Below are 72,089 nucleotides of genomic sequence, written 5' to 3' on the forward strand. Positions count from 1 at the left end.
AAGAGAAAGCCAAATAAATACCTTAAATATCTCAAACCAACTACTTAAGATGACTCAGTTCTACACCAACCTGCTCCTTTCCCCAGGCTAACAGCAGCAATGACCCTTTGCTGTGCCCTGCAGGTGCAAACCATTACAGAGTCTTACACACTAAGTAAAGGACCAGAGAATCAGTTCTTTCCCTTGGGGGGATTTAGCACTTAGCAAAAGCCCACACAAATAAGTGTTTGGTGAGTTGTTCTTAACACCACAAGAAAAAGTGCTTTATGAATGAGTGTGTCGCGAGATCTCAACACTTTAACTTTGGTAAGATGTGAATACCAACTCTTCTAAAAGAAAAGACTTTTATCCTGCTACTTACTTGAACACCAACAAATGCTTGGCAAAATTAAAAATACTATATTCCCAACAGATTTGAACAGTGAAAATCAGACTTGTTTCTTTATCTCCCTGTTTCTTTGTCCCTTTTGGCTTATTTCTTATGTAGCTTCAATGAAACCCCTTGTTGTTACTGGCGCTCCTTCAAGCAGAGATAAGAGGAAGGAGACAAAGATTTTTTTCAAATAAAATGACTATGGTTCACTCATGGGAAAGTTAAAATAATTGTTCTTTAATTCTATAGTTATTAATAGTTCCCTTTTTGACCCTGGCAAAGAATTGTGCCAAGGTTTAGATGGTTGGATTGAATTAACCTGAAATACTTTTAATTCTGGCTGAATTTCAGATAGTTTAACATGCAGAGGTAGCTTTTCTCCTTCACTTAGAAACTTATTAAAACTTTACTGAAATCACTTTTAAATCTTGGAATAATATGTTCAGGTATTTTAAATTTACACTCATCTTGATTCATACAAAACTCTCACTTTTCACCAGTAAGGAGTTTAATTATTCTTTAATCCCTTGACTAAATCCCCACTTACACTGTCCCAAAAACTTTTAATCTTTATATCCCTGCTTAGCACACTTTTTATTTTGTTTTGTTTTTGTTGTTTTCCTGCTAGGTTTTTTTCCTAACTACTCTTAATGCACGCTGAGCTCTCTCCCTGTTCGATCAGCACCTGCTGTTGACATATAACCTACACTGTTTTGCGTTGCTTTTTTTCTGTGTTTTGTTTCTCCAGTTGGTTTTTGAATAGGGGCTGTTACTACACATTTAGCTATCATGTACAAATTACCAAAAGTATTTGTAGTGCCACAGACCAATCAAAATGTTTCTTAAATCCAAGAAAGGGGAAAAAATTGCAAGGGTTTACACTGTATAATTTAGGTTATGTTTAAATTAACTAAATTATTTTTTAAACTAAAACTCTTATCAGAAAAATTTATAATTGATTCAATAAGTTCAAACATTCCAATCTCCTGAAGAGCACCTTATTTACAAAGAATTTTTTATCTGGAGAAGCTAATAACTCAAGTCTAATGTATATAAATAAACTTGGCCATTTGGACCATTTTAAATTTTCTAGGGATATTTCAACAAGTCCAAGATCTTACTGTCATATTTTCCTCTGAGAGATTAACAACAAAAGATCAAAAAGTTCCAAGGAAAGTAAATTATATGCACATCAAATCACACAAAGCCTCACCAAAGAGAACTCTTAGGCTTTGTTCCCTTGTAGTTCTCTTGGAATACTTAAGCAGCTCAGTCCTACCAAGTACTATAGCACAATGCAGAATCCTAACCACTATTTGATCACAGCTTATACTACATCACAAGAACATTAACTAAGCCCCGGAACCCAGAAATATTTTTATATACATCTTCTCTTAACCAAACCTACAAAGGTAAAGAAGCCTTTAAAATAGAAATCATAACACTTGAGTAGAAAAATAAATTATCTCTGTACAAATCTGAGGTCTAGTTTAATTGAAAGATAGCATTAATAAACATAGCTGAACATAGCAACCCTTTAAGCAATAATTCTGTCCCTTAGCATGTGACCCTAGCCTGGCTACTTTACCCCAGCTTGTTCATCTATTAATTGGAAATGTTATAAATAATACTTCATGGAATTGCTGTAAGGGTTAGAGAATGTATATACAAAATGTACTTTATAAACTAAAGGCTATCATTAGCTTGTGACCCTTTAAGCTTGTCCAAGAGGTAATAACTAATAGATGACAATATGTTTTAAGGACAGTCCTACTGTCCTACTCAAGTATTACCATAGGCATCCCAAGGACTCTCCTAGGAATTACACTTATCCCTTTTTATTTATTTCTAATCTGTTCTTGTTCACTCTGGCTGCCTAACTCTGAGCTTCTAACACCCAATCCTTACGCTGGTTGGATGTGAACTGAATTGTTTTTAATCTCCCCAGTCCCTGAAACTCTTCCCAAAATATTTTGTCTTAGATTAGCCTCTTAGGTATCTTCTGCCAACAGCTTTGAGTGCATCCTATTCTAGAGTTCACTATCTAATAAAGAACATGCAACTATATAAAGGAAATATATAGGAGACTAACACAATGTTTAAATAAATAAAGCTTTGGATTGCAATAATTTTAGATTTGCAGAAAAGTTGCAAAGATTTTTTATATATCCTTCACCCGGTGTCAATTTTCTTCTTTATGATTATCATCTCACATTGTTGTAGGGCTTATATCGGATCTCCAAAAGATATAGGGAAAATATAACTCCCAACCCATTAGATATGCCAAGTTTGTGCTCCCCAGAATCAAAGAATAAGTTCGAAGGAACAATGGAAGTTAAGAGTAGGAAATATTTATTGGGAGATATAGCTCCTGAGAGGATGGAGGGGTCCTGAATGTATTGTCAAGGGCCCCACTGCACAGGGGAAGTTTTATAGAGCAAAATAACAAGGTGGGCACAAAAATCACAAGGTAGGTATAAGGTGGGACAAAACTATGGTCAACCAATAAGGTTACAAGTATAGTCACTCAGATAATATTGATCCAATGGGGAAGCAAGTCATATAACAAGTGTAAGAAAGAACATAAGAAACATAGAAAGAACAAAGAACTTTTAAGGAATTTGATGGGCCTGAGGGTCTCAGTCACCAAGGTGATCTAGACTTCATTAGATCAAGTTTTATCACTTATCTTAGGCCTGATCATCTCATCTTTATCTTGAGGCCTGGTCTTCAAACAGATGCATCTTGGGACACAGTTGTAATGTGTTTTCATCTTTTGCACTGGCTTTCTCAAGGATCCAGCCCTATCTGACTGCCTATAATATTTCTACCTAACTTAGCTGTCCATAATAATATCTCTGTGGTACATTTGCCAACCCTAAGAAACCAAAAGTATACATTACTGTTAAGTTCTAGACTTTTTATTTCACCAGTTTTTTTTCCATTAATGTCCTTTTTCTATTCTAAAATCAATTTCAGAATACTACATTGAACTGAGTTGCTGTGTCTCTTTAGTCTCCTTTAGTCTCCTCTGACATTTTCTCAACTTTTATTTGTTTCCCATGACTTTAACTTTTGGGGTTTTTTGTTTGTTTGTTTGTTTGTTTGTTTTGAGGCAGGGTCTTACTGTGTAGCTGAAACTGAACTGGTACTCACTATGTAGCCCAGGCTGGTCTTCAACTCACAGTGATCCTCCTGCCTCAGCCTCCCGAGTGCTGGGATTACAGGCGTGCACCACCACGCTCGGCTTTATGACCTTAATTTTTAAAGGAATACCAGCCAGATATTTTGTAGAATGTTTCTTGTTTTAGATTAGCCTGATATATTTTTCTATTAGACTGGAGTTATGTTTTGTTTTGTTTTGTTTTGTTTTTAAAGAATACCACACAGGTAAATCATTATTTCTCACTACAGCAAAGGGTTGGGCATGGCTGATATCTGCTATCTTGATATGTATATGACATGATTGAGAATTAATCTTAAGGTTAAGGGAGTATTTGTCAGGTTCTAGATTGTTTCCTCCAGTCTTTGGAAGTATGACTCATATTTTTCAGAGGCAGGTAGATTTATGATATGCTAGAAAAAATTAAAGGAGAAGCAAAGAAAGAGATATGGAAAGGAAACAAAGTATTCTCCAGACAGCCAAGAAAGGCATGTCAGGAATAAGGACATGGTCAAATGCCCCAGGAAATAATGTAAGAAAATTAATGAAAAGTGTCAAATACAAGGTGATAAGAACAATCTTAATACTGGAATGGGGCAAAGCAGAATGTAATGTATAGGGCATTTGTGACTTGCTAAAAGGACAAATGGGAGGCCAGTGGACCTTCATAGCTCTGGTGCTGTCTGCCCTCCCCAGTGCTGAGGGGCTTAGCTCTCTGCTTGCAGTTGTCTCTGCACAGTCCCTGGCTGAGCTGTACTATAAGAAGTCTGTTCTCCAATCCCATCTTCTAGTCTCTGCCATGGCATAAGACATATCCAGTACCCCTACTCATGAGTGTCACATGAGACATACAAAGAAAGTGTGCTCTGGGTGTCAGAAGGGTAGAACTATCACTTCAAGCTAAGGAAATTTGGATAAGCTGCCTAGATTGCAGTGCACTTATCTAGGTCTTAAAATGTGAGTTGGATTTGGGCATGGGATAATGTTGGGGAAGATGTTATGAATGGAAAGACAGAAAGCATAAGCCACCATGGGGAGAAAGTGGGGGGGATGATAGTGTGTAAACAAGTGTGTTTCTAGTTATTTTATGTGTTTCAAAATTAATGCCTACCTAGTTAGTTTTTAGATTTTTTCTTTCTTTTTTTTCTTTTTTTTTTTTTTGTTTCTTTTTTTTTTTTTTTTTTTTTTTTTTTTTTTTTTGGTACCAGGTACCGAACTCGGGTCCTTGTACTTGTGAGGCAGGCGGCAGAAGCACTGAGCCAAATCCCCAGTCCCCTGGTTAGTTTTTAATACAGTCTCACAGACTATCATTATCTTTGGAAAGCCAAAAATCTTCATTACCTCATTAAATTATCAAACCAACATCTGGAAAGTGAGTGTTATCTACCTCCTCTTCCCATTTCATAGATGAGAATAATAAGAAGATAATTTATCCAAACTCATATTCCCTACCCAAAAAAAAGTCAGAAAACAAATTCAAACTGAGCTCTTTTCCCTAAATCCCAGGTAGTACCTACCAGACCACTTTTATTTTTAGGGCTATGGAAAGGGGCCAATACTACTATTGTAGAACATTCTTCAGTTGAGATCCGGGGTCTGAAAATTCCTATTATGAGGGCAATTTAGTTTTCACAGTACTGCTTCATGTATCACATCAAATAAATATTGTCTCTTTAATTTTATTGGTTTTGAAGTCTTCTTGTTTTTAGATCTGTTTTTAATTGTTCATTTGTTTGTTGCAATACTAGTTTGAACACAAGGTCTCATGCATGCTAGGCAAGCACTGTACAATAGTGCCTTACCCATACCCCTGGTCCTATATCTATGTAAATACTAGAAATGTAAAGAATACCTCTGAAGTTCTATGTTTGAACATTTCAAGTAACATTGCAACAATAATTTTTCAACATTTCAAAGCTACGAAATGTTTCATTCATATAAAATTCTCTACATATTCCTCAACCCTGAGAAAGCTGTATTAGCCATTGCACAAGAATCATTGGCCATAGCACACTTTTTTTCATGATGAGTCTCTAGAGAAGCAAAACGACTGAAAAAGGAAGGAGCTAAGATTTTCCTACAACTTCTTTCTTTGGCATCAAGGCAAAAAACACAATCCAGGATGCTGAGTTCTATGAAACTGTAAGCTTGCCACTCATGTCTGTTAGACTGAAATGAAAACTGAATGTAGGTTCACTGAGAAAGAAACTATTTTTTAATCTTTATCATTTTTAAATTTCAAAATTTTAGATGATGAAAACCTGATTTTTTTGAAGTTCTTCCTCTTGAGTAAGGGGGTTAGTGTCCTCTGGTTCCAGAAATACTATATACATCAGATACTTTCATCACTTTAGTTGTCTGCGTGATGTTTTCTAATACACATTTCATATATCTATGACTCATTTCATGGTGTGCATCTTTTAAATATTTGTAAATTATGTGCTACATTTTTTCTTATTCTCTTTTCTAATTCCAGTCTGTTTCTCCTATCATGATAAATAAAACTACTTATCAGAGAATCCCTTCTTTTTCAGAAAGAAAAGAGAAATGAAAAGGAGGAGGAGGAAGAAGAAAAGTGGGGGACAGAAGAGAGAGGAGGAAGAGAACTGAAAAATCTCATGTCCTGTCAGGGAATCTGTCTAAAAAATTAGAGAAGTCATTGATTCAAACTCATTCAAACTGGGATTAGTCACCTCAATTACTCAGAGGTTATAAAATTTTTTAAATGTCCTCAGTCTATTATGCCAACCCTTAGATCCTGTACCTTCTGGCCCAGGTGACTCATGCATACATCATGCAGTCAACACTTAATTTAAAAAGTCCCAGAAAACTATGCCTATTTATGACCAATAACATATCTGCTCTTATGTCATTTTTGCTTTATGATTTTTCCTCTAGCTACTGAACTCTGGAAAATCCCCCACATTTTCCCCAGCACTGCCATCCTGCCTCCTGTTTGATGACCAATTTGGTCCTCAACTCTAATATTTTATTTAATCCTGAGAATCCTTGCAAAATGTGGTTAAATTAAAAACAAAAATGTTTAAACACCAACCAGCATAAAATGTCACCTCAACAAGTCATAGACTAGAGAAGAGAAAGAGGTATATAGGACACAAACCTCCAACGTGATCATCTTTTTGTCAGTAATTCTGAACATAAAAGAGTGAAGAACATTGTGGGGAGGGAACCTCCACTGCCGCTTCCACCTGTTTTCACAAATTACCCCTTCCCGGAATGAGAGCTTACAGGGACTTGACTTTCTCCATAATTATTGTACTCAACAGCACTCACATAAAAACCTACTCTTAACAGCTGTATTGAGATGTAATTGACAAACAACAAATTGTGTACAGTTTATATATACCGGTGAAACCCTTAATACCCAGACAATGAGTATATCCATCACCCTTCAGAATTTTGTGGGGCAACTTTTTAATACACCCCTACTTCTCACTACCAGTGCCCTATCTCCAGGCAAACATTTGTCTGGTTGCTGTTGCTCTAGGTTAGGTTTCATTTTGTAGAATACTATATAAATGGGATTATATTGTAAGCATATTTTTAATCTGGTTTTTTTTCACTCAGTATAATTGTTTCCAGAGTCATTCATGCTATGGCACATATAAAAAGTTATTTCCTTTTATTGATAATCTAGAATTAATTAATATAGATATACTACAACTGTTTATTCATGCATTAATAGATATTTGGGGTTATTTTGTAATTTTTTTACTATCATAAATAATGCTGCTGTGAACATGTAAATACTAAGATAGACACATACTTTCATTTATCTTGGGTAAATGCCTAGTAATACAATTTTTGAGTCATGTGGTAATGATATATGTAACTTTTAATGCCTGCCAAATTGTGTTACAAAGTCATTATACCATCTTTACATTCGCAAAAGAAATGTGAGAGAGTTCTAGTAACTACAACTTTGTCAATAATTGATAAGGTAGGTCTTTACAATTTTGTATATTTTAGCAGGTAAAGAGTATTATGCTATTAATGTTTTATTTTGTTTTAATGACTAAAAACTATTTATGCTCACCTACCATTTAATATCTTCCTTGAAGAAGTAACTCGCTCTTTTCCTTATTTTAATTGGATAAGTTTTTTCTTGCTACTAAATTTTGGGGAGCCTATATAGGCTAGTACTTCTTACAATATTAACATTCAAATGGTTTCTTTCAGAAAGAGGGCTGTCTTTCATTGTCTTAACTATGCTATTTAAAGATTAGAGCTTAATTTTGATAACGTCCAATGATCAATGTTTTATAGATCAAACTTTTGGTGTCATATCTAAGAAATCTTGGCATAACCCAAAGGTCTCAAAGTATTTTCCCTTGTTATCTTCTAGAATTTTACAGTTTTAGGTTTTCAAATTTAGGTCTTTTACCTATTTAGAGCTAATTTTTATATATAGTGCAAGGTATGAATCTGTTTTGTTTTTTTTCTAAATTGATAATCAAATTGTTCCAGCATTATTTGTTAAAGCATTTCCTTGATCCACTATTTTTACATATCTTTAAAAATGAAAACAGCCATATATAAGTGGTTCTACTTCCTGATTGTTCATTTCATTCCATTCATCTATTTGACATCAAAATCACATCAACTTTGGGGCTAGGGATTTGGTTCATTGGTTCTGCCGCCTGCCTTGTAAGCACAAGTTCGATCCCTGGTACCACCAAAAAAAGTCACATTAACTTTACTTCCACAGTTTTTAAATAAAGTCTTAAAATTGGGTAGTATAAGACATCTAAACTGTTCTACTTTTAAAAAGTTATTTGGGTTATTCTATTTCCTTTGTATTTTCCTACAAGTGTTAGAAGTAGATTTTCAATTTCCATAAAAAGTCCTAATGGAATTTGTTTGGAATCTCATTAAATGCATAGACCAATTTGAGATAAACTGATATTATAAACCACTGAGTCTAGTAATCCTTAAATGTGGTATGCCTTGCTTTTGTAGTTTTACACTGCTGAGACACAGTACTTAACACTGGAAATTAAAGAAAAGAGGTTTATTTTGGCTGACCGGTTAGGTCCATGGTCAGCTGTCTCCAAGGCAGTAAAAAGATGGCAGAGGAGAGTGACAAAATGCCTAAGAGGAAGAAGAAGCTTAAAGCAGTTGATAAACTGGTCCAATTCATAAAACTCATGAAACAAATTTGCAGTGATGTAGGAAGGAATAATGGGGTCCAAAAGAAGAAGCCATCTAGTCTTTCAGAACATAGGTACATCAATAGTCAGGTGGCTCTCAAGATTAATTTAAAAATTTTAAAAGGAAATTACAGAAATTTCTTCATTAACCAGTTTCACTGTATTTAGACCTTCTAGAGGAGGCTGCTATTTAAACTTTTTTACCTAAATTCCTCCTCTTCAGAATTAATCTACATCTTCTCTGTGGAGAAAACAGAGAATTAGAAATCACTATTCTAAGTGGGAAGGGTAGGGTAAAAGAAATAAGAGAAAAGAAAAAATAAGAGAAAATGAAAAAATGGAAATAAAGAGTTTGTTAATGGGGAGGGGAGGAGGGGGTGAAGGGAGGGCAGGGACAAGGGGAAAAAATGAGAACCAAGACCTGTCATATAAATGTACAGGATCCCAGTAATGAATGTAACTGTATTGTAGATCTAGACTGTACCAATAAACTCAATAAAAACAAAAAAAAAGAAATCACTATTCTTCACAGAGAGTCTTCTATATTTTACAAAAGAAGTTACTTTCTTCTTCAGATTGCTACATTTTAAACTTTCATTCAGTCCAATTTTCTGATGTTTTTCTTTTTCCACAATTATACTACATAGAGATATTATAAAACAGTAATAAGTATATTATACAATAGAAAAAAAATCTTCTGATTTTTAGAGGACCCAAACTTGACAAATTCAAAATTTTTCAACCAATATATTTGACAAGAGGAGTATATAAACATTTGAGTTAATCATAAAATTTAGTGTAAAAAAGCTACTCACCATCTCAAAAAGACTGATAGAGAATAAAAGAAAGATTAGTTCTCCCCAGGAACACTTAAAACGTGGTTGGGATTTTGCAAGTAGTTTTCCTTTCTTTTCTTTCTTTCTTTTGTTTCTGTTTTGTTTTATTTTTTGGTTTGGTTTGGTTTTTATATAAACCTTATAGGTAGTATGATTCAATTAGATCTCTGTGTTCAGGAAAAACATCATGAGTAAGCATAGAACAGAGTATACGCAGAGCACTAGAATACATGGTAGGGGATCGTTTTTTTCCCTAAAGTCCGCACCATAGTAACTCATTTCTGTTATATCTATAAACATGTTCTAAAACTCAAGATAGCATCCCTTTTGATAATTGTGGATTACGAGAATTGTAGCTTCCCAACATGTATCTTAATCACATGCTTTCTTAGGCCACCTCCATGGTTAATCTTAAAAAGCATTGATTAACTCATCAGCTTCGTTAACCATTACACTGGACACAGAGAAACTGATGGGAAGCCCTGCACTTGTCTTTGTAAAGGTGCACAGAACACTATCCATGAGTCCCACTCACAGTAAGCTCCCCTAGGCTTAGCACAAGGTCCTGTTCACTTGCCAGTTCCTAAAGTCGCCAGCCCAACACTGGTGTTTAGGAAAGAGATGGTGCACTAGATGTTTCTGAAGGAAAGAAAAAACTCTATTGGCAAGCACTGCACAAATATACTGTAATGTGCATCTCTTTCCCTTCCATGCAGCTGCAAAACACTGGACTTGAGAAAGTCAAAGTTCTCAAACTTTTATATACCAAGCAGCATTTTAAAACCTAGTCTTAAATTTTAGGAAGAAATTAGTACAGTGGGTAAAAGAGGTACGGTGGTCATGGCCCATACATTAAAGGCTTGGTCACAGGGTGGGGCAATTGGGAAGTGGTAGAACCCTTAAAAGATCGGTTCTAGTGGGAGGTCTTGAGGCCAGTGGGGGCATGGCCAGGGAGGGAATTGTAGAGACACACCCCCTTCCTCTTCTGTTTTGCTTCTTGCCCATGAGGTGTGCAGTTTTGATCTACCATATGTTCCCACCAAGATATACTGCCTGGTCATGGGCCCTAAGCAAAGGAATCTGGGATAGAACCCCCAAAGCTATGAGCCAATTTCTCTTGAGTTGACTATCTCAGTATTTACTATAGTGACAGAAAGCTGACATAAAATATACCTAATTTGAACACCGAATATGCCAACAAGTAGTATGTAAGAGTACAAGCACATACGCCTTTAATTCCAACAATTTCATTTCATAATTTAAAAAGAAAATAAAATGAACAAGGATATATACCACATGCAAAACATGAAAATAGGCAAGTGGAACTGGCTACGTAAAACTAAAAGAGCATTTGTGGCAAACCATAAGTTTGTGTAAGTCAGCAACAGCCTGTATTTTACATTCTTATTATGTTTATACATAAAATAATTATTCACCAAGAATTCAGTTTGGTTGTATGGTTTGTTTAATTTCCATCATTCTTTTGGATCTTTAAGAATGTACAGCTGAGAGTAATATATTTAGGAAAAATATAGTATGTAGTGAGGCAAGAAAATCACAATAGCAAGACTATCCTGGACAACAATTGTGCAGGCACACCACCTATTGTGGGCATTTTATGACCATAGTTGGGACCATAAAATTTTTGGATCATTATACTAGATATTTCTTTAAAGTAACAAAATTAAAGGACTACTTGAAAGAGTTGTGGCACTTCCCTGCAGCCCACCATAAAAACTGTGGTTTTATGGGTATTTTGTCATATCTACCCCATATAAATGTATTGGCAAGTTGAACCATTTTCCTTGTACCAACTACTTTGTAAGGCTTATATTACATAAATTGTTTATAAAAGAGTAAGTTTCTAAGTTTATCCTCCTCAGAAAGCCTTGTGCTGTGAAGATAGGCTTGTCACTTAAATTTTCTCATCTTCTTTGTAAGTTCTAATGATGTGTCTAGACATGCAGAAGGAAATTTTTTTTAAATAAAGCAATCAACTACATAATTTGGACAGAAAATCACATACAGCTGAAATATTGAGTTGATTGGATAAAATGAAATAAACTGCCCAGCAGTACTCACATTTCACTGCCTGCTCAGACATAATTTCTTGTCTAGCATGTAGAAATAGGGCTCAAAATTGGCATAAATCCAGGTAATCCTTCTAAATTGTTGGTGATCAGTTCAGTCTGCTCTGATCAGACCTGCATAGAAATAGAGACCATTAGTTATAAAAACAAACCAGTTCTCCTGATCACATTCCTTTGGCCAAAGCCCAGGGGTAGATTTACAGTACCCCCAAATGACTAGATGGAAATTGACATTTTGGCCTAATATGTAGATTGAGGAACATGCAGATATAGAATCTTATTTTCAAATTTTTCAGGTTCTTTGTATATTTAGAAAGTATCTATTAACTAAATCTGATTCTTCAGCTACAGAAGGAAGTCAGGAACCTTAGGCATGTGGGTATGTTTGAGTAGAGAGATAGGGAAATAAGGTTCTATGAATTCTAAATTTATGTTACCTCATGAAATACTCAAAAAGACTCTTCATTCCTTGGTTGAACCAAAAGCAATGTGTACCCTTTATGGGAGCACAGTCCAACCTAAAAAGGTATATAACCCCTCTTCTCAGAGAGATAATAAGGAATCAATCAACACTGGGTAAATAACCACCACAGAGCACTGTGTGCTAGTGGGAAGGACCATAACTGTTTGAGATTAGATGACAAAGGAAGTAGTTGAGATCAGAGATCCTTTATAACATAGATGATGCCACAGAAGCTCGGAGATCAAAGTCACACAGTCAAAAAGGAGTGGGAGTAAAATTCCTAGCTCCAGATCCTTTATTCTTTTCCTAATTTTTTCTCAAGATTATAAATATGGTATTATGCAAGACAGGAGGCAGTCCCAAAGCTGGAAGGATTTTTTCCTAGTTGATTATATCCCCTGCTATGGTTTAAGTGTGTTCCCCCAAAAGTTTATATGCTGAAATTTATTAATTCTTCAGTGCAGCTGCACCAGGAGGTGGGACCTAATGGGAAATTTTTGGATCATGGGGATAGGTCTCTCATGAATGGATTAATGTCTTTCTCACGAGACTATATTAGTTCCCTCAAGAGCTGGTTGTTAAAAAGTAAGTCTGCTTCTTGTATTTTGACTCTTCTGCATGTTGTTCACTCACCTACTGACTTCTTCCATGTTAAGAAGCAACACAAGGCCCTCACGTGATGTGATCACTTAATCTTGGATTTTGTTGCCTCCAGAATGATCAGCCAAAATAAATCCATTTTCCTTTATAAATTATCCAGTCTCAAGTATTCTGTTATAGTAGCAGAAAAAAGATTAAGATACCTTCCTTTCTTTTAGGTCATTCATCGTAATACTTCTGAAAAGGTTCATATAAATCAAGGAAAATGTTCCTAGTTCTTGCAGGGCTGAGTAACTGCTTTTGTTTCTATGCTATACCTCTGGCTCCAAGCTAAAATTCAAGGTGAGTAGCTGAGTTGCTCTGTAAATTCTTAGTTATATGTTTAAAATACCATGCAAGGTATGATGAAATGCACTTGAGACAGACTGTGTGGAAGCCTGACCACTACTCTTTCCTATATAGAAATTAACATTAAATTGATCCCATACTTCCTATGCTATTATTCAATTTGAAGCATATTGGTCAAGTTTTTTATATCTTTTCATGTTACTGTTAGGGTAACCAACTTATCCTACTTTTCCTAGGACTTTCCTGGCCTTGGGTATATCTCATCAGTAGAGTACTTGTTTAGCATGCATAAGGCCCTAGGTTAGATCCCCAGAACCTAAAAAACATTCCAATACCAGGACCTGCCTGATTTTAAAACTGAAAATCTAGAATTCATGAAAACTGCAGGCCCAGACAAAAAGGCTGGTTGATCATCCTAGGCAGGTTCTTCCTCAGAGACTAAATCTATAGAGTGGGCATATATTTTAAAAAAGAGAGAGACAAATACACATAATATATGGTTTGGTGATATTAAAAGTATAAATAAGGATTTAAATGAAGAATTGATAATGTGGAATAGGAAGAAAGGGTACTAAGGGGTAGGGGAAATTGGAAGAGAGGGGAGAGGAAAGAAGAGAAAGGAAAAAAATATGAGATAAGAAGTAAAAGGAAGCAAAGCTTTTGCAAATAGGGAATGGCGGAGGGGTTGAAGGGAGGTCAGGGGAATGGGGAAAAATAGAACCAAGATACAAGGTACAAGTTCCCAATGATGAATATAAATGTATTGTATACCTAAAGTGTACCAATAAAAGAATTTAAGAGAAAAAAAGAAAAAGAAAATAAAATACATGCGGTGCTTACTGTCATATTTTAAATTAATTTTATTTGTACATTTAATGTATATGTTATAATGACCTTCATTGTTGGAAATTTGTACCTTTACATAATCAACCTTATTTTTTCTTATTTTTTCCCCATTCCCCTGCCCTCTTTTCAACCCCTCCCTCCCTACAAAGATTTTGTTTCCATTATTTTTCATTGTTTTCATATTAATTCCATTCCCTTCTTTCCTTTCCCCTACCCCTCCTGTTTCCCCTTGCTCTTTATCCCTTTTCTTCCTATTTCACATTATCTATTATACCTTTTAGTCCTAATTTACACTTTCAGTTTCTCACACTAGAGAAACTATTCGGTATTTACACGTGTGTACTATTTATATCACTTAAGACTATCAGCTCAATTTGCATCCATTTAGGTATAAATGTCTCTAATTCCTCATTTTTATGGCTGAGTATCACTGTGATATGATTCTTCTAATTCTTTTGGGAAGATACACAGCAGGGGAATAGCTGGGTCAAATGAAACTTCCAATCTTAGCTTTTTGAGGTATCTTCATATTGATTTCCACAGTGGTTGAACCAGTCTGCACTCCCACCAACAATGAAGAAGGATTCCTTTTTCCCCACACCCTAGCCAGCATTTGTTATTGGTTGATTTCTTAAATTTAAATTTAGTAATTTTTTCCTCATTGAGTTTATTGCTGCATTTTAGGTATACAGTACAGTTACATTCATCATTGGGATCTTGTAACTTTACATGACAGGTCTTGGTCCTCATTTTTCCCCTTGTCCCTGCCCTCCCTTCATGTTATTGGTTATTTCTTGATAGCAGCCATTCTTTCTGGAGTGAGGTAGAAACTCAGCATAGTTTTCATTTGCATTTCTTGAATGACCAGTGATGTTGAACATTTTTTCATATGTTCATTTGCTATTTCTACTTCTTTGTCTGAGAAATATCTGTTCATTTCAGACGTCCAGTTTTGGTCTGGGTCTTTAAATTTCGGAGGTCGGATTTTTTAAAGTTCTTTATATATTCTAGATAGTAGCCCTTTGTCTGAGGAACAGGTGGTGATGAAGCTTCAACATGTTGACCCTTGTTAGCAATGTATATTTCACTGTCTTGTGCAAAATGGTGATGAGTGTATGCATTAATGCAGCATCTCTATCAATCCCTGAAAATGCATCTGCAATGCCTTATTTCAGATGATTTGTGCCTGTGGTATTCACTGCACAAACCAGTGCCTTTAGCCTTCTCTGGAAGAAATAACCAAAGGTTTCACATTTAAGAAGTACTCTCCACAAGAGTTTCATTGTCCAATTCAGTTTTGGTCAATGTCAACCCACTACTCTAACCATTCTGGTGTGATGAGGATGACTCACTCCCTGTAATTCTCACTCAAGGGTATTTATCTACCTGTCAAGAACAGACAGTAATTGGTTTCTTTTTTCTTTTGTTTTGCTTGTTTTTGTTGTTTTTGTTTTTGAGAGAGGATCTTACTATGTAATTCAGGCTGGCCTGGAACTCATGGCAACCTCCTGCCTCAACCTTCTGAGTGCTGAATTCTAGGAGTGTGCCACAATGCCCAGCAGTACTTGGAGTCTTGACATAGTGAAACATGGTATGTACTAGACTTTATAGTCAAACTACAGTAAAAATCTTCTCTTACCTTCCTGGGTAAATTGTGAGTAGTATACATACTGATTTTTGTTTTGTTTTGTTTCCATAGACTAAAACTAACTAATAGCTATGCTTATTTGTCTCTTTGTTTTTATTTTTTCTTAGAAAAAAAAACAAAGTTTAAGGGCCAAAACTGACAAAATTTTTAACTCAAGATTCTCTGTTGACTTCATTTTTGCCCACACAAAAAGCTGCAAAAATGATGAGTACCAAAATTAAATTGTTACACTAGATTTATACACACTTATAAAATTGAGAATCATGTTACCATGGTTTTTTACAATAAAATAAGATAAATTATGACACCAGGAGATCTAAAAGATTTTTTTAAAAAAGCAGTTCTACGCATGACCATGTGGCCATCCACCATCTGAATCAGCATTTATTCTCAAATAGACACAATTTCTACATCAACCTATATGTTACATTATGAACAAACCAGCTTTTTGGAAATTTTATCACATGTCTATGGTGATTGACAGAAATTGTAAACAATTAACCAAGCATGGATTTGGGGCAAAAGTAAATAATTATTCTAGGGGTATCTTAATCCATTTTCTGCTGCTATAATAAGCTACAAGAAGTTACAAACAATAGAAGATAATTTGGTTATGGCTCTGAAGGCTGGCAAGTCCAACAGCATGAAACAGACACCTGCTGACAGTCTGTTTGTTGCAGCACAACATGGCTTAGTGTGGGGGAAGCACACATGAAAGATAGGAGAGAGGGCAGAGTTTGCCCCATTACAACTCACATTCACAATAACGAGCCCACTTCCACAATAACATCATTAGTCCATCTTTTGATGCTATTACAATGACCATCACATTTCATCATGAGATTTGGAATGCATATTCAAACCACAGTGCAGACTATTGTAGGAAAACACCCATTGGCTTATAAAACATGTTTGGACATGATTATTGTAGGTGATTAAAGTATTTTGCTCTCTTTCTTACCAAAACAAGTGAAATAGGTCTTATTTTGATCATGATGACACTATTTTCATAGTGTAAAGGTTATTTAGGAAAAGCAGGAACCAATATTTTAAAACTCTTGCCATTAAAAATAGGGTAAAGTCTCCATTCTCATTTCCAAGTTCATGAATAAGAAAAATATACTCAAGTCAGCATCATTTTAGGAAAAGCAATATTTGTTATGCTGCCGGTGTCACTGCTCCTTCACTCAATCCATGTTCTGCAAAATTCTGGGATCACACAGGCATGTATTGTTAGTTTTCTTATTATTGTATGAGCTACCAATTATGAAATATTTAATGGGTGTGAGGCTCTGGCTTAGGCTGGCTATACATTATTATAAATCCTTACAACTCTAAATGGATAAAATAACTGCAAAATTTTAGAGACAGAGAAAGAAGCACAGAGGAGATGATTTTGTTAACCTCACCTCAACAGCACAGTGGCAGGTCCCAGTGATGTGCAGATGCTCCACACATGCTCATCTACAGAGCACTCTGCTCTCGAGGGGTAAAACACAGCATAACTAATATCTTATCAGGAAAGTTTTTGCTTTTCTAAGAATTCTCTTTAGAAAATGGAAATATTCCGCCTCTAAATCCCCTTTTCCCACTTTCATTCCCATTATTATTATTACTCTTAGCTCATGTTTATGACATATAATTCATTCATTAATTACATTTGACTAAAAAATAAGAAAAACGTTAAGAAACAAACTATATTGTGTACATGCACCCACTCCCCAAGATGAATGTAAACATCATGTACAGCAAACATGTACTAATAAAGAGAAAAAGGAAATGAAATTCTTAATTTTATAATATTGGCTTTTTCTTTTTTCTTCTTCTTTTTTTTTTTTTTGTACCGGGGATCAAACTCAGGGACCTTGTGCTTGTGAGGCAAGTGGCGGCACCACTGAGCTAAATCCCCAGCCCCTCTTCTATTTCTTAAATGTGATGTAAATCAGACTATTTTCTTGTGATATTTTAAGATTATAAAAATTCAACTCTAGGATAAAGAGTAAATTTTACAGGTGATGGCACCTATGCCAATTTATTTTTAATATTTTTTTATTTTTATATATTCTATATTTTATGTGAAGCATCCTAATGTCTGTGGAACACCTCAGGCATTGCGAGCTTTACTGCATTATTTGTTGTTAACTGTTTTCCTTTAGTTACCCCCACCTTCCAAACTCCAAATGAAGCAAATCAGAATGGTAAAACCTATAAAATAAGACAGCTCATTTATTTAGGATTGTAAATTTCCTGAAATAGAGATGTTAAGTATCCAGAATAATATTGAACTAAACAATAAATTTTGAGTTTTTATCCATTATAGTTAGTACTCTATATCTGTGGGTTTAGCAACCAAACTAGAACAGTAAAATATTATATTATTGCTAATAGGTACTATGCAGTTAGGCCTTCCACTGTTCCATTCATAACTGAATATGTACAGACTTTGTTCTATATCATTAATGTTTAAATAATATAACAACAATTTATATTGCAATTACATTGTATGAGGCATTATAAGTAATTTAGAAACTATTTTTAAAGATATAGGAGGATTATCCTAATTTATATATGAATAACAAGACATTTTATATAAGAAATTTAAATATCTATGGATTTCAGTATTTGCGGGGATCCTGGAACAAATCTTCCTCAGATAAAGAGGGTCAACTGTATATAAAATAGGTAAACTTCAGAAAATATAATTATTTTTCTTTTTTTTAATTGAGTTTATTGGTACACTTTAGGTATACAGTACAGTTACATTCATTATTGGGATCTTGTACCTTACATGACAGATCTTGGTTCTCATTTTTCCCCTTGTCCCTGTATAATTCTTTTTCTTAACATTATTAAAAATCAAACAAATTAAAAATCAAATACTTTCTAGCAATTAATCATAAAAGGGATTTTTAAATGACAATAGCTACCATTTAATGACTATCCACTAGAGGCTAGGTGCTGGATTTGATAGAATACATATATTACCTTGTAAGAACAAACATGCCAATCATACCAATCTTAACAGACTTACAGAATAAAATAAAGGAGTTTGACATATGCTAGACTGTAGTTGGATTTTTAATGAATTCCCTAACATATTTTTCATTGTCTTCTTTGTTGCCAAAAATTCCCTGATATGCAAAATGCAGTGTTAAAATTCTGTGGTAATGCTAAAAATTCTCATATATAGAAACTGTCATCCTCCTTTTGTTTTTAAATCAAATGAATTCACGTTTTATAACTTGAAATTGGTAACATCCACTTTAAAACTTGCAAATATACACTATTTTCAGAATAAGAAATACAATTACTTAGCATCCAATTTACATCACTGTAGTAGGTAAACTTTAAAATTTGCTTTTGAATTTTATTTGGAACTTTCTGTTTTTATTTTTCAGATAAGAAATTGCCTATTTTAAGCAATTTTTTTCTTCTGGGAACTTTTTTGATGAAATGAAGCAAATACTAATAAGTAGTAATAAAAAAGTTACTGTCAATTTTTGTATTATAATTAATATTTAGATCCAACCAGTGCAGCTATGTTAGTAAATTTTCCATCACTATAACAAAAGAGATTAAGAAGAGGCCACTCCAAAAACTGAAAACCTTCATGTTAAAATCAGGAACAAGAGAAGGATATCCACTATCATCACTCCTCTTTGATATAGTTCTGGAAACATTAGCCATAGCAATTAGACAAGAGAAAGAAATTAAAGCAATAAAGATAGGAAAGGAAGAAATTAAACTGTCATTATTTGCTGGTGATATGATACTCTACATTGAAGATGCAAAAAACTCCACGAGAAGACTTCTATACTTAATTGACACTTTTGGCAGAGTAGCTGGATACCAGATCAACACCCAAATATCAATAGCCTTCTTGTACACAAATAACAGACTCACTGAGAAAGAAATTAGGGAAACAATTCCTTTCACAATAGCATCCAAAAAAAATGAAGTATCTGGGAATCAACCTAACAAAAGAAGCAAAAGACCTCTACACTGAAAACTACAGCACTCTGAAAAAAGAGATTGAGGAGGATTTAAGAAAATGGAAAGATGTCCCCTGCTCCTGGGTAGGAAGAATCAACATAGTGAAAATGGCCATACTACCAAAACTGCTATACAGATTCAATGCAATACCAATTGAAATCCCAACACTATACTTCACAGAACTAGAAAGAAGAATCCAAAAATTCATTTGGAACCATAAGAGACCTAGAATAGCAAAAGCCATCCTAGGCAACAGACACATGGTAGCGTGTCAATTTGAAACTATACTACAAAGCTACTGTGATAAAAACAGAATGGTACTAGCAAACAAACAGACCTGAGGATCAGTGGAACAGATTGGAAGACACAAAAACAACTCCACATGCACTCAGCTACCTCATCTTTGACAAAGGAGCTGCCAGTCACCACTGGAGGAAGGATAGCCTCTTTAATAAATGGTGTTGGAAAAACTGGATCTCAACCTGCAAAAGATTAAAATTGTCACCATGTATTAAATTAAAATCCAAGTGGATTAAAGATCTAAACATAAAAACAAAAACACTAAACTTGCTGGAAGTTAAGTTAGGCAGAACTCTGGAAGACATTGGCATAGGAAAAGACTTTATGAACAAATCCTCAATAGCACAGGAACTAGCAGAAAGAATTAACAACTGGGATCTCATCTTATTAAAAAGCTTCTGTACTGCAAAAGGAACCATCAACAGAATTAAGAGACAATCTACAATGTGGGAAAAACATTTTACCAGCTGCTCCTCGGACAAAGGACTATTATCTAAAATATATAAAGAACTCAAAACAACCAGCGCCCCCCAAATATAAAGACCCAATTCTAAAGTGGGCATCTGAAATGAATAGACATTTCTCAGACAAAGAAATAAAAGCAGCAAGTAAATATATGAAAAAATGCTCCACATCACTGGTCATTCGAGAGATGCAGATGAAAACAACTCTGCGATTTTACCTCACCCCACAAAGAATGGCTGCTATCAAGAAATCACACAATAACAAATGTTGGTGGGTTTGTGGGGAGAAAGGAACCCTTCTCCATCATTGATGGTGGGAGTGCAGACTGGTGCAACCACTATGGAAATCAATATGGAGATACCTCAAAGAGCTGGGATTAGAGGTTCCATTTGATCCAGCCATCCCTCTGTTGGATATCTTTCCAAAAGAAGTGAAAGAATCATACCACAATGATATATGTGCACCCATGTTTATAGCGGCACAGTTTGTAATAGCTAAACCTTGGAAACAGCCCATCTGCCCATCAATTGGAAACTGGATAAAGAAGATATGATTTTTCTACAAAGTGAAATACTACTCAGCCATAAAGAATGAGAAAGTAGATTCATTCATAGTTAAATGGGTACATTTTGAGGACATACTTCCAGGTGAAATAAATAAGTCACACATATGCAAATACCGAATAGTATCTCTGGTGTGAAAAACTATAATAGTACTCAAGATCCTAATGGGACACTTACCAAATAGGAAGAAAAGGAGCAAAGGTGTAGGGACAGTGAGAAGGATAGAGAAGGGGGAATAAGGGAAAAGAAAAAAAATATGAGAAAATGTAAAAATGGAATTAAAGTGTTTGAAGGGGGAGGGGAGGGGAGGGTAAAGGGAGGGGGGGGACAAGGGGACAAAATGAGAACCAAGACCTGGCATGTAAAGGTACAAGATCCCAGTAATGAATGTAACCATACTGTCTACCTAGAATGTACCAATAAATTAAATTTAAAAAAAAAAAAAAGAAGAGGCCACTCCAGGTGTGGAAATGTGCAGGCTGAGTTTGGGGAATGGAAAAAGTCAGGAGTGCAGATTACTCATTAGGGGCTAGAGAATGGTGGAGTCAGACAGTGAGGAGCAGTCGCAATCATTTTTATGTACAATTTGGTTGGGACACACAGCATGCAGATACTTGGTCAAACATTATTCTATATGTTTCTGCAAGAATGCTTTTCAAATCAGTGGACTTTAATTAATTAGATTGCCTTCTATATTGTGGTAGCTTCCTTCAATTAGAAGAAGGCCTAAATCAAGCAAAAAGGCAAGCCTCTCCCAACGCAGAGCAAATTCTCCAGCAGTCTGTCTTTGGACTTCTGCAATGTTCTATCGTACATAACAACCATTTATATTGCAATTACATTGTATGAGGCATTATACATAATGTACAGATTATTGTTCTATAGTAGCCTGCTTCCTTTCTTGTTCTATAGTGACCTGCTGATCTTCAGACTGGACTGGCAACACTGACAGCACACTGGCCCAGTTGCAATGTTTAGAGTTGCCAGCCTCCACATTCATACACCCCAGTTCTTGCAATAAATCTATACATGGGCTCTATTTTTCTAGAGAACCCTGCTACAAACGCCTTAAGCAACAAGCCAAGTCAGTTTCCTTCTTCTATGTGTGATATGGAGATTTCCAAGATTTCCAAGCACTGAAATGACCAGATTAAACTGAGCTGTTGAAATCTGAGAGTAGATAGAGTACAGGATAATTGAGAAAGGAGTGACTGGAAGGAAGACAATCAGTAGGAAACTACTATAAGATTCTAACGTAGCAGTGTGGGTATTGGGTACTGCACAGTGATGAAAAAGTGACTAAGACAGTGGTAAAAGCCAAAATCTGACCTCTGGTCCACTGAGCAAGCCCAGTGTTCACAGTTCACATTCCCCACAAGCATCTCCTCATCCTCAACCTCTCAAACTGACAAACAAGTTTTTACCAAGGCCCTCATTTTTCACGTTTAGGAGTAAAATGTCTGTCCAAATTCAAGGTTTAGAATCCAGAGTCCTGATTCACAGCCCAGAGGTCTTCTGACTGATAAGAACTTGCATCAGGAGGATATACAGATAAAAGGACACTCAAGTATTAAAGTTAATGACGTTCCCCTTCACTCATGGCCAGAACTTCAGCCAAAATGATTTGTAAACCCCTGGAATTTAAAAATATGTATATTCTCTAAAAGAAACCTGACTAAGGTTTTGCACCTTCAAGTTGTATAGAAATCCAAACCATATATATTTGCATATATATATATATATATATATATATATATATAATTTCCCCTCCCTTACAAGTTACATATAGTTTCTTTTCTTTTTTTCTTTTTTTGCTAGGCTTACTCAGACTTTGCCTTTAGTGTGGAAGATCAATATTTTCCCTTCAAATCGATTAGCCATGAATTAATTCTAGTGTAGCAGATATGAGTCTCAGTTCACAAGCGCAGGTGTTCAAGAAATATTGCTCTTTTATTGCTTTTTAATCAGCTTAATGTGGCAGCAAGCCTGAGTTTCATCCTAGTCATAGTGAGGACTCCCTCCATTCCTAGGCTGTACTGGGATCCGAGTACAGTGAAAGTAAGATGTGCCCCTGGTCAATAACTTGTAGTGACCACTACTGACACACTAACTCTCTGAGCCTAGAGTGGTCCTACAAGGCCAGGTCTCTGGCCTCTTTGCCATACATAGAGATCTTTTTTGCAAGGCCAGTTGGAAATCTCTGTGCCTAAAGTCTTTCCTTCTCCAGGTGCCACTTCTCTGGGTCTTCCCATCTCCCTATTCATTGCTCCAACATAATGCACTTACTCCTACTTCCCACGATACCCTCAGACTGCTTTCTTCTTATGAGTCTGGAAAGAGTCTTCCTCCTAGCTTTCTTCAGGCCCCAAAGGTCTTACTGACTTCCTTTGTCCCGGTAAGACAGTCTCATTGCCCTTTAAGTCCTCAAGTCTTTACAAAGAAGGGAAGGAAGAGAAGAATAGAGGAAAGGATCTCTTCTCTTTTCTATCACACACACCAAAAAAATCCATGGGCCTAGAAAATAGGACCAGGTTATAATTTCCAAATAGAGAAGAGAGAGAAAACAATTTTTTTTAAAAAAAGCAATCAGGGCCAGGGATTTAGCTCAGTGCTTCCACCGTCTGCCTCACCAAGTGGAAGGACCCAAGTTCAATTCCCGGTACCAAAAAATAAATAAATAAAAAATTTTAAAAATTTTAAAAATCCGAAAAGCAATCAGTTAATATTGCACTGATATCTGATCATATTACTTCTGCTCTTAGATCTTTGAACTAAGTAAGGCATGACACTAATCTGTTTCACATGAATCAAGATTGGCTTCTTAAAACTATGAAGTTGAACACAGTTGACTGCACATTAAGCATTACGTGAATATAAGCTTCCAGCACACCTGCATAAGTGATGCAGAGCTGCTGGATAAACATAATTTCTCTTGTGAAGGCAAAGCTTTGTTATCAAGAACAGAATCCCTGACACACGCACTGTATTTTTTCATCCATCTTTTCCAGCGTTCACCAAAAGGGCCGTGGAAGCAGCCTTTGGAAAATAAGTAACAGCTGTGATTTTTTTGTTTGTTGGTTATTCGTTTGTTTTATTTTTTTAAAACTACTGTCTCTTAACTAAAGGAATTGTTTTTTGAGTAAAATAATAATGGATGGAAAGAGACAAAGATGGAGAGAAAGAGGAAAACCTAATTGCCTCTTAGATATCAGCAGAACGAAGAAAATAAAGGGCTCTAAGGCATCATCAAGACACTGTACTGAAGGACTCAAAGCTTAAAAGTCATTTAAAACAAAGATGAAAAGAACTTCAGGTGCTCCTCTTTTACAAGTCAGAAAATTACGGGTGGTGTTTTACTAGCTTTTTGAAGAGAAAATGTTTCCGTCCAACTTCCTTAACTTGTCCAATGCTGCACTCATTACCATTAGACATTAACATTTCTCTAGGATGCTCTAGGTAATTTGACATTAATGTCTGCTTTGTTTACCTTTAGTCACTTTGTTTTGACTTGGCATTACAAAATAGAATTGTTTGTAATTCTTTTGCTCAGATTTATGTGTTTTCCTCCTATTTATTTACTAGGTGATCATTTATTGGTATCAGTATTGATATTTATTTTATATTTTGGATTATAAGCCAACATTATTTGATTGATTTTGTCACTCAAATTGTTTCAGCATTATAAAATAGTTTTTAAAAAACAAATAATATTAATCATTTTTAAACAAAAATTGCAAAAACCCTCCATAGTGAATACTAAAATTATCGCCATTTTACAAAAGACAAACTGTGTAATACTCAGGCATTTTTAAGTAGTCTTTCAGAGGAGATCAGCTGTGTTCAGTGTGCTATGTCCATAGACTCTAGTAGTCTTTCAAAGAGAATGATTTGAACCTTTTAATCCAGGCCTCCCAGGTAATAATAAATTTTTTACATCATTGCCTCCAGTGGTGGGCAGAAACGAAAAAATGGAGAAAGACCAAATTCAATGTTTGTATTGCACTTTAATGAAAAATTAATGGCTTATTAAAACTAAATATAATAGGGAAGAAATATAATAGAAGAGCCAAAATATGGTCATTTAATGTTATTTAATGTCGTTCTTTCTGGTTGAACATCAGATCATGCCTATTACTGAAGACCAAGTTGATGCAGAAAAGCACCAAGAAAATGTCTACAGAGAACAAGTGAAACTTCAGTGAGCAACTGAAGCAATACTAATACTGCTCATCCAGGCTTCGCCAGCTATCACCATGACTCCAAATTTTAAGAGGAATCATGAAGAATTTTCTCGCTTTTTCCTCCCATTTTCTGCCTGCCCACTATTTTAGAGCTCTTGTTTAAAACTTCTAGATTACAGAAATGAAATGAAACACAGTATGAAGCTAAAAAACTGTTATAAAATACATAAGAGTCCAGATCAAATCAAACACACACATACACACACACACACACACACACACACACACACACACACAAAAGCTACCCTCCTCGACCCAACCCCGTGGCCTCATCCCCACCAGGGAGGAGTAGGAAACCTCACGGTAGCATCCTGGTAATAAATCTCAATGTGGACCCAACCCTACATCCCAGCCCCTCACTACACAGTTGGCCAATCAAGCAGCTCTGGAAAGGGGGCAACTGAAAGGAGATTTTAATTCTGCTCCATGTTTGGGATCCCTCCTTTCCTATACACTCTTCCAAATTACATGGTAAATTTACATCTCTATGGTCAGTAACTCTTAACTCAGAAGGCCAGAGCAGCAAGGTCCACCCTTCACCCGATGCTTCTTGCACATTGGGCTTTGGCCTCCCCTAGCTCCTGTCTGGCTCAGTTGTCATCCCTTCACCAAACAAAACACATGCACCTTGCTGCATATCATTCTTACTCACTGAGATCCAAACAATCTCAATTTTTTCTATAAATTATCTCTAATTCTACCCAGACCTCGATGCTGCTCACCAATTTATTCTATCATTCAGAAAAAAAGGTGCTTTAGAGCAAGTTTTAAATAAATCACCAACTGAGAATCGTACCCTCCCAGAAATGACGTTATGAAATGGTAAAGAGCAGATTTGCAGTGGTCACTGTCCATAAAAATCACCTATTAAACTCTGAAGTCCAAGTCATGCTCGAGACCTTGCAGTGAGACCCCTACACTGGCATGAAAATGTTAAAAACATTTCTCTAGTGGTTTTAATGTGCAGCCGTGATTGACAACCACGGTGTGGAGAGTCCACCCTTGAGAGGCTCCCAGTGTACTGCAAGAGGCCAGGCAGGGTCAACACTTCTACAATCATCCTCTCTTATTCCCAAGGGATATATTTCAAGATGCCTGAAATTATGGCTAGTGTAAAATTATCATATATAATATATATAACAGTTTAATTTGTAAATTAGACAAAGTGAGATGTTATCGACAAACTCTTACCACAGATCTTAACAACTTCAACATACAGATATTTTTTCCTTATTATGTCAATAACTCCAAACTTTGCACTTTCTCTTTGTCATATCCAAATCACTCCTTTGACCCCCCCAGGAGCCACTGCTAAGTAAGGTAAAGGTTACATGAATGCAAGAACTACAATACCATAAAGTCAGTCTGATAACCAAGAAGACTACAAAGTGACTAACTGGGGGGCAGTGGTTATAAGGTTGATATGCTAGACAAAGGGAAGATTCACATCCCAGTGGGACACCAGGAGATTTCATCATATTATCTATAATAGCACACAATTTAAAACTTGAATTGTTTTTTGAATTTTTTCATTTAATATTTTTTGACCAAAGGTGGTACAGGTAACTGAAACTATGCAAAGAGAAAAAAGGGACATCGTCGTTCTGCTGAAACCAGTATTATGATACCAGTACCATATCATAAGGACAATGATCTTAGGGTACAGGCAGTGACCATCCATGGAACAACCAACCCCCTAGGGGCAAGTTGAGAGAAATGAGTAGACACATGTGCTACAGATAAATAACTCAGGCGAAAGATGACAGAAACTCACCTTCCTCTAAATAAACTAAAGGAAGAGAAGTCTTGAAGAGACAGATGGATACATGAGCTACATCTAGATTAGGACTAATTGAGTTCGAAACAGATGGATGAGCACCTTTGTGAACCATTCTCTATTATACCCCTGACTATTGTGAAGGCAAGACTTGAGAACAATGCTCTATTATACTCCTGACTAGCTATATAGTCTTGGCAAGTGATTTGGCCTCCTTTAGCCCAAATTTCCTCATCCAGAAGTGGAGTTAGTAACAGGTAGTTGATAGGGATATTTTATGGATTAATAAACCTTGATATTTACCACAATTCTTGGAATATAATAGGCACAAAATAAATAGCTTTTTTTTTAAATTCCCCCCTCCAGCAAAGAAAAATTCTTTCTCTAGAAATGCAGATGATAGTCACTCTTGCTTTGGGCCAAATTATTCCTCCACACCTAAAAGGCCCTCCTTTACCCACTGCAAGGAATCAAAGTCCATTCAGAATCTTACCTCTCTTACAAGTTCCTGACCAATTGTTTTCTCCCAACTCTGAACTGTATAGACATATTGTCCTGTTTGTTTCACTCATTGCCACTGAATGACACACTGTTTTGCCAAAATTTAAGATTTCATGTGTGTTTCATTTGTCTTCTATTAGAGTCTAAAGTTTGGTAATACATTCTTGTCCTTCAGACCATACATCTTATTTAGTCCAGCATGGTGTGCTCTCAAAATGCTCATTAAAAGGATAAATGATACCCTTCTAACAAATGTGCATGTGTAGCTTACAGAGAGCCAAGTAAAATAAATGTCATTCTATTCATACACTGAGTAACCAAATGGCAGAATACCTTAAACTTTAAAAATCAAATTAATGAAATTTTGACATTTGCAATCATGGGTGAAGCCAATACTATGTACTTTCAATCCTCCTCTGACAGAAATAGTTCCCTGTCTAACAGCAGGTAAGTTCTAGCTTCAAATTCAGCTCCCTACTCAGCTGCTTCCCCTGCCATTTAAAAGCCCACAGTGATGCTATATTTTGTTGGCTTTAGTTAATATTAATGCGTTCCTCGCTTATGTGCTAAGTAAGATTTGGGACATTAAAAAATAAATAATTCAAGGAATTGAAAATCTAGTGTAGTTTGCCACTCACCTGTTTTTCTGGGTGAGCTACCAAATCAGTTTGCTAGGGCCACCACAATAGCTCAGAGTTCCAGAGAAGTCAAGATCAAAGTGTCAACAGGGCTGCATTCCTTCTGGAGGGTATTCACAACTGTCCCCTGGCTTCTGAAGGTTTACTGCTAAATGTGGTATACTCTGAATATTGACTACAATCAATGTTTTGAGTGCAATCTACGTGAAGCAGCCGGAATAGCCCTGGCGACAGAGCAAGTGCTTGATAAGTGCTAGCTATTAGCAGTGGTAGTATTCACATTATTAGTATTTAGATCTTTAATCGTAGTACTCAGTATAATGTCAAAAATACTTTACCCCCTGTTGTGAGTCTAAATAACAGTTGAAAACTGAAAGTGAGTGGAGGTGAAAAGCACAATGTGATAAGCTTGGGCACAGTTGGCCATAACTGGGAACTCATTAATTAGCCTTTCGTGACCAAAAATTAATTAGGAATACAAATTTAAGTGTAATGAAATTGTTATGTAAATATTTTCCTGATGTATCTGTCATGTGTTTTCACTTTTACTAAAAAAACGAAAAAGGAGGAAAGAATGCTCCAATGGAATATATTTAATGAGTGATACCTGGAGCTCTATATACTTAGGAATTACTAGAAGTATAAATGTAACACTAGCAGTACAAAACATAATATAGTCTTATTATGCAGCTCAAAATCTTAGAAATTTTAAAAGGATATAAAAATAGTTAAGATGGTTAATTGTATATTTTATGTGTATTATAATTTTTTTAATTTTAAGGCTATAAAAAGCAATGCAAATATTCTCCAAAGTGGCAACAGTCATGTTGATACTCACACATTTTTGAAACTTTAATGTAAGTGAAGATTGTGCAAAAGTGTTGGTAGCAGAATTAATCAGAAGAAGAACTGGTTCTAAGCAAAATGAGATTAGGTAACTTAGCTTTCTTACAAGCATTAAAGGAGAAAACAAACTCACAGACACACAGTCGTGACTTCCTTGGCTTTAATGGAAGGCCTCATCCCAGATGTAGAGCTTCTTGGTTTAAGGAAGAATACTGAGTATGAGCATGGAGAGATCTGAAATATGAAACCATAAGAAAAGATCAGCTCTTCAAAGCAGCACATACTAAGTGATGAGACGAACAATGAAGTTATATATACGTGTGTTAAGAGTTTGCGATTTCAAGCATGATAGGAGTTTGACGTGGGAGTCAGTGCTGGTGGTGAGTTTCTGGGGAAGTTTCTTCAAAGAAGTGAGCCATATGTTGGGTCCGTTAGGATCACAGAGAGGCAAGAATAAGTGATGTACTTCCAGGAAAGGAGTTGGAAGCAATAGGATTCTGAAGGGCAATAAGCGAACAGAGAATTAAGAGACTCAGCCTCACGGTGGTCGTTACTCTTTCACTTTCCCCTTTGCTCTATATGGCACTGGGGGACCCTCCGTCTTGAGATTTACAGTCTGGCTCGGCCTCTACAATGGAAATAATAAGCAAAAGCTCAAAGTGAAATACCTTGTGTGTCCAATCCCTGTAGTGTCTTAGCAACCCAAGCACCACTACTCGCTGCCATTGGTTATTTATTTAGATTACTTTTTAAATAATCAAAAATTGTAGTACCACTTCAACAGCATGACACAGCTAATGGCAAACAAGTAGGAGAGGGAGAGAAGAGGTGCTTTTCATTGTTTGGCTTGCTTGTAACGAATCTGTGGATTCAGCCAATGTGTCTCCTCTCTCTCTCTCTCTCTCTCTCTTTGTCTCAAGCTTCTCAGCTCCTCCAAACTGCCAGGTATGGGAGTCCTCCTCGGTTGCTCTCTTCACAGTCCTGCTGGACTCCAGGATGTCTTTTCCTATTTGTGTCTTCACCATCAAGCTGTGAGCACCCGTAAGGTAGGAACCCTGCTGAAGCTCGGATTCTGGAGCCAGACCACCTAAATTGAACCCTACCACTATTATTTCCTGTATGTGTGACCATAGCTGTAACTTAACCTCTGTGGACCTCATTTCCTCAAGTTCATATTTGTAAGTACAGATTGTGGGACTATGAATTACATGAAAAGCACCTTGAACAATTGATGCCTACCATGGTAAGCACAGTGTACTCAGGAAATGCTTTTGCGAAAAAGGAGAAACAGATTCCTTGGTGGGAAAATTTGTATTCTTTGCATCTCTCCCAAAACCTAGCTCAGTGATGAACAGATTTATATATTTTCTCTCACTGAGTTTATTGGTACATTTTAGGTATACAGTACAGTTACATTCATCATTGGGATCTTGTACCTTTACATGACAGGTCTTGGTTCTCATTTTCTCCCATTATCCCTGCCCTCCCTTCACCACCTCCTCCTTTCCCTATTTGCAAAGACTTTATTTCCAATTTTTTCATTTTCTCATATATCTTTTCTTCTCCCTTATTTCCTTTCCCCTACCCTTCCCACTTTCCCTACACCTTTAGCCCCTTTCTTCCTATTTTACATGGTAAATTATCGCATTAGGATCTTATGTACCATTATAGTTTTTCACACCAGAGAAACTATTCAGTATTTATACACTTGTGACTTATTTATTTCACTTAGGGGTATATCTTCAATATGTATCCATTTTCCTATGAATAAATCTAATTTCTCTTTATGGCTGAGTAGTATTCCATTTTAGAGAAAAACCACATCTTCTTTATGCAGTCTCCAACTGATGGGCAAATGGGCTGTTTCCAAGCTTTAACTATTACAAACTGCCGCTATAAACATAGGTGTGCATATATCACTTGATATTATTCTTTCAATTCTTTTGGAAAGATTCCTGGCAGAGGGATGGCTGGGTCAAGTGGAACCTCTAGACCTAGCTCTTTGAGGTATCTTCATATTGATTTCCATAGTGGTTGCACCAGTCTGCACTCCCACCAATAATGGAGAAGGGTTGCTTTCTCCCCACAATCTGCCAACATTTGTTATTGTGTGATTTCTTGATAGCAGCCATTCTTTGTGGGGTGAAGTGGAATCTCAGTGTTGTTTTCATCTGCATCTCTCGAATGACCAGTGATGTGGAGCATTTTTTCATATAATTATTTGCTGGTTTTGCTTCTTTGTCTGAGAAATGTCTGTTCATTTCAGATGCCCATTTTTTAATCAGGTCTTTATATTTGGGGAGGTTGGTTGTTTTGACTTCTTTATATATTCTAGGTAAGAGTCCTTTGTCTGAGGAGCAGCTGGTAAAAAATTTTTCCCCACATTGTAGATTGTTACTTCTGTTGATGGTTTCTTTTGCAGCGCAGAAGCTTTTTAATAAGATGAGATCCCAGTTGTTGATTCTTTCTGCTAGTTCCCGTGCTACTGAGGATTTTGTTCATAAAGTCTTTTCCTATGCCAATGTCTTCCAGAGTTCTGCCTAACTTATCTTCCAGCAAATTTGGTGACTTTCTAAATATTTAGATCTTTAATACACTTGGATTTTAGTTTAGTGCATGGTGAAAGATAAGGGTCTAGTTTAATCTTTGGCAGGTTGAGATCCAGTTTTTACAACACCATTTATTAAAGAGAATATCTTACCTCCGGTGAAGATGGTTGGCTCCTTTGTCAAAGATAAGGTAGCTGAGTACATCTGCAGGTGTTTTTGTATCTTCCAATCTGTTCCACTGATCCTCAAGTCTGTTTCTTTGCCAGGACCATGCTGTTTTTATCACAGTGACTTTGTAGTATAGTTTTAAATTGGGAATTGCTATACCTGCTGCCATGTCTCTGTTGCCTAGGATGGCTTTTACTATTCCAGGTCTCTTCTGGTTCCAAATGAATTTTTGGATTCTTTTTTCTAGTTCTGTGAAATATACTATTGCAATTTCAGTTGGCATTGCATTGAATCTGTATAGAAGTTTTGGTAGTATGGCCATTTTAGATTTATATTTAAAGAAACAATGCAGTGCAAAGATTCCACCTAAAATTGAGAAAGAGTCATTGAGGTAGTTTTCCTGAACCCAGTGGGAAATTTTTCATGGTCAGAAATGTTTCTGCTTCTCCTGAAGTTGCTTCATTTATTTTTCACAAGCAATTTAATTTACCAACACAGAAAAGACCCACGAGATTCCTATGAACTTCACCTCCTATTAAAAAAAAGTTTGAAAAGGAACAGTGAATGGAGATGTGAAAGAATCTGTCTACCACTTCTAAAATATTGATTGGCTTTCTGCATGATGTATGATGCTGTCATCAATGTTTTCATAAGCTTGGAGCCATTCTTTATTAATGACTCACACAAGCATTAAACTTTGAAGCTTATCATTGGTTTGTGAAACATGCCCAAGAATCAGCAATAAACAGGCATAAGCCTGTCTTAAATATTATGGGTGATGGATATGTGGTATGGATAGTTCCATTTGGATTAACACCAGTGTTACCTAGAAACAACTTATTCTATACAAGATTGCACTGGTTTTCTGTCAAATTTTGTTTATATGTACCTCACCTATGAACTCTTATATGAATTAACTTCCATAAACATAAAGGTAAGATTTCAACTCTTAAGACTGGAATAAAAGAGCACTGGAGTAAAATGTTTTCAAAAGTCAAAATCTGAGTCCTATGTCTCTTTTCTTGTGAACCATAATCATTTAATATCTCTGAAATGAACCTTGCCTACATTGGATGATTACTGTAACCATTTATTCACTCAGGAAGCTTTTATTGGGCACCTACTGTGGACTAAGCTGAATGTAAAGTGTTACAGTAAAAAAAGATAAAGATGACATCATCTCCCAAAGAAATACATTAATAGAAACTGCAAAATGGATGTTATTAATATATTATTATAAATATAGTTGTAGCTGTTAATGAAAGATAATAATGTCAATCTTTTAGTAGGTGCTGAGTTTTTGGATTGTTTTACCACCTACTCTACAGGAAAGAATTTACTTTCATCTCTGTTTCCTCTGTTTTAATTTTACCTCTCCTGAAGGGCTGCCTCTGACCATCCTATTTGAGATATCCTTCCCTTTATTGTTATCTTTTAAAACCATAGTATTTGTTTGTTTCCTTCATAGTAAATACTTGTGATTACATACTAATTGTTTGTTTTCCTGATTATTGTTTATTACTGCCACTAAACATCCATTCTATGAAGTCGGGGATTTTATTCTTACTATCTTATTCTCACCAGTACCTAGCAGAGTACCTGGAGCATAGTAGTAAATATTTTATCCATAACTGAATGAATACATACACAATCATATTACAAATAGCCAGCCTAATTGAAGAGAAACAGGTATTATCCCTTAAAGGTAATAAGACTGAAAGTGAGTCCATGAAGAATTTTTATTCAAATTCTTGGTTAGTCTTAGTCTGCAATTTGCTATCTATTCAGCAGCATAGGCAGGGCCGGGGATTTAGCTCAGCGGTTCGGTGTCCTGCTTCGCAAGAGCAAGGACCCAAGTTCGATCCCCAGTACCAAAAAAAAAAAAAAAGCATGAGAAGCAAATAATTCATCATATATTTTGTTCAATTCTTATTTTTCTTAAAAATTCTTTCCAAGTATATGTCACTAAACCCAGTTCACAGATAAAACTAAACCTCAAACAGGACACTAGATCAGAGTATAGTTAGTTGGTAGATGCCAGAGCTGTTGTTTGGTATATGTTTTTGTTCTGAGGGGGTGGGTTGTTCATTTTTTTATCACTTCATCCCTACAAACTGATAAATGTCCTCTCTTCTCTGTCTTTAGATCCTAGGAATAAGAGAAGTGAAAAATGTTTTGAAAATTTCCCTTACAGCCATAATTATCACAGAAACTTCAGGCTGAATTGGTTTGCAAAAACTCCTCTGGTGGTGTACGAGCGCCATCTGATGCCCAGAGGCAGAGCGGCTGCAGACTCCGGTTCTGGTTACAGGTTTGACATGCAGACTAGGAAATATCATCAAAATACAGGGCCCTATACAGGAATCCTCAGCAGTGACATATTTAAAAGATCCACTATAAGTTCTTAACATCTCAGCTGTAAATTTTATTGCAATATTTTCTTTATATGGATTTCACTTTATGTTTATGACCTGAGATATATTAATTTCCAATTTCATTTATTCAACTTACTAGGGAACATTGCCCAGGTTTGAAAAACCTCCAGATCACTAAAGATATGGAAAATTTTAGGAATCATTGCCCCTGTAGGAAAATCCTATGAGAGATAACCAAGTGAGTAAGTTAGGAAACACTGAAGGTGGGAAAGCCTTATTTCAAAATGCCAAATTCACGTGAGTCTCCAAGCTATTTTATGTATTTCTATCACTTGTACCCTCTTTTCCCCTGTACTTTAGAATGTGAATTCAAAATAAAATGGTTTTCTCTGGAATATATTTGAATGGAATTGAAAAGTATGAAGAAAGCCACCTTTATTTCCTCATTGAGTTTATTGGTACATTTTAGATATACAGTACAGTTACATTCATCATTGGGATCTTGTACCTTTACATGACAGGTCTTGGTTCTCATTTTTCCCCTTATCCCTGCCCTCCCTTCACCCACTCCTCCCTTCCCTATTTACAAATGCTTTATATCCATTTTTTCATTTTATCATGTTTTTTTCTTTTCCCTTAATTCCTTCCCCTACCCTTCCCACTTCCCCTACACCTTTAGCCCTTTTCTTCCTATTTCACATTGTTAATTATCTCATTAAGATCTTATGTACTATTATAGTTTTTCATGCCAGAGAAACTATTTGGTATTTATACATGTGCAACTCATTTATTTCACTTAGGAGTATATCCTCAATATGAAGCCACTTTTTTGTTAGAAATACATTCTGAGTTGGCTGTTTGAGTTAACAATAAAAAATAGTTTTGTTAATCCCATGGCAGACATGTTCTGCAAAGATAATTTAAATATGCAGCTTCAAAAGCATATTTAAGCCAGGTATGACAGTATATACCTACAACCCTAGCACTCAGGAGTCTGAAGCAAAAGGAATGCTGTGAGCACAAGGTCAGCCTACAGAGACCCTATTTCAAAAAACAAAAGAAAAGTACATTTAAGTAAAGATAGTATGCAATAATTAGGTAATTGCATCATGTACAACTATTTAAAACTGATTTTAAAACTTCACATATCAAATATAAATCTAAGAAAGAATATTTAATTTGAATGTAATACAAGTGAAGAAGAAGGAAAAGACAAAGAAGATGAAGAAGGAAAGCAAACAAAGTCAAAGAGGAAGGGGAGGAGGAGGAAGAGCACAAGGAGGAGGAGGACGGGGATGAGGACGAGAAGGAAACAAAAGCACTGCCCTTGAAAACCAAAGCAAAAATTTGTCCTAGTTGTCAATTTCAATACTTCTCATATCTGGGCAAGTCATTAGGTGGTTTTTCTTTTTGTGCCTTACAAGGTTCTCAATCCTTAACCAAGTGGCCAAAACCTAAGCTCTTCCAAAAACAGCCCCTTTCAGAGCTTCAGATTTCAGAACCTCTTTGCTATACCCTCACCACAACTTGGGCTTTGTTATTGATTTGTATTTTCTGGTCTGCTTCTTCCTCCTTTCCTTGACTTTCTTTTCTAATTTAATATCCTTTCCTTAGTAACCAAGTATCTACAACTCAACCTTCAGATATGACAAAATGGTGTCTTATTCCCCAATAAAAATAATATCCCAGCTCTCCTCCTGCCTCCCTCTCCCCTCTGAATGTCACATACCCCAAACAGCACTCCACGAAACACTAAATATATAATAGGTTTTCAGGGGAAAGGATCATGGTCATAATAAATGTGGAGTATTCTGAATACTCTAATTTACCTCCTAGTGGCATTTTCAACTCAACATATCCAATTCTGCACCCATAGCTTTCCCCTTCCCATGCTGTTCACTCTGTATTTCCCACGTTTATTTATTTATTCAGAACCTTTTTGTGCATGTGTACCAAGGATTGAACTCAGGACCTTACACTTGCCAGGCAGGCACCGTGCCACTGAGTTAAATCCCCAGCCCAATTCAGAACACTTTTTATATGCTTTGATGCCTATATTATCTCATTTTTCTCTACAAACTCATGAGAGTCACTATTATTTTCCAGATTTTCAGGGGATAAATGAAATTAGAAAAATGACATATATTTTCCGCAGTCCCCAAGACTGTAAGACTGAGAGCCAGAGTTGAGACTGGTTCTAGCTAATTCCAAAGCCATAGGCTGTAGATGGCCAAAAAGAATGCTGAAATTAGACAATCTTTACACACTTCATAGTGTAAAGTCTGGCATATAGTCTGCAATAAGTGATCTTTGAAATACAAAATATTTATTTATTGTCCCATATATTCAAGGCATTAAGCTAAGGATTAAGAGAGAAAATCTTTTTAAAAAACTAGCAATAGCCCCTTCTCCTAAAGAGCTATTATCTAATTTAAGCAAACCATATAGGCAAGGTTCAAAAGAGAGTGATCATCGCCATCATTCTCAGCAATATTCTGAAAGTTCTAATCAAAATAATTAAGTCCTAGCCAAGATACAGAATAAAAAGTTTGGAAAAGAGGAAATGATATTATTTTCAAGCATATGATCTTTGGAGCTAAAAACATCAACTTTAAGTATTTTCCTAAAAACAAAGTTCAGTAAGATGGTAAGTTATAAAATTAATATACTAAAGTCAATAATTGTTCTAAATACCAAAAATACAAATAATAGAACATAATGGAAAAAGATTCCATTTCTAACAAAAGATGTCCATGCATCCACATAAGAATTGTTGTAACCCAATGGGGGAGTTGATCAGTGCAATGCCACTAGGTGTGATCAATCCCCATCGATGGAGTAAACTTTTTTATTTTACTTCCAAAAAAAAAAGAATTGTGAGAAAAATATGTGGGGAAAAATTTAAATTCTTCTAAAATATATAAAAGATTACTTCATAAATAATTCAAAAGATTGTTTCTAGATGAGCCTGCTCAATATTTTTCAATACTTCTTAAATCATATATTTAAAACCATTCCAATTTTAAAAACTCAACTTTTTTTGGAATGTGGAAAATATTATCAAGTGCACAAAAATACAAGATTAGCTAGGAATTACTAAAGAAAAAAGTAACACAGTGAGACCTGTCCTTCCAGATAATGAAACACAATACTGAAGAAACTATACCATAAAGAACAAACAAATCAATAACGGAGAACCCAGAAGTAGAACTAAGACCATGTTTGGTAAAAAATGATATTTAAAATTAGTGGAGAAATGATGAAATATTTCATAATCATCTTATACAGTAGGCTAATCCTTTGATAAATACAATGCATTCCTTACTTCACTGATTACTTCTGCTCCCAACAGGGCAAGATGCCAAATTTGAGGGCTTAAATACACAGTTTATTTGGTTCACTTTTTGGTGGGTCAGCAATTTAGACTGCTCTCAGCAGAGTAGCTATTTTTTCTGATTTCGGCTGGACTCATTTATAAGTCTAACACCAGTTACCGCTCAGGTGATACCTTGGCTAGAGACCAACTGTCTTTGGTCTCATTCAGATCTCTGAAACATGGTTCCCTGTCTCAGAGGGATTAACATCTCATCACATGGCTCAGTATGATTCTAAGGGAAAAGCAAAAGCAGGAAAGGCCTTTGAAGACCTAATCTTTGAACTGACACAATGTCATTCCCACTACATTCTACTGGTAAAACAAGTCGTGAGAACAGCCTAGATTTAAGAAAGGGGGAATGAAATTCTATCTCGTGATGGACAAACAGAACAACAAAGTCATATGGCCAAGAAGTGTTCATACCGGTATTGGGTTCATACGGAAGTTACATCATATTGAGCAGCCATGAGCACGAGCTGTATGAACAAGGTCACAGGGGTAGTGGGAGTGGGCCATAGGGTGATTGAGCATGGAGAGGGGCAGAAGATGGAAGAGGGTAGGTCACATTGGACTTTGTAAAACTGACTTCTCTCTGGGTGAAATGGTTTTGAAGAGAGAATGACTTGATCTGACTAATTATTAAAAGAATGTCTCTATTTTGTGAAAAACAGACTATTTTAATAAAATGGAGTACTACTCAGCCATAAATTATGATAGAGACATTTATAGCTAAATGAATGCACACTGAGGCAATACTCTTTTTTTTTTCTGGTTTTTTTGAGACAGGGTCTCACTATGTAGTTGAGATTGACCTGGAACTCACTATGTAGCCCAGGCTGGTCTCGAACTCACAGCGATCATCCTGTGAGGCAATACTCTTAAGTGAAACAAGAGTCACAGGAGAATGTGACTCAATGGTTCTGCCACCAGTGTTGTAAGCACAAGGATCTGAGTTCTATCACCGGTACAAAAAAAAAAAAGATAGATCATGTATAGGTACAAATTCTCAATGATGAATATGATCATAGTGTATACCTAAAATGTATCAAGAAACTTAATGAAATAAAAGTGTATATATAAATGAAATAAAAATTACACACACACATGCACACACAAAGATGGCCAAGTTAGGAAGCCCCTGAGGCAAGTCAGGAGAGAAATGGTAGTAGATCATACTTATTCTACAAGATAGAAGAAAGTATAATTGAAAGGGTGACCCAGTCTGGTTCAAAGGAATTTTTTCTTCTCAGATTTTACTATTGTAAACTTCTTACAAACAGAGATGAAAATGTCTCTGAGGACAGTAATCACTTGAGTAGCAGCAATACATGGGAAAGGTCATCTAGATACAGGTTTTATATAAATCATTTGGGAGCAACTTTACTAGCAATTGCTCTATTTTACATTTAATTTGTGCCTGACCTTGTTAACACCTACAGCACACTGCATCTGTAAGAGCCAAACGAACACAGATAAAAAGCTTTCTTTATACTTGCCCAATTTCCTGAAAAGAGGGACAAAAATAAATGTGATTACTAATTGCTTTGCAATTTTTTTGAGTGATTTAAAATTTTTAAATGCTTTCATTGACCTAACATTAAAAAGACTTGTCATGTAGAGGTACAAGATCCCAATGTAACTGTACTGTATCCCTAAAATGTACCAATAAACTCAATTAAAAAATAGTTGGCTTTTTGAATTTCTGCTAAATCACTGACAACCAATGAATTCAATGTCTTCCTCACCAAAGCAACACTATTCCCTTTAGCTGAACATTGCAGTTTACTTCTTTCAAGGGTGAGCAACTCTTAAACAAGGGAGAATCTAAATACATCAGGGTATAATAATGACAGAATTATTGCCAGTAGGATGAAGTTGGGTACTACTAAAGAAGATATGTGAAAGACATTTGCTTACACTATTTGAGGTTTCCTGCTATTTATCCATTTCTCAACACATTATCCCAGCTAATAAAAAAATTATAGGATGAATTTTTAAATGCAAAAAATTAATGCAGTGAATAATTTTTCTTTTTTGTGTGTGAATAATTTTTCTTAATTTGTGCTTTATAGCTTAGATCATATTTGAGTGCTTAAATATCATGAGGAGGTATGTTATTTTATTACTCAGAAGTTTCTCTCATAAGAAACTTTTTCTCTTCTTTTCTTTTCACCTATCGCCCTTTCTCTCAATTTCTCTCTTCCCTCCACTTCCAGTCCATTTAAGAGGAACAAGGAGGGCACGCTCACTTCAACTCCTCCCTCTTCGAAGAGCAGATGTTACTTTATGCCATAAGGTGTTTAAGGGTTCGCCTCAACATGGGTATGCCTAGCCAATTTTGGGATCGATATTAGGAAATCCATTTGCCCACAGATATTAGTCATATTCTCTAATTATCTCCTTGGTTAGTAATTAAGATGATTTCATGGATCTCTGTATACTGACTCTTTGGCTTTTCTCAGTTGTTCAGAATTTGGGAAATTAAGAGGGAATTTGATATATTGGAACTCTTTAGAACCAAATGATACATTTTTCATTCTCCTTGCTCTTCAGTTTCAACCAGCTCACTCATTCCTCCATTCATTTAACACACAGTTATTTATTGACAGCCATATTTGGCCCTCATTGCTTAGCAGAATATTCTACAGATTACTAACACAGCTTTCTCTCTAAACTGGACTTATCCTTACCTTGTCTGCAGTGCTGAAGGCAAGAATAAAAAGCAAATCCTCATCACATGTGTTCTTAATGTAATGCTGGGTTCCAATGGGGAAAAATATCACATCTCCAACGTGGATGTTAAATTCTATAGTACTCTGAGTATTAATAATACCCACCTAAGGGAGAAAATCATGTTTACATTAAGTACAAAAAGTCAAATACTCATTAAAGATAAATATTAAGAGCAAAGAACAGGTGACTAAAAGACATGTGCTTATATGAGGACTTCTTAGTGACAGTAAAGTCCAGAAAATAGAGGCCATCTTTCACAAAAATTTCTGTTCAGAGATAGAGCCCCATGAAAATAAAAATATACTTAGGTAAATATTATTAATTTCACCCAGAAAACAAGTTTATATCAGGAGTATCCTGGACCAGCTGGAATATATAGCCACCATATTGGTATTTCACACCTTCCCAGCTACAGCTATTCACATTATACTGAGAAGCAAATGGCTATTTCACAGTATCACAAAGAGCAACCAATTCCACTTTGCATTACCTGACAGTGCAAAACTCTCAAAACCTAAGCAAGTATTTCAGACCTTCCATTGAAAGTGGTAAGTCTTTATCACTTCTAATATATTGTTAGTTTCATTCTCACACACATCTTGAATCTTTCTGACTCATCCAACTTGGAGACCATTTGACAGGGTCTGCGTAGTACCAGCTGTCGAAACTGCCTGGGACAGTCATTGGGACAGTCATTTCATTTTGCTAACAACTGCACTAAAACAATCACAACAAAAAAACCTCCCATTAGCCTCTTTCTGCATTAAAAAAAACACAAAAAATGTTTACAGAGAAATTACCTTTCCGCAGCCACTTAATACATATCCCATTTCATTTGCATTAAAATGAAAATGTGGTTGTCGTAATCCATTGTTGTAAATTCTGAGTGTACTCAAACTGAGAGCATTTTCATGCTTAATAAAGAAACAGAAATCCAGTTATTTTGTCAACATGCTACTTAAAAACTTAATTCATATAATCATGAAAATAACTCATATTTATGCATCTCTGAGAATATGCAATTTTTTATGACCTTAACACTTATCCCTTGCAACAATCTTGTAAGGTCCACAGTACTATTCTCTTTTGTTTTACTGGTGACTGGAAATAAAATCTACGTTGGTAGAGGAATTTACCTATGATCACACAGCTAAGTGGCAGAACTTGAATTTGAACCTATGGAATCTGATGCCACATCTATGCAATATGGTCAGTTGAGCATTTAAAACAAATGAAGAGAGAACTCACACAAGTAACCAGTCTTTTCACTAATGTAACCATCCATGTCACAGAAGTTAAATTCCTAGATTTGCATTGAAGCTTCAATGAATAATTTACATTGATCAAGTCAGCCAATGTTCGGCTAGATCTTTCTTTGCCTTTTGTTCAAAAGAAGCCTGAATCCAATCTAAATCTCATATTTCATCCATGTGAATGCTCATCAAAACATTTTCTCAATTACCTTATTCAGGAATTCACTGAAAATTTTTTCATTGTTGCTTAGGTCATTTCCATTTTTCCAATAATGTGCCTTTTGTATTACTCCTCCTGGAAATTGATATTCTCTTGAACCTGAGTCAGATGAGGTTTAAGAAATTAAATAAGATCAAATACTTCAAAATAGTAAAGTATAAATAGTTAAAAAGGCTTCATAAAACATATCATACCTTTAAGGTCAAAAAAGTATCTACACACAAGGTTATCTGGAGATTGTATGTAACTAGCATTCATAACCAGCTCTGCTAAGTTCTGAGGAAGATTAACCCCTTGGTCTTCTGTTTGCTTATGAAATTTTCTAATGAAACTAATTCCACCTTCAGGCTGAAAAACATAAGAAACTATATAAGATAGTTGTGGGACATTCCACAAATTATAGTAATAGAAATGTTGGCAGCTGAGAGTAGGATGGCATTAGTACCACTGTGATTCTCCATGACCCAGGCAAAACAGCTGACTTCAGTTGACTTTATTCTCGTAACCCTTGTAAAGATCCCTTAAATTTTTAGTATTTTGCTTTCAAATAATTGGTATTTTATGGTAAATAAAAATCCTGCAAAAATACACATTGGTTCACATCCTTACCAATATTAGCTCTGATAAATCGTTTCTCTTTTTTCTCCCTATAGCACTAGACTACTAGAATATTGTAAAATAGTCTCAAAAACTTATCAAGAAGATTCCTGAGCTTACCACAGAAATCTTTCCAGTTGCCCATCATTGGCCATCACAAATTCTTTCCCTTTTGCAACATCATCATCCATTTTCTAGCTTCCATACCTGACCCTCTGTACCCAGTCCCAGCCCCATTATCAGTCATCCCACTGCCCCAGTAACACTGTAAACATTTGAAGAGGTCAAGGGCAGGAAATTTAGCTCAGTGGTGCCACCACCTGCCTTGTAAGTATAAGATCCCAAGTTTGCTCCCTGGTACCAAAAAATAATAATAATAACATTTGAAAAGTTCATTTATACTTAAATAGGAGTAACATGTTCTGCTGTGCTATTCCATCATAGGGTGACAATAAGTAACAATAATGTATAGTACATTTTTAAAAGCTAGAAGAATGGATTTAAGAGTTTTTGCCATTAAAATGGTCAATGTTTATGGATGAGGACATGTTTAATGATTTAAACATCATACAATGTGTGTGTATCAAAATACCACATAGTACCCCATTAACATGCACAATTTTGTTGTAAGTATCTGCATAAAATAAATTTTAGGGGCCAGGGATTTAGCTCAGTGACACTGAGCCTGCCTTGCAAACATAAGGTCCTGAGTTTGATCCCCAGTACCTCAAAAAAATAAATACATAATTTTTTTAAAATAGCAATTCTTGTTGGGTTCTCTGCATGAGATCAGGAAAAAATTATTCCAATATCTGCAACAAACTTTACCCACAGAAAGAATGAGTAAACTTATGATTTTTTTCAGGATATAAATTACAGCAATTTTTCCATTGATTATATCACAATCTCCTGCTAACACATTGTAGTTTTCTAAGGAAGCCCTCCATAAAGAAAAACAAAAGTAACTCAATTTCAGCAACTTTTGTCTTTAGTAGGAATACAAAATACACTTTTGAATCCATGACTCAAATGTTACCATACGTATGAGCAAATTTCTTCTGGATATGTGCTGATTGTTACCTTAGAAACAAATAGTTCTACTATCCTTGTGACTACATTATAAATATCTTCATGGTGAGAGGCATTTTCAAAATTGGTACATACCTTAAGAGACCTGGAAGCAATGTCTTCAGGTGTAGAGAAAAATACATCATCGACATCCAGAGTCTGCAGTTCATCATGTGTAGAAAAGAAGAGTAAGAAAAAGCAGTCTTCATTACCCACGTTCTTAATCCAGTGCAGGGTATTTTTAGGGAAGAAGATTACTTGGCCAGCTGTGACATTGTATGTGGTAGCTACTTCACCACCATCATCAACCACCCCAATCCATGCTGTACCCTGAAATATAAACAGAGAAGCATCCCATTTCACTTTAGAGCGATTTTTTCTTCATCTTTTTTCACTGCCACTTTCTAAGGTATTATTTTAGACTTTTTTCCTATCACCACCAGCCTATGAAAATTTAATGTGTGTGCACTTTCCAGCTAAGACCTGACCATAATTTTAATAATAAGAAGAAGAAGACCTAAACCTTGGTGCTTTTATTATTTCAAGTATTCATATAAGCAACTTACCTGATTCAATTCAATTATTCCTATATCAACCCTATGAAGCATAACACTTTATTATCCCCACTTTACAGGTGAAAAAACTGAGTTTAGAAGAACATTTTCTCAAGGCTATTCATCTAAGTCAATGGTGAAGCTGGGATTTGGACCTAAGCAGTCTGGCTCCAAAGTCTACACTTTCATCCATATTATACCAGACTTTAACTCTGCTGATAGAAATTCTATACTTTCTCACATTTTTTACGCTATTCCTCAGTGTTATCTTTTAAGGTAATTAGAGAAGATACTATTATTTCTGTTTTACCAGAAATTCATGTTCACATACTGTAATATTTACATAGGTAGATGAAAAAGAAGTCTTTAAAACAGGTATAGAAAGACCATAACTGAATGTGATAAAAGCTATATATGGCAAACCTTTAGCCAGCATCACACTAAATGAGACAAAACTAAAAGTATTCCCCCTAAAATCAGGAGTAAGACAAGGATGTCCACTATCGCCTCTTCTGTTCAACATAGTGCTTGAAACATTAGCCAGAGAAATTATGCAAAAGAAAGAAATAAAAGGGACACATATAAGAAAGGAAGAACTCAAATTATCATTATATGCAGATGACACGATACTCTACATAGAAGAACCAAAGATTAGTAAAAAGTTAGTATGAGAATTAGTAATGAACTTTAACAATGTAGCAGGATACAAGATCAACACACAAAAGTAATTTGCATTTGTGCACATAATTAATGGGATGAGAAGGAAACTGTGAAAATAATATCATTCATAGTAGCTTCAAGAAAAATGAAATATCCAAAGTGTTTGTAAATAGGGGAGGGTGGAGGGGGTGAGGGAGAGCAGGTGTATGGGGGAAAAATGAGAGCCAAGATCTGTCATGTAAGGGTACAAGATCCTAATGATGAATGTAACTGTACTATATACGTAAAAAGTAACAAACTCAGTAAGATTAAAAAAAAATGAAATAACCAGGAATTAACCTAAGCAAGGAAGTGAAAGACCTCTATAAAGAAAGCTATAGTATTTTGAAAAGGAAATTGAAGAGGACATCAGAAAATAGATAGATGCCCCCTGCTCCTGGATATGCAGAAATCAATATTGTCAAAATGGCTATACTCCCAAAACTGTTGTACAAATTCAATGTAGTCTCAATCAAAATACCAACAGCATGCTTTATACATCTAGAAAAATCAATCCTAAAATTCATATGGAGCCAAAAGAGAACCAGAATAGCAAAAAAAATTTTGGGCAACAAGGGCAAAGCAGGAGGCATAGCAATACCTGACTGTAAGCTATACTACAAAGCAATAATAATAAAAACAGCATTGTACTGAAACAGTAACAGATACATAAATCAATGTGCCAGAATTGAGGATAAAGAAACTTCCCCAGACACATTCAGATATTTGATCTTTGACAAATGGGCCAAAAGCATATGTTGAGGGAAAGCCTATTCAACAAGTGGTATTGGGGAAACTAGTTATCTGTATGTAGAAGATTGAAACTGGACCCTTATCTCTCATCATGTACTAAATTAAAATCAAAATGGATCAAAGGTCTAAACATTACAATAGAAGCATTAAACCTACTAGAAGATAAAATAGGTAAAACACTTGAAGACATAGGTATAGGAAATGGTATCTAAACAGAACTTCAATTGGACAAGAAATAACAAACAGCAGAATCAACAGATGGGATTATATCAGACTAAAGAGCTTCTGCATGGCACAAGAATTAATCAGTAGAGTGAAGAGAAAACCTACAGAATAGGAAAAGTTTTGCCAGAATTTCAGACCAACGGCTAGAATATGCAAAGAATTCAAAAAAATTAAACTACCTAAAATTAAACTTCCAGTCAACAAATGGAGAAGAGAAATGAACAGAGGAAGAAATACAAATGATCAACAATTATATGAAAAAATGTTCAACATCTCTGGCCATTAAAGAAATGTAAATTAAAATAAGATTCTATCTTATTCAAGAAAGAATGGTAATCACTAAGAAATCAAACAATAACAAATGCTAATGAGGCTGTGTTGCAAAAGGAACCCTCCTTCATTGTTGGTGGAAATGTAAACTATTATAATAACCATTATGGAAATCAGTATTCAGATTTCTCAAAGAACTAAAATTAGAAATTCTATATGACCCAGTGATCCCCCTGCAAGTTATCTTTCTCAAAGAGATTAAGTACTCATATTACAGCAATACATACCAATGTCTACAGCAGCACAACTCATAATAGCTAAATCCTCTAAACAGCCTGAATACCCATCAACAGATGACGAAAGAAAATGTGATATCTATGTACAAGAGAATAAGAATGGCAGATCTGAGATATTTGTAGGACAAGGATGCAAGTGGAAAATAAAATGTTGAGTGAGGTAAAGTACAAACAAAGAAAATAATAAAGGATAGATAGAAGGGGACAAGGAGATGGATCTTTTGCAATAGGGAAATGGTCCAAAGGAAAAAGCATGAAGAGTGATGTGGAGGGGAAGGGGAAATAAGTAAAATAAAGATATGCCATGTACAGGACCCTCATAACTTCAATTAATAGAAACATTATATGCCATAACTTGAGTTAAGATTAATAATACCAACAAGAATGAAAAATGAGATAGGGCAGTTGAGGAGGATGGAGGGAAATGGAGAGGAGATTTTTAAAAATCAACCTGTGGTATGTACATGTAACCACTCCCCAAGAAGACTGTAAACTGCATGAACTACGAACATGTACTAATAAAATAATTTTTTTTTAAGTCTTTGTTTTGTTTATACAGACATGTATAATATGGATGCAGTTGGGAATTAAAGAGAAAAGGTGAACCTTTAAAGAGCTCTCTCCAAAGAAGGACAGGAATACCTATTTATTCTTCTCAGGGCATCAACATGGTGGCTGATGGGACCCTTACAGTGGTGAACAGGCCAGGCACACCAGCAACCTCACCTGCCTTGCTTCTCAGGCCCCACCTCCAAGGGATCTTGAAGATGCTCAGAGGCAGAAGCAGTCTACATGAGTGAGAGCAGCAGAAAAACTTTTTTTTTCATTCTATTTGTTGGTTTCTTGCCCTAACTATAAGATTCAGTGATCTCACAGTCAGTGATTTTCCTGGGATCTAGAGAATAGTCAACACCATATAGTCCACATTTAGATACTCACATTACAAACTCTCTCTGGACTCCAAAACAGCCTCCCTAGACTAAGCTGGAATCCAGAGCCTGCTGTCCACTCCAGCATGCTCCAGGTCAGTCTCTCTAGTGGAGAGTTTGCTGTAGAGATCCCCCTCCAGAAAAGCCTATTTAGCTATCTTTACTTTCTCTTTATTCTCTAATACTGCTTAGCAAGAATATAATAAGTAATCTTTGGGAGAGTATCCCTTTTACATATTTTATATCTATGGAAAAAAACAAAAAGTCAGAAAATAACGACATTGTCCTAGGCCAGCCAACAACTTTAAATATTTACATCCAAATATCCACAAATATATATGAATATATATAGATATATATATATCTATATATATGTATCTGAATATATATATATAGATATATATATATATATTAGAAAAATTCCCAATCTCTCTGAGCCTTTCATGAGAAATAAAGATTTGGTTTCATATAGACAAATATAACCTCTCTTCTTGTTATAAATTCTAAAACTGAATTAACTGTCCAAATAAGAAAAGGTAGGGGAGTCAACAATAACAAAAAAATACACCATAAAATTGGCTGCACATCTGTTAAACAGATCACCAGAGTAAGACAAAACTCTGCATGTTCTAGAAAAGCGTAGCTGCTACTGTTTCCCCAGGACCCAGAAGAAATGTTATTTGGAATTAACAAATAATTTGAAATTCAAGTAAGTACACTTATCTCACCTCCATCTATCTGTATTTCACTTGACTTCAGAATATTGTGAAAGGTCTAAACCATAAAAGGGCATCCAATTGGCCTCACATTGGAGACTCCCAACTGAACATCAGCAAACTAGCTTGTTATTCTGACTGCTGCTTTTTTCTTTACAGGAAAGCTGCTGTTTCTTTGATCATTAGATCAGAGATGCCAATTTTAGCTTCAGCTCAGAGGACTAAATAGTAATATTATTTTAACAATAGTGTGTGAAATATAATTTCATACTGAATAAAAATGTTCAAAGTAATTAAACATGCAGATGCTCAGAGGCATTGCTAACCAATCTAACTGAATCTAATTCAAAGTCTGGATATTTGTCTAACAATTTAAGTAGATGTTAAGTAGATTTTGTAACAACTTAAAGAATACCCTGAGGACATACAAAATAGATGCTTAAAAGCAGAGTGTGGGTGGAGCAGTTATACCTGTACCAGATAGCCATGTTCATTAGCATTAAAGTGCCAGTGAGGGGCCCGGATGCCCTGGCTTTTTATTCTCAGAGTCCCCAGAGTCATCTCTGATTTCTGATTGTTCAAGCTGGTGCCAAAGGCCTCTTCTTCATCACTGAGATAGTCTTTGATATTGTTCCTGTACCGGGCCCACTGGATTGCACCACCAGGAAACTCAAACACCTAAAAAAATCATAAACAAGCAACCATCAGCATGGAGGCCATCTCCTAAGGAATGTGAGAGCACCAGGACCTACCTACAGAGTAAGAAGAAGGAAACAAGGAAAAGGCAATGGCAGTGAAGTTAATTCTGGAGTTCTGAAGGCAAGGAATAGGTCTGCCCCAGGTCAGCAAAGTTAATAGTGATATACTCAATGCTACCAGTCTAAAACCTGTTAGACATAAAAAGAACACCTAACTTGGCAGATGAATAGAAGGTTTTCCATTTATTTATATTATATGAAATAGTCCCCTCCAGTTAGACACACAGAATTATCTACTGAAGAAATTTCTGCCGGAGGCCCAAATCAACCCAACTGTCCTTCTGTATCCTCCATCTCCTTTCCTCCTGTTGCCTTTCCAATAGACAACAAAGCTTAACAACATGCCGTGGAAAGATGATTTTGAAATAATTATTTAGAAAATTACTTTTCCTAATATTATGATTCATACCTTTGACTGCAGTAAATGGTTAAGAAACTGGAATTTGGGGTCAACAGCCTTTTGTACTTTGGGAACTACTGTTGTTTGTAGAGGCCAGGCAGGTTCAATCTGAACATTTAAGTGAGGCTGGGAGTTAAGGTAAACCAAGGAGACAATCAATATTCCCATTGCTGCGGTGGCAAAGCAGGCCAAGAGACATGTGAGGAAAATGTTCACTAATGACCACTGCTTCTTCTTTTCCTAAGAGAAATTAGGAAGTCATTATTCTCTATTCATGGTATATTAGAAATAGTACCTCATTATGTAGGGGAAAAAATGAATCCTCCTACACTACTGGTGAGAATGTAGATTAGTATATCAACTATGGAAATCAGTATAGAGGTACTTCAAAAAACTAAAAGTGGAATTGCTAAATGACCCAGCTGTAACACTCCTCAATACACACCCAAAGGAACTAAAGTCAGTATACTACAGGGGTACCTATATACCCATGTTTATGGAAGTACAATTCACAATAGCCAAACTACAGAATCAGCCTACATGCTGATTAGTGAATGACTGGATAAAGAAAATGTAGCATATATACACAATGGCATATAATTCAGCTGTAAAAAAGAAGGAAATTATACCATTTGCAGGAAAATAGATGTAACTAGAAATCACTGTATTAAGCACAATAAGCCAGATTTAGAAAGTTAAATGTCACATGTTGTCCCTAATATGTAAAATCAAAAGGGGTGGGGAGGAAAACAGAAAACAGACTAGTAGAAAAGGAAGGGAATAAAGATGGGGAGAAGGGGATGCAAGGCAGGTTAATGGGACAATGGACACTCAAAATATATACATGTATGTAATACATTGAAACCCAAACTTCTGTAAAATTAAGATAATATATTTTATATATATATATGTTTAAAAACCAAAACAGTAATCAAGATACAGGCAGACATGAGGGGGTTCATTTGAAGATAACAGAATATAGCCATCTATAAACCAAACACAGAGATCTAGAATGAAACCACCCCTGCTGACATCTTGAGGTTGGAATTCTACTGTTTAACTTTCTCCCTAAAAGAAAAATTACCTCTTCTCTTAATTTCTTAAATTTGTCTTTTTACTAACTTTAACTAAATCTGATTAACAAAATGAAAGAATATCTTTTTTAAAGTAGACTTAAAAGTTATGTTTTATCTCTGGTTTGAATCGGGAGACCATCAGAACAGGAGATACTACCTTTCCTAATAAGATACCTGGCCTATGGCATCTTGCAAGAGCTCTGTGTCAGGGTCCTGGGCTTAACAAGACTCTAGATAGAAACACAGAAATTTTGCAATGGAAAGAATCCTAAAGATTTTAGATTAACCTCTATGTCCCATTTTCTTGGTGAGGCTTAGAAAGGAGCAAATGATTTGTGAAAATCCACCTTGTTATCCGTAACTGAAAATCTAAAAAGAAGTTCTCTCTTGATTCTGGGCTTTTTCCACTAAACCAGTGTTACCACCGCATATCATTTGGGGATCATTAAAATTTAAATTAATTCTGGCAGTCCAACACTCTCAATGGAAAGTTTTAATTTACATAAATCTCTAAGCTCGCATGTTAATTTAAAGAAAAGGATAACATATAACTTCACATATCTCAAAGAGTATTACTTTACTAGACATGGTTAATATTTCTTAATTATTGGCTTTCATCAACATTTCTTAAACTGTTTTTTAACCACATTCTCATTAAGAAATGCAATTGCGGGCCAGGATGTAGCTCAGTGGTGCTGCTTCTGCTTTACAAGCACGAGGTCCTGAGTTTGATCTCCAATACCACAAAAACAAACAAGCAAAAAAAATAAGAAATGCAATTCCTACCATGATCTAGTACAACACACATACAACACACACATGTAAATGCATGCTAAAATACACATGTATCCATACACACCAACATTTCTCAAATAATACTTATATTCTATTTATGTTTAAATGACAATTTCAACCCCTTTATGTATTTTCTGACTAGTAGATTCAACTTGGAGTTAACCTAAATCTTTAAATAGAAGACAAGATAAAATAGTATTCTGCTCCCTCAAGCTGATAAAGAAAGCATTATGAACAGGGACAATAAAAGTCGAGCTGAAAAAAATAAATTAAAAACTTCCCCCTTTAACTTCTCTGATGTTAAATCCATGAACCAGCATGGATAAAATAGTGTCTCTAGTAGGCCCTGATAAAAGTTTTTTACTTGGTGACATTAATCATTAAGTAGCCATTCAAAGTGAGTAAAGCCATTAATAATGACCTAGAGGTTTATGAGAATGAGGCACAGCAGGAAATATTCAGAGCAAGAGATGCTAGCTTTTGATCTCTTGAGGAGTGATGATCTAAAGAGTGAGTGGTTCTTTCCTGAGCTCTGTTAAAGAGTCTTGGGGGGATGTAACCTCACAGTGTAAGTCCCCACATTATCATTCTGGATATGGTGCTCATCTTTCCCACAGACAAAATATTCTGTGCTCCATCTTCATGTATTTCAAATGCTGGGTTGTCCATTGGAAAAAAGGATCAAACAGTTCACTGAAAAAGAAAAAAGGGAGAGGAAACAGCTTTGGAAAACTGGAGAAACTCTTAAGAGAAGACTGAGAACTTGTAGGTAAAAGAGTGCTTATATAGGCTGACATTAAGGAAATTGAATAAGGAAGCTGTGTCTCAAATTGTTATCTTGGTTAAAAAAAAAAACAAACTTGAAAAGACTGTCAAACAAAAGGCCAATAAATGATTTGCTTTGATTCCCAATTCTTTGCTCACTGATAACACACACCAGTAATACTAGTAATACTAATAATAGCTAACATTTACTTCCTTCTCTCATTATATGCCAGAAATTGTTAAGCGTTTTTACAAACATGTGATTTCATTCATACAGTAAATCATCAGGTGTTAGGAAATTGTACATGTTACTTTAAACTCCTCCATTTTATACCTGATTTCCGGGTTCTTCCTAATTTAAGTTTCATTTTCCCAATTTAAGTTTCATTTCCCCCTCCCAGTTGAATTCTTCCCAGAAATGACGCCAACATCTGATAAGGGCCTCCTGCAGGACTAAGACCTTATAAGGCAATGTGGCCTGCAATAGGTTAAAAAACAGCTAATTCCCCTAAAATTGCAAAACTCCCACCCAAGACCCTATAAATGAGCCAACACTCCTTCCCTTGGTACCCGCCTCCTTTTCTTCGCCTCCCAGCCTTTGTGCCTCGCCTGACTCCCTTCAATAAAGATCTCCTGCCGGACCTCTCGGTGCGTGAGTGACCTGATTGGGAGGGGGCCCCCAAAGGGGCACGCGAGACCCCTTTCATCAGGTGCTATAGTTATTCCCATGTTTCAAATTAGGAAACTGATGACATACACAGCTAATGATCATCATAGCTTTTATTTCCTCCTCTATTTTGTGTCTGGCATTGTGCTAAGTGTTTTACAAACATGGTGATCTCATTCTTACAGTAAGTTTATCAGGTGATACTGTAAGACCTAAAGTCTCACTTCCACTCCACGGAGTGTGAACAGCCAAAAAGGCCTCCACGATGCTGGGCCCTAACACCCAGCTAGGCTCCGGGAGCTTGACGACGGAGAAACAAGAAACCCAGGAAGGAACACACCAGGCTAGATGGTAAATAGATATTTAGTAGTGTGGCCAGACGGCACTCCTGGAGCCAGGTAGCTCAGAGAGGCCCCTGCTCAGGGGCTGGGGTACTTTTTATAAGGTTTTTCTAAACAAAGAGTCAGGGAATTCACAGAACAAGACTGCAAACACATTGCTTATCTTATGCAGGAAATGTTCTAAGGTCACCTTTTGTCAAACCATTTGCCTCTGGGTGGGCTGTTAACCAAGGTAGCAATTAGCATATGAAGAAGCACAGTCTGGCCTATTAGCATGGAGTCCCTTTGTGAAGACTAGTGGAGAGGATTGTAAGCACAGTAAGGGGGCAAGAGGGTCAGTTTCCTGCTATCCCTTAGGGGGTCTGGTTTATGACATGTCTGGCATCCTGGGTTGGTCACCCCAGACTCAGGATGCCCTGTCTTGATCAAAGTCCTAAGACATTACCTTTGTTTACTCATACCAAGTTTACATACACTTCCTTCTAATCTTATCTGTAGACGGGAGGGAGCAGAGTAGAATGGAATATACTTTGTAATATGCAGACTGTCTAGGGCCTACACAGCGGTTGGGGTCCTACAATACAGTAATTCCATTTTTCAAAACAGAAAACTGAGGCATAAAGAAGTGCAGGAAATGCCCAAAAATCATAAAGCCAGTTTTAGTGATGCAGCAAAGTACCTTTTACCCTAGGATCCTTCTATTACATTAGAATATTATTAATCTTTTGCACCCAAATCAGTCTGCCTATAAACAGTGTAACTGGTTTTCCCAATCACTTATGAAATAGTTAATTTTTATCCTACTAAGTCTACATTTAGTACATTTAAAGCAAACAATATAGTTACATTTATCATTAGGATCTTGCACCTTTACTTGATATGTCTTGGTTCTTATTTTTTCCCCATATGAAATAGTTACTTTAAAGTTAAATCTAATCACTTTTCGGCCTTTTCTCTAAGATCAAGTGTGGAAAGTTAAGACTTATAAAATACACATTGTACCATCTAAATTGGTTGGTGATGGCCTGACTACTTGAAAAACTTCTACTACAATTCACAAAAGAGTTAGCTGTCTTTCTTTCCTACCCACCTTCCAACCTTTATTCCTTCTATAAACATGGCTTAATATCTTCTATATTCCAGATTGTATGACACTCTGGTATAACATTCAGAAAGAATCCTTTGAGTAGCTCATACTCAAGTAGAAGAAAGAAAATAAATAATTACAATAAAACGGCTAAGCTTTGTATTCTAATAATTAATAAGTATGAGTAAGGCCCTGTGAGGATGCAGGGAAAAAAAAATGCCAAGGAGGTAAGAAAAGGCAAATCCTACACTAAAATGTAATTTTGAGCTAAGCCTTCAAGTCCCAACAGAGCTTCATTGAATAGGCATACTGGGTCAGTTTCACTCTGTCCTGGATTTCTGGCTTGTATATAAGGAGCTTGAGAACAGACCATGTGCTAAGAATATAGACCCTAGCAGGGTCAGGCAGCATAGGCTCCAACAAGGCTGTAGGTAATTCTATGGCTAAGTGATAGAGTTGACTGTGGGTCTTTTTTTTACTCTATTTCATCAAATCTAAAATGCATAATTTTCCAATTTTTGAAATCAATGCAAATAGGATGTGTTTCAGAATAAGTGGTCTTTTAGACTCACCAAAACATAACATGGCCAGGTTTTTTTTGGCTTTGTTTTGTTTTACCAGGCAACAGAACTATGCAAACTTTTAAAGCAAGATTTATATAATTTTAACTTTTGCTGCTCATTCTTTGAAATGCAAAAACACTGCCCTCTGACACCAACAATATTGTGGGGCTATACTTAACATTTACTTGAATGGGGCAGAACAAGCAAGTTATCAACTAAGCCGCATTAATACCCTCTGGCCCATTGAATCAAATAACTGCAGCTTCTGGTAAGGTCCTTTTGATCTTTGCAGATAAGAAAATGAATGCCCAAAGAAGCTAAGTATTTTTCCCAAGGAAGCAGAGTAAAACATTCACAGAGTCAAAACAAAAGCTCTACTCTCCAACTGTCAGCCAGAGCTTTCCCTAAAACTTTTGCTTACAGCAAGAAGACTTCAGGCCTTTTGATACACATGTAAATGGTTCAAGATGAATTGAGGCAGGACAGCTGGAAGCAGGAATATTATAAAAATCCTTCAAGGCATGTAAATGTAATTCAGTAGTGCAAAAAATCTACTCAAATAGTGTATTCACATTTTCCTCAGAAATGGAGTTGGTTATGTAAGACCAAAAATGCTTAGCAGTCTGGGAAAAAAAAGAGGCAGAATTATAGACTGAACCAGATCCTACTAACAGCAGCCAGCAAGTATCAGACATAGAAAAAGGATAGAAAATTGGTGACTCTATTTAGTGCTCATCTAATTACATGACTAGTAATTATTTTTAAACAAGAGCCATATTAAATAAATCAGGCACACATGTTTAATTATTACATTGTTTCTCTGGTGCAAAAAATAAAAGGTGTAAATAAGGACCAAAATGTATAATAGATATTAGGAAATGGGAAGAAAATGTTCAAATGGGAAGGGGAAGGAGGAAATGAAGAAAGTAAAAAGAAAAAAGAATAGAAGGAAAAAAGGGAAACAAAGATTTTGTAAATAAGGAGGGGAAGAGGGGTTTAAGAGAGGGAGGAGATTCAGGGGAAAAAAAAACAAGATATATTAAGTACAGGTACAAATTCCTTATGATGAGGGTGATTGCTATGTATATCTAAAATGTACAAATAAAATGAACAAAAAACAATTAGGAAATAAAATTATCTTCACCAAGGGACCAATATGAACATTAACCATAATATATCTCAGTATCACATACTCCCTCATATGATACAGTGAGAAGATTAACTCAGCTTAAATCTACAGTAGCCATGCCAATAATGCATAACTTCAATATAATCATGAAAACAACATCAAAAACACCAAATTGAGTGACATTTTACAAAATAATGACCCTTCTAAGTGGCAAAAGATGAAATAATCAACAGGTTAAAGAAAGACAACCTATAGAAAGGGAAAAAAATATTTGCACTCTATTAATAAGTCAAAGAATTAATATTCAGAGAATAAATAAGGAATTCAGACAACTCAACAACAATAAAGCAAATAACCTGATTTTTAAATGGGTAAATGACTTAAATAAAAATTTCTTAAAGACACACAGCAGACCAACAAGTATATGAAAAACTGCTCAATATTACTAATCAAAACCCAAATCAAAACCACAATGAAGTATTATCCCAGACAATTAGAATGGTGATCACCAAAAAAAACCAAAACTAATAAGTGCTAGTAAAGATGTGGCAAAAGGGGAACTCTTGTATACTATTCGTAGGAATGTAAATTAGTACAGCCATTATAGAAAACAGCATAGACAACCCCTAGAAAACTAAAAATAGAATTGCTATATGATTCAGTGATCCCATTACTGGGTACCTACGAGAAGAAAAACATTATGTTGAAGAAACATTTGATTCCCATGTTTATTGAAGCACTATTCCCAATAGCCATAATATGAAACCAACCAAAGTGTCCATCAATGGTTAAATAAGTAACATATGGTATCTATACATACACAATGGGATATTATTTGGTTTTTTTAAAAGATTGAAATTCTGTATTGTGTAGCAAAACAGAGCTACAAGAGATTGTGTTAAGTGACATAAAATAGGCATGGAAACACAAATATCACATGTTCTCATTTACGTATGAAAACTAAAAAGTTGATCTCATAGAAGTGGAGAATAGTGATTATCAAATAGGTATATAGGAGCAAAGCTAGTTTAATGACGGTTAGTGGGGACAAGGGTGTGGATGCATAAGGGAATAGCTTCTAATGTTCTATAGCACCATAGGATAACTATGGTTGACAGCAATTAATTGAATATTTCAAACAGCTAGTAGAATTCTTAAATGTTCTCATCATATAATTAATAAAAATCTGAGGTAACAATCCAACTATCTTGATTCAATCATTACATGCTATATACATTTTTGGAAATACCACATTGTACTCCATAAGTGTGTGTTGACTATCATGTGCCAGTTGAAAATTTAAAATTTTTATGACATGGTCATAAAAAGCAGAAAAAGACAGGAATTGTTAGAGGATTGAGATGACAAAGGAAACATGACAATTAAATGGGTTAAATTATTGGACCACAAAAGTGACATTACAGGAAAAAGTAATGAAATCTGAGTAAGGTCTATACTGTAGTGTAGTTGATAGCATTATGCAAGAATTATTGAATATTGTGCTATTACTGTATAGATGTTAACATAAAGGTGGGAGAAATACATTCAGGAAATTGTCCTGGCAACTCTAAAATTCTGTCCAAATAAGAAGTAAAAAGGAAGAAAGGAAGATAAAGGAGAAAGGGGGAAGTAAGGGGAAATCCATTTTCTCTTTTTCCTAGGCACAAAACTAGTATATATTTCTCAACATTACTTACAGTTAGGTGTTGCCATGAGACTCACTAAGTTGCAGTTGACAGAATGAGTAGAAATTCTGTATGCCATTTCCAATCTAAGACTTTTTAAAAGAGGGTAAGCCCCTACTATGCCTCATACTTTTACCAGCTGGATATAGTGATGCCCTGGGGAGGACAGAGCAGCTAGATTGAAGAAGCCTTGGTCTCTAATTCACTTGAAAAGGAAACCTATCTGCCAATGAAGAACACCCACCTCAAAGTGTTGCATATACAAGCAACACAATTCTGTTGTATTACACCATTATACATTTGGGCAATCTATTATTTATCATAAACTAAAACTAAAAAATATTTCTGATCTTTGTAGCCTCTATTTCTCACTGGGATATGCTACAAACTCAATTATTTGAAATGTTCAGCTCCATCGGAAGCATACTAAAAGCTAGAGCATGCTAATAAAAACTTGGTATGTACTGACTCTGATAGACAATGTTTGGCAATTTTGTTTAATATCCTTGAAATGCCTACCAGTAATAGGACTCATCAATGTCCTCATTATGCAAATGTTTCTTACCTATTGCCCAATTTTGGGTGACCTCTGGATTTCACAGATATATGAGAATGCTACATATCAGACTCTGTTATCAAGCCATAAAAGATGCAGACCTCACTTCAAAGATTTTATGGCATAATGATTCATTCCAGCTAGCATATGTCAAAGAAAATTAAACATAAAAAAATTGCATTTTATGGTACCCTGAAAGGAAGATGGGGAAATTACCCTAATGATCCCAGAAATTATCTAGGCCAAACATTGAAATTCCTAATCTTTTCGGGAAAGGGTCAATACAAATTCTTCTTGCTCCACACCCATTACTCACTCTAGAAATACCATTATTATTAAAAACAAACCTAATACTATAGGCATTAAGATGGAAACAAACTTCTTACATAAGTACCCGAGAATGCTGAGGAGCCTTCTGAGCTCCAGCCTGCCTGGGGCCAACCAATGAGAACCAGCTTGCCACACACATGCACCTGCAACCCACCACCCTGCTCTCAGGCCTCCTGATTGTGCCAGTCCTTGGGTCCACTCTGCAGAGGCACGGGTGATCATAAAGGGTGGTTTTCTGAGCTCAAGACTTTTAATACCTTCAAAGAAAGGGCAGAGGGAACTTGTAGTAGAAGTTTGTGGAGTTCAACCCTACAGGAGGTCAGGGAGCTTAATTTGGGCCTTGCAGCCTGAAATCAGCCTGAATCTCAGGGGTCTGCCATTGGCTAGCTGAGATCAAAGGACTTAGTTCTGCACATGGCTGCACACAATGTTTATCATGACAGCAGAGATACACTCTGAAAGAAGCCCTTCAAATTCTTTTTCTTCCTTTTCCTCATTCCACTCTGCAAATTTTCTTTTTTCTATGCTTTTTTCCAAATCAGTCTCTTGCTCCCCTATATTATTCCTCATCTCCCTTTCTGTTCCTGTTCCTGTCCTAACTTGGATTTCTTCTTTTATTTTTTTTTCTTCTTTATGTTCTTTTCTTCTCTCATTTTCCTTCACTCAAGGGTCAATAGTTTCAAAGGAAACTGAGCCCCTATTACTGTTAACTTGTTATATTCTTCTCCTTATTCTTGCACTCTGTCTTTCCCTTTTGATTTTAACAGTTTCCTAAAGATTGTATGGTCATCCTAGGCCCTCTGGCTTCACATGAAATCTTCTCCAATTCTTTTACTTATCTCCTCCTCTCATCCTAACTCTAATTCCCATCCTAAATGGTAAAGGTGCTAAATTGAAGAGTTTATTCACTGCAAACATATATTGGGCTGCTCCTTGATTAAACCACGGGAAGGAGAGACACGTCTGCTCCCAACCCAGCAGCCATCTCTCAAGCTCCGGGAAGGTAGCCACGCGGGTGCCCCTGAACCCCCATAACCCGTGCCCCACACTCTCACACCTCCTGACTTTGAACCCACTCTGCAAAGACAGAGGTGGTCATCAAGGGTATTTTTCTGAGTTCCCAACTTTGAATATCTTTAAAGAAAGGGCATGGGAAACCTGTCATAGAACGTTGCAGAGTTCAACCATTCAGAAGGTTGGGGAACTCAATCTGGGCCTTGCAGCCCGAGGTCAGTAAGCATCAGGGGGTTCAGCCACCAGCTAACTGAGATCAGGGGTCTTGCATCCTCGCTCTGTCTGAGCCATTAAATGGTAAATACACTATATTGAAATTTTGTTCACTGCAGACATGTTCTGGACTGCTTCTTGATTTCAATTTAATTCAAATGATTTAAGGGTGATAGACTAGTGACTATCACAGGTGGTCAGTGTCCAAGTTGTGCTTGATCTTAATGTGTTGCTGATTGTATCAGTTGGGGTAAAGCATTGCCGTTGATTTGATGAGCTGTTTTCTCTGATGTTATGAAGATGAGAATGTCTGTGGGTCGTTAGAGACACAGAAGCTAGGGTGCAACTATATCAGGAAGATTTGGGTGATAATCCAGAGATTAAACCAAGGACAGTCCAACAACAAAAATTAAAATGAGAAAACACTTAAGCAAGACACAAGGACAGACTTCCAGTTCACCAATGGCAAACAGTAGGGCAAATGAGGATGAAAAGGCCGATAGTGAACCACCAGGACACCCTGAACTCAAAGCACAGGAAGTAACAAAACAGATCAATCAGGCTCTAGAAAAATTCAAAACAGAAATAATTTCCCAGATAACCATAGAGATAGTGAGCAAAATGGAAGTCGTGATTCGAGACTCTAGAGCAGAAACTGACAAAAAAATAGATGAGCTCAGGACCATGATAGAAGCCATGAAGGCCCAGCATAAGAAAGAAATGGAAAAAATAAACGCCCAACATAGGAAAGAAATGGAATCCATAAAACAGATTCAAACAGATATCCAGGAGATTAAACACTCTATTGAAAGTGTACGCAACAGAATAAAAGAATGCGAAGATAGGCTCTCAGATATAGAAGATAAGATTGCAGTCAGTGACCATGAAAAGAGAGGTCTCTTAAAAACAGTAAGAGATCATGAGAAATCGATCCAACAACTCCTAGATGATGCAAAGAAGAATAACATAAGACTGATAGGAATACATGAAGTAGCAGGAGAAAATACAAATGACTTTAAAAAGCTGTTTGCAGAATTAATGACAGAAAACTTCCCAAACAGAGGGGAAGAATTTGACATTCAGATAACTGAGGCATATAGGACCCCAACTAGCTACAATCAAAAAAAATCTACACCTAGACATATAATAATCAAGATCCCAGAAACCCAACAGAAGAACAAAATACTACAAGCAGTAAGAGAAAAGAAACAAATCACATACAAAGGAAAGCCCATCAGAATCACAGCAGACTTTTCAACACAAACCCTTGGGGCAAGGAGAGCCTGGAATGAGATATTTCAAGTACTAAAAGAGAACAACCTCCAACCTAGACTGATGTATCCAGCAAAACTCTCTTTCAAAATGGATGGGGAAATAAGACACTTCCACGACAAAGAACACCTGAGAAACTACATGAATACCAAACCAGCACTACAAGCAATTCTAAACAAGATCCTAGAAAAAGACAATGAAGGCAACAACACCATGAGGCCCAACAGAGCAAATCAAATAGGCAAGGCAAGAAATTAAAAGGAGAAGGTGAAAAAGTAAAAAGAGTCAACAAAAGGCCAATAACTTGTCAATAATAAGTCAGTACATATCAGTTATCCCCAGCAATGTCAATGGCCTCAACTCACCAATCAAGAGAAATAGATTGGCAAAATGGAATAAGAAGCAAAATCCAACAATATGTTGTATACAAGAAACACACCAGGTGCAAAAAGAAGCCCATAGACTGAAAGTGAGAAGACAGAAAACAATTCTCCATGTGACAGGAGCCCAGAAAAAAACAGGGGTAGCAATCTCATTTGCAGACAAAGTAAATTTCAAACCAAAATAGAATCTAGTATTATTGATGTAGGATGGTATTGTATCATACCTCTATGAATGTAAAATATCTAGTACCTGCTTTATGATACATAGCAGGGACTGTGCTTTATCGGAGCTACAGTTAATGATATTACTCTAGAATGTTCTCTTTCCAGATGATGATTAAGAGGCTAATAGAAAAAATGGTGCCAGGTACCACAACAGCAACAGAACTTTGCTGTTTTCTGGATATTAATCTTTTCTTTGTTTTTTGGGTTTTTTTAATGGAATGTGTTGAATGTCTATAATTTTGTTCTGATCACTGCAGAACCTGGAAAAGCTGTTGCTGCTATTGATGCATAACATACTATTATTAGTCTTTTTATATAACTATATATATATATATATATATATACATACATACACACACATATATATACATAAATTGAATTTCGGGAAACTTTAACGGTGCTGCCAACTTCGGAAAAAATCATCCCAAGTTACTGTGTTGAGTTGGCATTGTACAGAAATGGACAACCATATTGGTCTAGAAATGTTAATTTATTTATTTATTTTTTTTTTCCATTTGTACAGGGGTAACACATCGTACTAAATATGTAAGGTCATATCTATGTGGGTTTGATTACAGAAACTAATAAAGTATTCTCTAAATAATGAAAAAAAGAATAAGATAAGACTATAAGAGCGAGAAGCAATTTAAATATGTTCAGGGACCATTTTCATCTCCAGAATTAAGGATTATTTTAATGTTACATCATTGCCTTTTCTCTTTTACTTTCCTTTTTAGTTTTATTTCAGGATTCCCTATTTTTAATGTTCATACAGAGATTTCTTTAACTGAAATACCTTATAGTTTCTTTGGTGTGAAAAACTATAATAGTACACAGGATCCTAATGAGATAATTAATAATGTGAAATAGGAAGTAAAGGGTTAAAGGTGTAGGAAAAGTGGGAAGGGTGGGGGAAAGGTAATAAGGGAGAGGAAAAAAATATGAGAAACTGAAAAAAATGGAAATAAAGTGTTTGTAAATGGGGAGGGGAAAAGGGGGTGAAGGGAGGGCAGGGACAAGGGGAAAAAATGAGAATCAAGACCTATTACATAAAGTTACAGAATCCCAATGATGAATGTAATTGTATTGTATACCTAGATTGTACCAATAAACTCAATAAAAAGAAAAAAAGAACTTTTCAATGAAATTGAAAGGGAAGCAATACTTCCAAATTCATTCCTGGAAGCAAGTATTACTTTGATTCCCAAATGAGGGAAAGATCCAACTAAAAAAGAGAACTATAGGCCAAATCTTCTTAATGAATAAAGATGCAAAAATCCTCAATAAGATACTAGCAAACAGAATACAGAAGATCGTCAAGAAGATCATACCCTCTGACCAAGTCGGATTTATTCCAGGGATGCAAGGATGGTTCAACATATATAAGTCAATAAATGTAATACATTATACTAACAAAGTCAAGGACAAAAACCATATGATCCTCTCAGTAGATAGAGAAAAAAAGCATTTGACAAAATTCAACACCCATTCATGATAAAAACTCTGCAAAAAAAGAAATAGATGCTCTATATCTCAACTTCATAATGGCTATCTATGATAACCAATAGCCAACAGCCAACATCATATTAAATGCCCAAAAACTCAAAACTTTCATATTAAAATCAGGAACAAGTCAAGGATGTCCACTATCACCACTCCTCTTCAATAAAGTTCTGGAAACATTAGCCACAGAAATTAGACAAGAGAAAGAAATTAAAGCAATAAAGATAGGAAAGGAAGAAGTTAAACTGTCATTATTTGCTGATGATATGAAACACTACATTGAAGACTGAAAAAAATTCCATCAAAAGACTTCTAGACTTAATTGACACTTTCAGCAGCGTAGCTGGATACAAGGTCAACACTCAAAAATCAATAGCCTTCTTGTACACATATAACAGAATAACTGAGAGAGAAATTAGGGAAACAATTCCTTTCACAATAGCATCCAAAAAAATGAAGTATCTAGGAATCAATTTAATGAAAGAAGCAAAAGACTTCTACACTGAAAACTACAGCACTCTGAAAAAACACATTGAAGAGGATATAAGAAAATGGAAAGATATCCCCTGCTCCTGGGCAGAAAGAATCAACATAGTAAAAATGGCCATACTACTGAAACTGCTGTACAGATTCAATGCAATGTCAATTGAAATTCCAACACTGTATTTCGCAGAAGTAGAAACAATCCAAAAATTCATTCAGAACCAGAAGAGACCTAGAATAGCAAAAGCCATCCTAGGCAACAGAGACATGGCAGCAGGTATAACAATTCCCAACCTGAAACTATACTACAAAGCCACTGTGATAAGAAAACAGCATGGTACTGGCAAAGAAACAGACCTGAAGATCAGTGGAATAGACTGGAAGATACAGAAACAACTCCAGATGTACTCAGCTACTCATCTTTGACAAGAAGCCAACCATCCTCACTGGAGAAAAGATAGCCTCTTTAATAAATGGTGTTGGAAAAACTGGATTTCAGCCTGCCAAAGATTAAAACAAGACCTTTATCTTTTACCATGCACTAAACTAAAATCCAAGTGTATTAAAGATCTAAATATTAAAATAGAAACTCTAAACTTTCTGGAAGATAAGTTAGGCAGAATTCTTGAAGGCACTGGCATAGGAAAAGACTTTATGAACAAATCCTAAGTAGCACAGGAACTAGCAGAAAGAATCAACAACTGTGATCTTATCTTATTAAAAAGTTTCTGTGCTGCAAAAAAAACCATCAACAGAACTAAGAGAAAACCTATAATGTGGGAAATAAATTTTACCAGCAGCTCCTCAGAAAAAGGACCATTATCTAGACTATATAAGGAACTCAAAATAACCAGGCCCCCCACCAAATATAAAGCCACGATTCAAAAATGGGCATCTGAAATGAACAGACATTTCTTAGACAAAGAAGTAAAAGCAGCAAAATGTTCCACATCACTGGTCATTCGAGAGATGCAGATGAAAATAAGACTGAGATTCCACTTCACCCCACAAAGAATGGCTGGTATCAAGAAATCACACAATAACAAATGTTGGTGGGATTGTCGGGAGAAAGGAAACCTTCTCCCTTCTCCATTGTTGATGGGAGTGCAGACTGGTGCAACCACTATGGAAATCAATACCATTTGACTCAGCCATGCCTCTGCTGGGTATCTTTCCAAAAGAATTAAAACAATGATATCACAGTGATATAGGCGCACCTACGTTTATAGCGGCACAGTTTGTAATAGCCAAAACTTGGAAGAAGTCCATTTGCCCATCAGTTGGAGACTGGATAAAGATGTGGTTTTTCTATAAAATGGAATACTACTCAGCTATAAAGAATGAGAAATTAGAGTCATTCATAGGAAAATGGATACATATTGAGGATATACTCCTAAGTTAAATATATAAGTCACACATGTATAAATACCAAATAGCTTCTGTGGTATGAAAAGCTATAATGGTACATATAATAGTATAATTGACAATGTAAAATAGGAAGAAAAAGGCTAAAGTTGTAGGGGAAGTGGGAATGGTAGGGGAAATGAAATAAGGGAAAAGAAAAAAGTGAGAAAATGGAAATAAAGTATTTGTAAATAGGGAAGGGGGGGTGAAGGGAGGGTAGGGGGAAAATGAAAATATGAGAACCAAGACCTGTAAAGGTACATGTAAAGGTACAAGATTCCCAATGATGAATGTAACTATACTGTATATCTAAAATGTACCAATAAAGTCAATGAGGAAAAAAAATAAATTAAAGTTGATAGAAAAATATTATCCTACTGTGGTTTGCATATGTGTTTTCCCTCTGAAGTCTCATGTGCTGGGAGTTTGCTCCCCAGCATACTGGTACTGAGGAGATGGAATCCTTAAGAAGAGGGACCTAGAAGAAAGTAATTAGGTCAGGGGGCTCTACACCATGATTAGATTAATGCTGCACTGAAGGAGTAGGTCAGGGCTCCAGGGAGTGGCTAACATTATTTTTGGGGTATGTTTGCAGTACACTATGATTACATTTGTTGTCGTGAGTTGGTACATATATATGAAATTTAATTCCTTTTATCCCCTTCCCTTCCTGCCCTTCCCTCCATCTCTTGGACCACTTCATGATCACATTTCTCATAGAGACTTGATACATGTGCACAACACTTCACAATTCCCTTTTTTAAATTTTTGTTTCCCTCCCCTCCCCCCCCACTCCCTCCCCATCCCTTGGTTCTGTCCCCATATTCTAAGACCCATTTTGCTATCCTCTATTATCTTTTATTTTGCATTTTATTTATATTTTGTGTTTCTCATTTTAAAAAAAGTCACGCAAAACTTAAGATTGTGTGTATGGTTTACTTTATATAATACCGTCGCAAGGTGCATCCATTTTGCTACAAATGATAAAGTTTATCTTTCTTTATGGCAAAGTAGTACTCCATTGTATTTAAATACCACATTTTCTTTATACATCGATGAATGTTGATAAGACATATAGGCCACTTCCAAGATTTAGCTTTTAAGTATAGTGCTACTGCCAGGCATGATGGCACATGCCAGCATTTAGGAAGCTAAGGCAGGAGGATCACTGTGAGTTCAAGGCCAGGTTGGGCTACATAGTGAGTCCAAGTTCAGCCTCAATTGCATAGCAAGAACCTGTCTCAAAAAAAAAAAAAAAAAACAACCAAAAAGAACTGTGCTACTACAAACATGGGTACATATGTAACACTGTAATATGTGCTTAACTCTTTTGGAAAGATTCCTGGAAGAGTATCTGAGTTGAATGGAATTTCTAGTTTTAGTTTTTTGATGAAACTCCCTATCAATTTCCATAGATTGTACTGCTTCATACCTCCACCAACAATGTAGAAGGGTTCCTTTTCCCTTCACTCTCAGAAGCATTTGCTATTGGCTGATTTCTTGATGACAGTCTGCTTTCTGGAGAGAGATGGAATTTCAGTATTGTTTTAATTTGCATTTCTCAAATGGCCAGGGAAACCAAACTTTTTTTTCATTTCCAATGCCCATTTGTACTTCATCATCTGAGAAATGTCTATCCACGTCAGATGCCTATTTTTCATAAGATTTTTAAATTTGTAAGGTCTACTTTTTTTTAGTTCTTTATATACTCTAGATATTAGTGTTTAGTCTGACAAGTATCTGGCAAAATTTTTCCTATTCTTTAGGTTGTCTTCATTTCATTTGTTGTTACCTTTGCTATGCAGAAGCTCTTTAACTTGATATCCCATTGTTGATTCTTGGTATTATTTCTTGTGCAAATGGGGGTCTATTTGGAAAAAAATCCTTGCCTATGCTTGTTTTCAAGAGTATTACCTATTTTACCTTCCAGCTAATTGTTTCTGTCTTAATATTTAAAACCTTGATCCATTTTTAGTTTGGTGCACAGTGAAAGATATGGATCTAGGTTCAATCTTTGGCATGTGGATAGCCAATTTTCACAGTACCACTTGTTAGAAGAGGCTATCTTTCTTGCCATGAAAGTACTTGGTCCTCTTGACAAACATAAGATACCTCAGTGTGCCTGGAGTTGTTTCTGCCTCCTCGTCTGTTCCATTGATCCACAATTTTTTTCCAATACTACACTGTTTTCATCACTGGTTCACAGAAGTGTTTGGCAAAATTTTGTCTGCAAATGCTGCATCAGGTGATGACTGTGGCCATCCTTCCTGCATAAACATAAACATAGCCATCCTTCCAGAATCATGGAACAAATTAACTTTGTAAACTGAGGTACCACTATATTACTTCAAATCTGGGATTGTGATACCTCTTGCCTTGCCTTTGTTGCTCAGAGTTGCTTTTGCTGCCTAGATCTCTTCTGGTTCTGTATGAATTTTTGAACTGTTTTCCCTAGTTCTATTGGCATTTTGACTGGAACTGCATTAAATTTGTATAGTCTTTGGAAGTATGGCCATTTGTACTATACTGGTCCTTCCCTTCTAGGAACAAGGGACATCTATTTTCTAATATCATTTTCAATTTCCTTTTTCAGAAAACTATGATTTTTCCTTATAGACATTTTTCACTTCTTTGGTTAGGTTAACTAATTTTTCTTGATGCTATTGAAAAAAGTATTGTTTCCCTAATTTTTTTTCTCAGTGAGCTGATTACTGATGTACAGAAACACTACTGCTTGTGGTGTGTTGTTATCTGCTATGCTACTGAAGTTAGTTATTAATTCTAGTCTTTTGGTGGTTTTGGGCATCTTCTATGGAGAGGATCATGTCATCTACAAATAACGTATTCCTGTCCTACATATACCTTTGTTCTCTCTCTTGTCTGATTGCACTGGCTAATGCTTCAAGAATTATGCTGAATAGGAGTGTTGATAGTGGGCATTCCTATCTTGATTTTAAAGGGAAAATTCCTCTCTCTCCATTTAACATGATGTTGGCCATTGGTTTCTCATAATGGCTTTAACAAGATTTGGATTAAGTCCCTCTATACTTATTTTCTTCAGGGATTTTCTGTGCCTATTGAGATGATCAAGTGAATTTTGACATTGCTTCTGTTCATGTGAATTATATTTAATTTGCACATGTTGAACTATCCATGCATTTCTACAATAAATCATACTTGACCATGATGTATAATTTTTTTGATGATTTGCTGCATTATTTGCCGGTATCTTATTGAGGATTTTTGCATCTATGTTACTTAAAGAGATTGCCCTAGGGCCAGGGATTTAGCTCAGTGGTTCCATCACCTGCCTTGCAAGCACAAGGATCTGAGTTCGGTCCCAGTACTAAAAAAGAGAGAGAGAGATTGGTCTATAGTTCTCTTTTGTTTGGGCCCTTTTCTGGTTTTGGAATCAGGATACTTGCTTCCAGAAATGACTTTGGGATTACTGCTTCTCTTTCAATTTTATTAGAGTTTAAGGAATACTGGGATTAGAACCTCTCTAAAGTTCTTGTAGAACTCAGCAGTGAATCTATCAGGACTTGAGCTTTTCTTGATAATTTTATTTCTTCAATTTTATTAACTTATTTTGAATTTCAGGATTTTTATATCTTCTTGGTTCACCTTTGGTAGTTCATATGTATCTAGGCAACTACTGATTTCTTTTGAATTCTAAATTTTATTAGAGAAAAAGTTCTTGAAATACTGACCAATGGATTTCAGCACAATCCATGGTGATCTTCCCTTTTTCATTTCTAATTGCATGGATTTGGGTCTTTTTCTTTTTAACTGGCTGGGGGTTTGTCAATTTATTATTTCAAAGAACCAGCTCTCTGATTCATTGATACACTGTATTTTTTAATGTGCATTTCATTAGCTTCTTTGATCTTTATAATTTCCTCCCTAGTACTAGTTTTCGATTTAGATTCTTCTTTTACTTCTAGGAGCTTAGGGTATATCAGTAGGTTATTTGAGGTCAGTTTTTCTGATGTAGGTATCTACTACTATTAACTTCCCCCTTAGGGCTGTTTCCATTGTGTTCCGTAAGTTCCAGCATGTTGTACTGGTATTATTTGATTCTAGGAACTAGTTTCTTCTCTGATTTCTCCTATAACTGGTTTATTCAACAGGGTACTGCTTTATTTCCATGATTTTTTAGTTTCAGTGGTTTCTTCTGCCAATTATCGTTTCATTATGTAATGACCTGATAATACACATAGGATTTCAACTCTTTTCTATTTGTTTTATAGGCTAGTATATGGTCTTATTCTGGAGAAACTCTCATGTGCTATGAAAAGAATGTGTACTCTGTTGTTGATAGAACACTCTGTAGCCATCTATTAAATCTATTTGTTAGATTTGGCTATTCTCATATTTGATTTTTCTGGTTGACCTATTTGTGACAGTGGGATATTGAGGTCCCCCCATTACAATTATATTGGTGTTTATTGCATTATGTTCAGTAGTGTTTGCTTTGTGAAGTTGGGCATGCTGGCTTTTAAGTGCATTTATGTTTATAACTGTTACTTCTTCCTGTTGAACTGTTCCCTTCACCAATAAAGAATGACCTTGTCTCCTCAGATCAGTTTTGACTTAAAATCCACTTTGTCTGAAACTAGAATAGCTACTCTTTTTTCTGGGGTCCCATTACATATATTGTTTTCTATCATTTGATATTTATTTATTTATTTATTTAGTACCAAGGATCGCACTCAGGCCCTTGCACTTGCAAGGTAGGCAGTGGAACCACTGAGCTAAATCCCCAGCCCTCATCATTTGATTGTTTCTTTTTTAACTGAATGCATTTCTTGTGGCTGCATATTGTTCAAGTTTATCTCTTGATCCATTCTACCATTCTGTATCTTTTGGAGAACTGAGATCATTCACAATGAGAGTTATTGCTGAAAAGCACTTACTCCTGTCATTACACTCTTTGCGGGGTGGGGGATGGCAGGTACGGGGATCAAACTCAGGACCTTGCATTTGAGGGGGAAGGCACCGTACCTCTGAGCTAAATCCCCAGGTCCTGCATTCTTTTCCAGTTGCTGATTTTTTTGTTCTTCCTGCTTTGTAGCCCATCCTGCCAGGTGTATTCATTCTATCTGACTTGCAGTTTTGACTTGTCTCTTTCTAGGTTATCCTTGAGACTTATTTTAATGATACCTTGGTGCTCATGAATTTCTTGAGATGCTCTTTGTCATGGAAATGCATTTTTCTGTAAGATTTGTGTTGAGAAGTTTGCTATAATGCTACTTTACCTTTATATGAAACCTGATTTTTTTAAGTTTATCAGTACTTTTTAGGTTTACAGTACTTACATTCATCATTGAGATCTTGTACCTTTACATGACAGATTTTGGTTTTCCTTATTTCTCCATACTCCTGCCCTCCCTTCACCCTCTCTAACCTTCCCTATTTACAAAGACTTTGTTTCCATTTTTTCCTTTTCTCACATTTTTTTCTTCTTTCCTTTCCCTTACCCTTCCCACTTCCCCTATTCCTTTAGCCCTTTTCTTATTTCACATTATCAATTATAAAATTAACTTTATTTACACTTTAGTTTTTCACAACAGAGAAACTATTCGATACTTATATGTGTCCTATTTATTTCCTATGAGACCTATTTTTAACAGCTTTTAAGATTTTGCCCTGTTATGGTCTTATGGTACTTTGACTGATGTGACTGACATTGGAGAGGTTTTCCTTTGGTCATAGCTAGTTGGTGTTCTGTATGTCTCACTTAGGTATTTATTCTTTTCCCTATAGTTGTTTTCCTTTCCTGTAAACAGGTTTTATGCCACCTGTGCTATCTTCTGACTTTCCACTTATTCCAATTAGTCATCTTTGTATCTAACAACTACTTGTCGAGCAGCTATTAGATCCATTTTTTATGTTCTTATCACTTATAAGGTCTTTCAGTAGTTGGTCTTTGAAAGCATCCACTTTCTAATTGTGAAATTCTGTCCTTACATTGGTCACTTCTGCTCCCTATACCTTCAATGTAATTTTTAATCTGCTGGATTTCTGACTAAAACCTTTTGCCAAACTGATCATTCATGTTTTATATTGTTTAGCTCAGCAAGGTTTTCATTAGAACTTCTGAAAACTCCCTGATCATCTTGGTTACTACTGCTATTATCTGTACAGCTATATCTTCTGTGGTCTCAAAAGCATCTCTTTGATCTGCTTTCTAACTTCCTATTGTCCACTTGAGTAATTTGGATCTTTGGTTTATGCTTTTCTCCCCCTCAGTGCCCCATGGATTGGCTTTGGGGTAGTAGGGAGTTTGGGGAAGCATTTTTTTTTGCCTTTTCAGTTTTTGTGCTGTGGTTTGTGAGTGCTTAGGAGTGACTTTGTTGCTAGTAAGGATATCTCTTGTCTGCTTCTCAGTGATGTACTTTAGGCATGGATAAATATACTCCTTTGTCCCAAGATCCAACCATCTCTGTTAGGGAAGGGAAGATGCAAGTGTAACTGGCCTAACACTGAGTTCTGTGGAAATGTACCCCAGTACTGTTAATGTCACAAAGGCAATCTGAGTGTTGGCTTATAGAGAAAACTTATTAATAGCAACAATTATGCAACCCTGGCAATATCAAGCAAATCAGTATGGTAATATCATCCAAGGTAAACTGGGTATTAACACACAGTAAAAACCAATTATGTACCACCCTTAATCCTAGAGAAGTGCACAATTATAGTGTAAAAATCAAGATATTAACTTGATGTTAACTAGATATTAACTTATAAATATGTAGTAAATGTGACAGCTGTATCTCTGCTAGTGGTGGAAAAGAATCCAACAATAACTATGGAGTTAACTATCTAAAGGGTATTAAAGCTTAATGGCTCATACTATTAAAGATATGGGAGGCTGTAAATGGAGGAATGCAAAATGAAAATTTTGAAACCTTCAACTATAGGATATGAGAAGTGGAAAAAAGATCCTACTGGGGAGTAGACAGATGTTTATAAAATTATGTAATGGTTACAGAAAAAACTAAGGAGAAATGGAAGATAAAAGGAAAAGGGGAGAGAAAAAGGAATTACACAGAGAATAAAATAAGAAAGAATGCTTAGGAGAAAAAAGAGCATGAAAAACAAAACAAAGCGACATAGGGAGGAAAAAAGCAAGGAAGAAAAAAAAAATTCCCCAAATCCAGTAAACTAGTGAAGAAGCGTTAAGGGAGAAAAAATAAATTTCTCTTGTGATTTTGAATGTGGGGGTTTTCTTCCTGGGTCTGCAAACTTTGAGGTCTAGTAATTCTGTTTTTTTCCAAGGTCTATCTTGCTTTTCTCATGCTGTGGCAGTGTCCAAGTCAAGATGTGTACGCACTCATGCCAGTTAATAAAAAAGCCAGACCCCCCAGAGCCATGCTGGATGCAAACAGCAGGAAGCAGCAGGGTTCTAATACCCAATGACAAGACTTTCAAATCCAAAGCAACTCAGGCTGTCAGGCCTCTGGCTGCCAGGGTTGGGGCCTGCGTCCTTTCCAGTCTATCTCAAACCCCTAAGGGGGTCTCTTTCCAGCAAATTCCCTGATCAGAGCTCTCATGGCTCTCTCCCAGGCACCGTGAAGGAAAACACTGGAATGAAGCTGTCCCACATCTGCTAGTCATTGGCTTCAAACACTCAATTCTTTCCCAGAATGGCACCCAAGTCCCTACTCTCTCCAGGGATGTGGCAGGTACGTAGACTGGGATGACTCACTTGTGGAAGAATATCCATGCTGTCCCTGCAGTTCACAGAAATGATTAGTCTGCTCCACAGCTGTATTTCTACCTGAGGACACTTGG

At 36.0% G+C, this 72,089-nt stretch overlaps 1 protein-coding gene across 1 annotated transcript; it reads right to left on the reverse strand.

Annotated features, from left to right (window-relative positions):
* Positions 1–11,625: 11,625 nt before the first annotated feature.
* LOC115333223 (uncharacterized) lies at positions 11,626–51,365 on the reverse strand. The gene is made up of 10 exons (NM_001371788.1): positions 51,258–51,365; positions 48,811–49,041; positions 48,115–48,321; positions 43,298–43,531; positions 41,731–41,884; positions 41,526–41,635; positions 40,864–40,977; positions 40,021–40,167; positions 28,996–29,096; positions 11,626–11,747 (listed from the first exon to the last, which is right to left on the reverse strand). Exons 1-10 carry the CDS (start codon positions 51,339–51,341, stop codon positions 11,723–11,725), a joined length of 1,407 nt encoding a protein of 468 aa, NP_001358717.1. The 5' UTR covers positions 51,342–51,365; the 3' UTR covers positions 11,626–11,722.
* Between the last annotated feature and the right edge of the window lie 20,724 nt (positions 51,366–72,089).

Source organism: Fukomys damarensis, unplaced genomic scaffold, assembly GCF_012274545.1.
Source record: "Fukomys damarensis isolate Sample0158 unplaced genomic scaffold, DMR_v1.0_HiC HiC_scaffold_30, whole genome shotgun sequence".
Taxonomy (NCBI): Eukaryota; Metazoa; Chordata; class Mammalia; order Rodentia; family Bathyergidae; genus Fukomys; species Fukomys damarensis.

Bases quoted from the DNA above. Each gene is read 5' to 3' on its own strand.
- LOC115333223 (NM_001371788.1), bottom strand. From the start codon at position 51,341: ATGGACAACCCAGCATTTGAAATACATGAAGATGGAGCACAGAATATT. The intron at 41,885-43,297 runs GTATGTACCAAT...TATGTTTTTCAG, and splicing joins TTGCTTCCAGGTCTCTTAAG to CCTGAAGGTGGAATTAGTTT. The intron at 40,168-40,863 runs GTAATTTCTCTG...TTTCTCCCTTAG, and splicing joins TATTAAGTGGCTGCGGAAAG to GTGGGTATTATTAATACTCA.